At 37.8% G+C, this 72,089-nt stretch overlaps 3 protein-coding genes and 1 non-coding gene across 7 annotated transcripts; 2 read left to right on the top strand and 2 right to left on the bottom strand.

The window, feature by feature from the left end:
- The first annotated feature begins 10,127 nt into the window (after positions 1-10,127).
- Positions 10,128-10,231, top strand: LOC130983328 (small nucleolar RNA R71). The gene has a single exon (XR_009087325.1). It is a non-coding gene; the product is annotated as a small nucleolar RNA R71 (small nucleolar RNA).
- A 16,612-nt stretch (positions 10,232-26,843) lies between these two features.
- LOC130980760 (uncharacterized) lies at positions 26,844-27,644 on the bottom strand. The gene has a single exon (XM_057904409.1). The coding sequence runs from the start codon at positions 27,642-27,644 to the stop codon at positions 26,844-26,846; it is 801 nt and encodes a 266-aa protein (XP_057760392.1).
- A 3,358-nt stretch (positions 27,645-31,002) lies between these two features.
- LOC130979111 (5-formyltetrahydrofolate cyclo-ligase, mitochondrial) lies at positions 31,003-34,379 on the top strand. 3 transcript variants are annotated; one of them, XM_057902472.1, is made up of 8 exons: positions 31,003-31,251; positions 31,463-31,603; positions 31,858-32,007; positions 32,939-32,980; positions 33,063-33,108; positions 33,412-33,482; positions 33,585-33,711; positions 34,023-34,379. In XM_057902472.1, exons 1-8 carry the CDS (start codon positions 31,032-31,034, stop codon positions 34,090-34,092), a joined length of 867 nt encoding a protein of 288 aa, XP_057758455.1. In that variant the 5' UTR covers positions 31,003-31,031; the 3' UTR covers positions 34,093-34,379. The 3 variants fall into 3 exon arrangements, with proteins under 3 accessions (XP_057758455.1, XP_057758457.1, XP_057758456.1); XM_057902474.1 differs by having other exon boundaries at positions 31,463-31,596; XM_057902473.1 differs by having other exon boundaries at positions 33,967-34,367.
- Positions 34,380-34,609: 230 nt separating this feature from the next.
- On the bottom strand, positions 34,610-37,561 carry LOC130979110 (probable serine/threonine-protein kinase PBL3). Of its 2 annotated transcripts, none has more exons than XM_057902471.1 (6): positions 37,052-37,561; positions 36,181-36,497; positions 35,855-35,990; positions 35,543-35,679; positions 35,326-35,449; positions 34,610-35,203 (listed from the first exon to the last, which is right to left on the bottom strand). In XM_057902471.1, the coding sequence occupies exons 1-6, from the start codon at positions 37,113-37,115 to the stop codon at positions 34,752-34,754; spliced, it is 1,230 nt and encodes a 409-aa protein (XP_057758454.1). In that variant the 5' UTR covers positions 37,116-37,561; the 3' UTR covers positions 34,610-34,751. The 2 variants fall into 2 exon arrangements, with proteins under 2 accessions (XP_057758454.1, XP_057758453.1); XM_057902470.1 differs by having other exon boundaries at positions 36,181-36,503; positions 37,052-37,542.
- Between the last annotated feature and the right edge of the window lie 34,528 nt (positions 37,562-72,089).

A 72,089-nucleotide genomic window follows, 5' to 3' on the forward strand; every position in this document is an offset into this window, starting at 1 on the left:
GGAAGGAACGGGTTTAGCAATGGCAAGCCCTTTCCATCGTCTTCTCAGCAACAGACAGAAAATTCTAAGCAGAGCCACTCTGACTTAGCAACCATGGTCTCTGATCTAATCAAAATCACTCAAAGTTTCATAACTGAAACAAGGTCCTCCATTAGAAACTTGGAGGCACAAGTGGGTCAGCTGAGTAAGAAAGTTACTAAACTCCCTCCTAGTACTCTTCCAAGCAATACAGAAGAGAATCCAAAAGGAGAGTGTAAGGCCATCAACATGGTCGAATTTGGAGAGGAGGAAGAGGCAGTGATCGCCACTGAGGAAGACCTCAATGGACGTCCACTGGCCTCCAATGAGTTCCCTAATGAGGAACCATGGGAATCTGAGGCTCACACTGAGACCATACAGATTCCATTGGATTTACTTCTGCCATTCATGAGCTCTGATGAGTATTCTTCCTCTGAAGAGGACGAAGATGCCACTGAAGAGCAAGTTGCCAAGTACCTTGGAGCAATCATGAAGCTAAATGACAAGTTATTTGGTAATGAGACTTGGGAGGATGAACCCTCTTTGCTCACTAAAGAACTAGATAACTTGACTAGGCAGAGATTACCTCAAAAGAGACAGGACCCTGGAAAGTTCTCAATACCTTGTACATTAGGCACCATGACCTTCGAGAAGGCTCTGTGTGACCTAGGGTCAAGCATAAACCTCATGCCTCTCTCTGTAATGGAGAAGCTAGGGATCTTTGAGGTACAAGCTGCAAGAATCTCACTAGAGATGGCAGACAATTCAAGAAAACAAGCTTATGGACTTGTAGAGGATGTTCTGGTAAAGATTGAAGACCATTACATCCCTGCTGATTTCATAGTCATAGAGACTGGGAAGTGCATGGATGAATCCATCATCCTTGGCAGACCCTTCCTAGCCACAGCAAAGGCTGTGATTGATGTTGACAGAGGAGAATTGATCATTCAAGTGAATGAAGAATTCTTTGTGTTTAAGGCTCAAGGATATCCCTCTGTAACCATGGAGAGGAAGCATGAAGAGCTTCTCTCAAAACAGAGTCAAACAGAGCCCCCACAGTCAAACTCTAAGTTTGGTGTTGGGAGGCAACAACCAAATTCTAATTTTGGTGTTGAACCCCCACATTCAAACTCTAAGTTTGGTGTTGGGAGGTTCCAACATTACTCTGAACATCTGTGAGGCTCCATGAGAGCCCACTGTCAAGCTACTGACATTAAAGAAGCGCTTGTTGGGAGGCAACCCAATGTTATATTTATCTATTTTCCTTTATCATTTTATGTTTTCTGTAGGTTGATGATCATGCGAAGTCACAAAAACAATTGAAAAAGTAAAAACAGAATGAAAAATAGAAAAAAAATAGCACACCCTGGAGGAAAAGCTTGCTGGCGTTTAAACGCCAGTAAGGGCAGCAAATGGGCGTTTAACGCCCAGTCTGGCACCATTCTGGGCGTTTAACGCCAGAAAGGGGCACCAGACTGGCGTTTAACGCTAGAAAGGGACACCAGACAGGCGTTTAACGCCAAAAAAGGGCAGCAACTCGGCGTTTAACGCCAGGATTGGCAGAAAGGGCGTTTTACACGCCACTTGGTGCAGGGATGAGCTATCCTTGACACCTAAGGATCTGTGGACCCCACAGGATCCCCACCACTCTCTCTCTTCTTCACCCATTCACCAATCACCTCAATACCTCTTCCCCAAAAACCCCTCACCTATCAAATCCCACTATTCTCTTCACCACTCACATCCATCCTTCATAAAACCCCACCTACCTCACCATTCAAATTCAAACCACTTTCCCTCCCAAACCCACCCATAATGGCCGAACCTTACCCCTCTCTCCACCCCTATATAAACTCATCTTCACTCCTTCATTTTCACATAACCTACACACTACTTCTCCCCCTTGGCCGAAAAACAAAGCCACCTCCATCTCCTATATTTCTTCTTCTTCTACTTTCTTCTTTCTTCTTTTGATCGAGGACGAGCAAACCTTCTAAGTTTGGTGTGGTAAAAGCATTGCTTTTTGTTTTTCCATAACCATTTATGGCATCTAAGGCCGGAGAAACCTCTAGAAAGAGGAAAGGGAAGGCAAAAGCTTCCACCTCCGAGTCATGGGAGATGGAGAGATTCATCTCAAGGGTGCATCAAGACCACTTCCATGAAGTTGTGGCCATGAAGAAGGTGATCCCCGAGGTCCCTTTCAAACTCAAAAAGAGTAAATATCTGGAGATCCGACATGAGATCCGAAGAAGAGGTTGGGAAGTTCTTACCAACCCCATTCAACAAGTCAGAATCTTAATGGTTCAAGAGTTCTATGCCAATGCATGGATCACCAAGAACCATGATCAAAGTGTGAACCCGGACCTAAAGAATTGGCTTACAATGGTTCGGGGGAAATGCTTAGATTTTAGTCCGGAAAATGTAAGGTTGGCATTCAACTTGCCCATGATGCAAGGAGATGAACACCCTTACACTAGAAAGGTCAACTTTGATCAAAGGTTGGACCAAGTCCTCATAGACATTTGTGAAGAGGGCGCTCAATGGAAGATAGATTCAAGAGGGAAACCGGTTCAACTAAGAAGGCATGAACTCAAGCCCGTGGCTAGGGGATGGTTGGAGTTTATCCAACGCTCAATCATTCCCACTAGCAACCGGTCCGAAGTTACTATAGACTGGGCTATCATGATTCATAGCTTCATGATTGGAGAGGAAGTAGAAGTTCATGAGGTTATAAACCAAGAACTTTATAAGGTGGCGGACAAGTCCTCTACCTTGGCAAGGCTAGCCTTCCCTCATCTCATTTGTCACCTCTGTAATTCAGTTGGAATTAACATAGAGGGAGACATCCTCATTGATGAGGACAAACCCATCATTAAGAAGAGGATGGAGCAAGCAAGAGATCCCACTCATGGACATGAGGAAATTCCTCATCATGAAATCCCTGAGATACCTCAAGGGATGCACTTTCCTCCACAAAACTATTGGGAGCAAATCAACACCTCCCTAGGAGAATTGAGTTCCAACATGGGACAACTAAGGGTAGAGCACCAAGAACATTCCATCCTCCTCCATGAAATTAGAGAAGACCAAAAAGTCATGAGAGAGGAGCAACAAAGGCAAGGAAGAGACATTGAGGAGCTCAAGCAATCCATAAGATCTTCAAGAGGAAGAACAAGCCGCCATCACTAAGGTGGACCCGTTCTTTAATCTCCTTGTTCTTTATTTTTCTGTTTTTTTTTTCGAAAATTATGCTTTATGTTTTATTTATGTTTGTGTCTTATGATCATTAGTGTCTTAGTGTCTATGCCTTAAAGTTATGAATGTCCTATGAATCCATCACCTTTCTTAAATAAAAAATGTTCTTTATTAAAAAAGAGAAGAATTGCATGAATTTTGAATTTTATAACAGATTATTATTTTGATGTGGTGGCAATACTTTTTGTTTTCTGAATGTATGCTTGAACAGTGCATATGTCTTTTGAATTTGTTGTTCATGTCTTGAAAGAATGATGAAAAAGGAGACATGTTACTGAGGATCTGAAAAATCATAAAAATGATTCTTGAAGCAAGAAAAAGCAGTGAATTCAAAAAAAAAAGAAGAGAAAGAAATAGCAAGCAGAAAAAGCCAACAGCCCTTTAAACCAAAAGGCAAGGGTAAAAATAAAGTTGAGATCCAAGGGAGAAAAAAGAGAGTGTGCTTAAGAACCCTGGACACCTCTAATTGGGGACTCTAGCAAAGCTGAGTCACAATCTGAAAAGGTTCACCCAGTTATGTGTCTGTGGCATGTATGTATCCGGTGGTAATACTGGAAGACAGAGTGCTTTGGGCCACGGCCAAGACTCATAAAGTAGTTGTGTTCAAGAATCATCATACTTAACTAGGAGAATCAATAACACTATCTGGATTCTGAGTTCCTATAGAAGCCAATCATTCTGAATTTCAAAGGATAGAGTGAGATGCCAAAACTATTCAGAGGCAAAAAGCTAAAAGCCCCGCTCATCTAATTAATACTGATCTTCATAGATGTTTTTGGAATTCATTGCATATTCTCTTCTTTTTATCTTATTTGATCTTCAGTTGCTTGGGGACAAGCAACAATTTAAGTTTGGTGTTGTGATGAGCGGATAATTTATACGCTTTTTGGCATTGTTTTTAGTATGTTTTTAGTATGTTTTAGTTAGTTTTTATTATATTTTTATTAGTTTTAGTTAAAATTCACTTTTCTGGACTTTACTATGAGTTTGTGTGTTTTTCTGTGATTTCAGGTATTTTCTGGCTGAAATTGAGGGACCTGAGCAAAAATCTGATTCAGAGGCTGAAAAAGGACTGCAGATGCTGTTGGATTCTGACCTCCTTGCATTCGAAGTGGATTTTCTGGAGCTACAGAAGCCCAATTGGCGCGATCTTAATTGCGTTGGAAGGTAGATATCATGGGCTTTCCAGCAATATATAATAGGCCATACTTTGTTCGAGATTTGATGGCCCAAACCGGCGTTCCAAATCAGCTCAATAATTCCCGGCGTTAAACGCCGGAACTGGCACAGAAGTGGGAGTTAAATGCCCCAAGAAAAGTCTCTACACATAGAAGCTTCAATGCTCAGCCCAAGCACACACCAAGTGGGCCCGAAAGTGGATTTTTTTCGTCATTTACTCATTTTTGTAAACCCTGAGCTACTAGTTCTCTATAAATAGGACCTTTTGCTATTGTCTTTTTATCTTTGATCAGTCCTATGCTATCTTAGATCAGATCTGGGTTCTTCTGGTTCCCTCTCTGGGGCCGAAGCCAATGATCACCATCATCACTTATGTATTTTCAACGGTGGAGTTTCTACACACCATAGATTAAGGTGTGGAGCTCTGTTGTACCTCGAGTATTAATGCAATTACTATTGTTCTTCTTTTCAATTCAGCTTATTCTTGTTCCAAGATATTCATTTGCACCCAAGAACATGATGAATGTGATGATTATGTGACACTCATCATCATTCTCACTTATGAACGCGTGCCTGACAACCACTTCCATTCTACATGCAAACAAGGCTTGAATGTTTATCTCTTGGATTCCTTAATCAGAATCTTCGTGGTACAAGCTAGAATTGATGGCGGCATTCTTGAGAATCCGGAAAGTCTAAACCTTGTCTGTGGTATTCCGAGTAGGATTCAAGGATTGAATGACTGTGATGAGCTTCAAACTCGCGATTGTGGGGCGTTAGTGACAGACGCAAAAGAATCACTGGATTCTATTCCGACATGATCGAGAACCGACAGATGAATAGCCGTGCTGTGAAAGAGCGCGTTGAATATTTTCACTGTGAGGACGGGACTGTAGCCACTGACAACGGTGATGCCCAACATACAGCTTGCCATGGAAAGGAGTAAGAAGGATTGGATGAAGACAGTAGGAAAGCAGAGAGACGGAAGGGACAGAGCATCTCCATACGCTTATCTGAAATTCTCACCAATGAATTACATAAGTATCTCTATCTTTATTTTATGTCTTATTTATCTTTTAATCATTAATCCTCCATAACCATTTGAATCCGCCTGACTGAGATTTACAAGATGACCATAGCTTGCTTCGTACTGATGACAAGTCATCATATACCCATTTTTCAAGCTAATTTCACTTGTTTTGTTAGCATTTATGCACTTTCTTGCATCCTAAGTAAGTGATTTGGAGTGAAAATGCATAACTTCTCTAAATCAAGCAACCACCATGAATTTAATGATTAATCATGAGGTTTAAGCTAATTTTAATTGCATTTTAATTGATTTATAAGCCTCTTGAATTTAGTGATACTTTGAGTGGTTGTTTGGTTTATTATAGGTGAAGAAAAGAAAAGAAAATGAAAAGCGTGGCCTAAGAAGCGTGACAAAAGAAAAGGAAAGCGTGGCCGAATCAAGGAATAGCGTGCCGCAACTCATAGGGGAAGCAACCTTCCCCTCCACAAGGGCAGAATGCCCTCTAGGAGGGCAGCATTAAGTGACCGAACCAAGACAAGGCAACCTTGCCCTGCCCACTCCAAGGGCAGAGCACAAAATGGTGTCTTGGAGCCAAGAGAAGCAAATTCTGCCCTGCCCTTGTGGAGAGCAGGATCGGGCACATCAAGGAAAGAAATCCAAGGAAAAATAGCTCCTATGCAAGCCACAAGTTTCGAACAAGGGAGCATGAAGAAGCCAAGCTCTAACACCCACTAGCGTGCCAAGAAATCCAAAGAAAAACTAGCGTGTTTGCTTCCTCCCAGAGTCGAACCCGAGGCATGCAATATGGCAACCTTGCCCTGCCCTTGGCGCGGGCAGGGCAGCATTCAAAAGCTGGCACACCAAATTTGCTTCCTAGCGCACCAACCGCACGCAACATCCCCTTCTTGGCGCATCAACACATTCCTGCCCTGCCCTTGGCGCGGGCAGGGAGCATCCGCGCGTCAACTTGCTTCGCGCGCACGCGCGCTCCTCAAATCTGGCCGTCCCACGCATCAACGTGCAGCACGCGCACGCGCACTTCTCAATTCTGGCAGCACCAAGCGCACGCACGCTTCATGTTCACGCGCATCAACATTTTCTGCCCCGCCCTTGGCGCGGGCAGGGCAGTCTCTGGCGCACCAAATTTCCTCCTCATGCGCACCACGCAGCTTCTGGCGCACCAATTTTTTCACCATGCGCACTATGGCCGCACCAACTTCTTGTGCCTAGGGGTGTCCATGGATCGGATCGAATCCGCATATCCGCGGTGTTTATCCGAATCCGATCCGAAAATTGCGGATATGGATCCGATCCGCAAGGCTTTCGGATCGGATCCGCACACTAATCGGATCGGATTGCGGATTTTGTGTTGGTATCCGCATATCCGATCCGCATATCCGCGTATCCGCAAAATTAAAGAAATAAATAAGTAAATATTCTTTTTATGTTTTATTTCAATTAATAATTATCATATATGTTTTATTATTTTAATTTATCATTTAAAAAAAGTATGTCAAATATTATTTTAAAAGTAAACATATTTAAAAAAATAAAAAAAATGAATTTTATTGAAATTTTTTTAATAAAAATATGCTTTTAAAAATATTTTTATGTTTTGCGGATATATCCGATATCCGATCCGATCCGATCCGCAAATGTGCGGATCGGATCGGATCGGATCCAACTTTAAAAGCTGCGGATATTGGATCCGATCCGATCCGATGATTTTAGTGCGGATCGGATCGAATTTTTGGCCATATCCGATCCGATCCGATCCGCGGACACCCCTACTTGTGCCTAGCATCAATTTTCTGCCCTGCCCTCCACAAGGGCAGGGCAGCCTCCTGGGAGTGCATTTTTGGGCCAAAAATTCAAATTAAAAATTAATTTGAATTCATTTCTTCACCAATTCAAAAGCCCATCCAAATCCCAAAATCCAAGAATGGAAAGTGTATAAATAGTAGTTAGTTTAATGTAATAGAAAACTTTTAGCTACCTTTATGCACCTTTTGTCAATTTTCACTTTTACCTTTGAATTTCTAGCTTTCTGTTGAGATTTCTGAGAATTAGGGAGGGAATTGATCTCTCTTCTCCCTCGTTCTTGCCTTAGGAATTTTACTCTTCTGTTTCTGAGAATTGGGTGTGAGAAATTGAGGAAATTCTGTCTCAATTCCCATTCAAATTCTCTTTAATTCACTTTCTGCATAATTGAATCTGTTTCCATTTCCTTTACTGCTTCTTCTTCTAATTTCTTGCCAATTGCTTTGTTCATCTGGATCTAGGAAGGCAAATAGAGATCTAGGCTCTGCTACCTAGTCTCTTGAGACCTGAGACCCAATTTGGCTCTTGGTTCTTCTATGAACCTTGCTGCATTTTATTTCCTTGCTGATTTAATTCTCATTGCTCTCATTTCAAGTTCTAATCTCTTTATTTGCTGCAATTTACTTTTTCTTGTTTAGATCTTGCAATCCCATTCCTCAACTCCCTTTTACATTCTAGCAATTTATCTTTCTTGCCATTTAAGTTACTGCAATTTACCTTTCTTGCACTTTAAGTTTCAGTCATTTACTTTCTTGCTCTTTAAGTTTCTGCACTTTTACTCTTCTGTTCTTTATTTTACTGCACTTCCCCCTTCCCCCTTTACATTTACTGTCATTTAATTTCTGTTAAACACAAATCACTCAATCAAAACTTGATTTGCTTGACTAAACCACCCACTAAACTAAAATTGCTCAATCCTTCAATCCCTGTGGGATCGACCTCACTCTTGTGAGTTATTATTACTTGATGCGACCCGGTACACTTGCCGGTGAGTTTTGTGTTGGATCGCTTTCCACACATCACGTACCAGCAATCTCCGTGGGATCGACCCTTACTCGCGTAAGGTTTATTACTTGGACAACCCAGTGCACTTGCTGGTTAGTTGTGCGAAGTTGTGATAAAGAGTTGAGATTGCAATTGAGCGTACCATGTTGATGGCGCCATTGATGATCACAATTCCGCGCACCAGGGTTCAACACCAAACTTAGAGTTTGGTTTTAGCCTCCCAACACCAAACTTAGAGTTTGACTGTGGGGGTTTTGTTTGACTCTGTATTGAGAGAAGCTTTTCATGCTTCCTCTCCATGTTTACATAAGGATAACCTTGAGCTTTAAACACAAGGTAGTCCCCATTCAATTGAAGGACTAGTTCACCTCTATCAACATCAATCACAGCTCCTGTTGTGGCTAGGAAGGGTCTTCCAAGGATGATGCATTCATCCTCCTCCTTCCTAGTGTCTAGGATTATGAAATCAGCAGGGATGTAAAGGCCTTTAACCTTCACTAATACGTCCTCTACCAATCCATAAGCTTGTTTTATTGACTTGTCTGCCATCTCTAATGAGATTCCTGCAGCTTGTACCTCAAAGATCCCTAGTTTCTCCATTACAGAGAGTGGCATAAGATTTATACCTGACCCCAGGTCACATAAAGCCTTCTCAAAGGTCATGGTGTCTATGGTACAAGATATTAAGAATTTACCAGGATCTTGTTTCTTTTGAGGTAGAGTTTGCTGAACCCATGTATCTAGTTCACTAATGAGCAAGGGAGGTTCACCTTCCTAAGTCTCATTACCAAACAACTTGGCATTCAACTTCATGATGGCTCCTAGATATTGAGCACCTTGCTCTTCAGTTACATCTTCATCCTCTTCAGAGGAAGAATAGTTCTCAGAGCTCATGAATGGTAAAAGGAGGTTCAATGGAATCTCTATGGTCTCTAGGTGAGCCTCAGATTCCTTAGGTTCCTCAAGTTGGAACTCCTTTTTGTTTGGAGGACGTCCCATGAGGTCTTCCTAATTGGGATTCACGTCCTCCCCTTCCTCTTTGGATTCTGCCATTGTGATTATATCAATGGCCTTGCACTCTCTTTTTGGATTCTCTTCTGTATTGTTTGGGAGAGTACTAGGAGGAGTTTCAGTGATTTTCTTACTCAGCTGGCTCACTTGTGCCTCTAGATTTCTAATGGAGGACCTTGTTTCACTCATGAAACTTAAAGTGGCCTTAGATAGATCAGAGACTATGTTTGTTAAGTTAGAAGGGCTCTGCTCGGAATTCTCTATTTGTTGCTGAGAAGATGATGGAAAAGACTTGCTGTTGCTAAGCCTGTTTCTTCCACCATTATTAAAGCCTTGTTGAGGCTTTTGTTAATCCTTCCATGAGAAATTTGGATGATTTCTCCATGAGGAATTATAGGTATTTCTATAAGGTTCATCCATGTAATTTACCTCTGCCATTGCAGGGTTCTCAGGATCATAAGCTTCTTCTTTGGAAGATGCCTCTTTAGTACTGTTGGATGCATTTTGCCATCCATTCAGACTCTGAGAAATCATGTTAACTTGCTGAGTCAACATTTTGTTCTGAGCCAATATGGCATTCAGAGCATTAATTTCAAGAACTCCCCTCTTTTGAGGCGTCCCATTACTCATAGGATTCCTCTCAGAGGTGTACATAAATTGGTTATTTGTAACCATGTCAATGAGTTCTTGAGCTTCTGCAGGCGTTTTCTTTAGGTGAATGGATCCACCTGCAAAATGGTCCAGTGACATCTTAGAGAACTCAGACAGACCATAATAGAATATATCCAAAATGGTCCACTCTAAAAGCATGTCAGAAGGACACTTTTTGGTCATCTGCTTGTATCTTTCCCAAGCTTCATAGAGGAATTCACCATCTTTTTGCTTGAAGGTCTGAACATCCATTCTAAACTTGCTCAGCTTTTGAGGAGGAAAGAACTTAGCCAAGAAGGTCGTGACCAGCTTATCCCAGGAGTCTAAGCTATCTTTAGGTTGTGAGTCCAACCATGTTCTAGCTCTGTCTCTTACAGCAAAAGGGAAAAGCATGAGCCTGTAGACTTCAGGATCTACTCCGTTAGTCTTAACAGTCTCACAGATCTGCAAGAATTCAGTTAAAAACTGATAGGGATCTTCTGATGAAAGTCCATGGAACTTGCAGTTCTGTTGCATTAGAGCAACTAGTTGAGGCTTTAGCTCAAAATTGTTTGCTCCAATGGTAGAGATTGAGATGCTTCTTCCATAAAAGTTGGAAGTAGGTGTAGTATAATCACCAAGCATCCTCATTGCGTTTTTGTTGTTGTTATTATTTTCGGTTGCCATCTCCTCCTCTTTTTCGAAAATTTCTGTCAAGTCCTCTACAGAGGGTTGTGCTTTAGCTTTCCTTAGCTTCCTCCTTAGGGTTCTTTCAGGTTCAGGATCTGCTTCAACAAGAATGTCCTTGTCCTTGCTCCTGCTCATATGAAAAAGAAGGGAACAGAAAATAATAATAGGGATCCTCTTTACCACAATAGAGAGATTCCTTTATGTTAGTAGAAGAAGAAAAGAATAGAAGAAGGAAAAGAGGAAAATTCGAACTCAGAGAGGAAAAGGGGGTTCGAATTTTAAGATGAAGAGAAGTGTTAGTAAATGAATAAATAAATAGAAAGAGATGAGAGAGAAGAGTTTTCGAAAATTAACTAAAATAAAAGAAAAATATTAAAGTTAAAATTCGAAAATTAAGAAAAGGAATAAAATAAAAATTAAAATTTGAAACAATTAGTTAAAAAAAGAATTTTGAAAAAGAGGGAGGTAACTTTCAAAAATTAGAGAGAGGAAAGTAGTTAGGTGGTTTTGAAAAAGATAAGAAACAAACAAAAAGTCAATTAGTTAGTTGAAAAAGATTTGAAAATTAATTTTAAAAAGATAAGAAGTTAGAAAAGATTTTTGAAATCAATTTTGAAAAAGATATGATTTGAAAAAGATATTTTGAAAATATATGATTGAAAAAGATATTTTGGAAAAGATTTGATTTTTTTTTAAATTAAAATTGGTTACTTGACTGACAAGAAACTAAAAGATATGACTCTAGAATTTAAAGATTGAACCTTTCTTAACAAGAAAGTAACAAACTTCAAATTTTTGAATCAATCACATTAATTGTTAGTAAAGTTTTCGAAATTTTGAAATAAAGATAAGAAAAAAATTTTGAAAATAAATTTTAAAAATTTTCGAAAATAATAAAAAAATGAAAAAGATTTGATTTTTGAAAAAGATTTTGAAAAGATAGGATTTTTAAAATTGAAAATTTGACTTGACTTATAAGAAATAGCTAAGTTTTTAAAAATTTTTGACTAAGTCAACTCAAATTTTCAAAAATTATGAGCAAAATAAGAAAAAGATATTTTTTTTATTTTTGAATTTTTAATGAGGAGAGAGAAAAACACAAATATGACCCAAAACATGAAAATTTTGGATCAAAACACTTAATGCATGCAAGAACACTATGAATGTCAAGATGAACACTAATAACACTTTGAAGATCAAAATGAACATCAAGACTTATTTTTGAAAAATTTTCAAGAAAAGAAAAATATGCAGGACACCAAACTTAGAAATTTTTCATATTTAGAGACTAAGAATTCAAAAATGCATATGAGAAACAACAAAAAACACAAAACAAGAAAATATCAAGATCAAACAGGAAGACTTACTAAGAACAACTTGAAGATCATGAAGAACACCATGCATGAGTTTTCGAAAAATGCATAAATTTTTAAAGACATGCAATTGACACCAAACTTAAAAATTGACACTAGACTCAAACAAGAAACACAAAATATTTTTGGTTTTTATGATTTTATTAAATTTTTTTGTATTTTTTTCGAAAATAATTTTTTTTTGAAAAACGAAAACAAATAATTTTTTTTTAAATTTTTTGAAAACTTTTTGGAAAACAGAATTACCTAATCTGAGCAACAAGATGAACCGTCAGTTGTCCAAACTCGAACAATCCCCGGCAACAGCGCCAAAAACTTGGTGCGCGTAAATTGTGATCATCAACAATGGCGCCAATATACTTGGTGCTCTCAAACATGAATGACACTTTGTCACAACTTCGCACAACTAACCAGCAAGTGCACTGGATCGTCCAAGTAATACCTTACGTGAGTAAGGGTCGATCCCATGGAGATTGTGGTATGAAGCAAGCTATGGTCATCTTGTAAATCTCAGTCAGGTGGATTCAAATGGTTATAATGGTTTTCGAAAATAATAATAAATAAAGCATAAAATAGATCAAAGAGATACTTATGTAAATCCTTGGTGAAAATTTCAAATAAATGTATGGAGATCCTTTGTACCTTCTGAATCTCTGCTTTCCTACTGTCTTCCTCCAATCATTCTTACTCCTTTCTATGACAAGCTGTATGTAGGGCATCACCGTTGTCAATGGCTACTTCCCATCCTCTCAGTGAAAATGGTCCAAATGTTCTGTCACAGCACGGCTAATCATCTGTCGGTTCTCGATCATGTCGGAATAGAATCCATTGATTCTTTTGCGTCTGTCACTACGCCCAACAATCGCGAGTTTGAAGCTCGTCACAGTCATTTAATCCCTGAATCCTACTCGGAATACCACAGACAAGGTTTAGACTTTCTGGAATCTCAAGAATGGCCGCCAATAATTCTAGCTTATACCACGAAGATTCTGATTAAGGAATCCAAGAGATATTCATTCAATCTTAGGTAGAACGGAGATGGTTGTTGATGAGCGGATAATTTATACGCTTTTTGGCATTATTTTTAGGTAGTTTTTAGTAAGTTCAAGCTACTTTTAGGGATGTTTTCCTTAGTTTTTATGTTAAATTCACATTTCTGGACTTTACTATGAGTTTGTGTGTTTTTCTGTGATTTCAGGTAAATTCTGGCTGAAATTGAGGGATTTGAGCAAAACTCTGAAAAAGGCTGACAAAAGGACTGCTGATGCTGTTGGATTCTGACCTCCCTGCACTCGAAATGGATTTTCTGGAGCTACAGAACTCCAATTGGCGCGCTCTCAACGGCGTTGGAAAGTAGACATCCAGGGCTTTCCAGCAATATATAATAGTCCATACTTTATTCGGAAATTGATGACGTAACTTGGCGTTGAACGCCAAGTTCATGCTGCTGTCTGGAGTTAAACGCCAGAAAAACGTCATGATCCGGAGTTGAACGCCCAAAACACGTCATAACTCGGAGTTTAACTCCAAGAGAAGCCTCAGCTCGTGGATTGATCAAGCTCAGCCCAAATATACACCAAGTGGGCCCCGGAAGTAGATTTATGCATCAATTACTTACTCATGTAAACCCTAGGAGCTAGTTTATTATAAATAGAACATTTAACTAATGTATTTGACATCTTGGGACGCATAGTTCTCAGATCATGGGGGCTGGCCATTCGGCCATGCCTGAACCTTTCACTTATGTATTTTCAACGGTGGAGTTTCTACACACCATAGATTAAGGGTGTGGAGCTCTGCTGTACCTCAAGTTTCAATGCCATTAAGATGATATCCTATTCAATTCTATTTATTCCTATTTCAAGATATACGTTGCACTTCAACTTGATGAATGTGATGATCCATGACACTCATCATCATTCTCACCGATGAACGCGCGTGATTGACAACCACTTCCGTTCTACCTTAGGCCGGGCGCATATCTCTTAGATTCCCCAACAGAATCTTCGTGGTATAAGCTAGATAGATGGCGGCATTTATGAGGATCCGGAAAGTCTCACCTTATCTGTGGTATTCCGAGTAGGATCCTGGGAATCCGGAAAGTCTAACCTTGTCTGTGGTATTCCGAGTAGGATTCCGGTAATGAATGACTGTGACGTGCTTCAAACTCGCAAGTGCTGGGCGTTAGTGACAAACGCAAAAGAATCAAGGGATTCTATTCCAGTAGGAGCGGGAACCAACCAGTGATTAGCCGTGCTGTGACAGAGTGCGTGAGCGTAGTTTTCACTGCGAGGATGGGATGTAGCCATCAACCATGGGTGATGCCTCCAGACGATTAGCCATGCGAGTGACAGCCGCAGAGGACCATTTTCCCGAGAGGATTGAAAGTAGCCACCGCTGATGGTGAACCCCTATACACAGCTTGCCATGGAAAGGAGTAAGAAGGATTGAGTAGAAGCAGTGGGAAAGCAGGCGTCCTTGAGCCATACAGCATCTCTATATGCTTATCTGAAATTCCCACCAATGGATCTACATAAGTATTCTATCCCTTTTATTATTTCTTCTTTTTATTAATTTTCGAAACCATAAACAATTTAATTCTTCCTAACTGAGATTTACAAGGTGACCATAGCTTGCTTCATACCAACAATCTCTGTGGGATCGACCCTTACTCACGTAAGGTTTATTACTTGGACGACCCAGTGCACTTGCTGGTTAGTTGAGCGAGACTGTGAAGTTGATTTTAGACCATGGTATTGTGCACCAAGTTTTTGGAGCCATTACCGAGGAATATTATTCGAGTTGTGTGAAAGTATAAATCACAATTTCGCCCACCAAGTTTTTGTGTGATGAGCGGATAATTTATACGCTTTTTGGCATTGTTTTTAGGTAGTTTTTAGTAAGTTCAAGCTACTTTTAGGGATGTTTTCATTAGTTTTTATGTTAAATTCACATTTCTGGACTTTACTATGAGTTTGTGTGTTTTTCTGTGATTTCAGGTAAATTCTGGCTGAAATTGAGGGATTTGAGCAAAACTCTGAAAAAGGCTGACAAAAGGACTGCTGATGCTGTTGGATTCTGACCTCCCTGCACTCGAAATGGATTTTCTGGAGCTACAGAACTCCAATTGGCGCGCTCTCAACGACGTTGGAAAGTAGACATCCAGGGCTTTCCAGAAATATATAATAGTCCATACTTTATTCGGAAATTGATGACGTAACTTGGCGTTGAACGCCAAGTACATGCTGCTGTCTGGAGTTAAACGCCAGAAAAACGTCATGATCCGGAGTTGAACGCCCAAAACACGTCATAACTCGGAGTTCAACTTCAAGAGAAGCCTCAGCTCGTGGATCGATCAAGCTCAGCCCAAACATACACCAAGTGGGCCCCGGAAGTGGATTTATGCATCAATTACTTACTCATGTAAACCCTAGGAGCTAGTTTATTATAAATAGAACATTTAACTAATGTATTTGACATCTTTGGTCTCAGTTTTGTTTTATTCTTCATCCTAGGAGGCTATTGATCACATTTAGGGGGCTGGCCATTCGGCCATGCCTGAACCCTTTACTTATGTATTTTCAACGGTGGAGTTTCTGCACACCATAGATTAAGGGTGTGGAGCTCTGCTGTACCTCAAGTATTAATGCAGTTCTATTTTCTTTTATTCAATTCTCTTTTATTCTTATTCCAAGATATTCATTCGCACCCAAGAACATGATGAATGTGATGATTAGATAACCCTCATTATCATTCTCACTTATGAACGCACGTGATTGACAACCACTTCCGTTCTACATGCAACAGAGCTTGAATGCGTATCTCTTAGATTCTCCAACAGAATCTTCGTGGTATAAGCTAGATAGATGGCGGCATTTATGAGGATCCGGAAAGTCTCACCTTGTCTGTGGTATTCCGAGTAGGATCCTGGGAATCCGGAAAGTCTCACCTTGTCTGTGGTATTCCGAGTAGGATTCCGGTAATGAATGACTGTGACGTGCTTCAAACTCGCAAGTGCTGGGCGTTAGTGACAAACGCAAAAGAATCAAGGGATTCTATTCCAGTAGGAGCGGGAACCAACCAGTGATTAGCCGTGCTGTGACAGAGTGCGTGAGCGTAGTTTTCACTGCGAGGATGGGATGTAGCCATCAACCATGGGTGATGCCTCCAGACGATTAGCCATGCGAGTGACAGCCGCAGAGGACCATTTTCCCGAGAGGATTGAAAGTAGCCACCGCTGATGGTGAACCCCTATACACAACTTGCCATGGAAAGGAGTAAGAAGGATTGAGTTGAAGCAGTAGGAGAGCAGGCGTCCCTGAGCCATACAGCATCTCCATTCGCTTGTCTGAAATTCCTACCAATGAGGCTACATAAGTATCCCTTTTATTATTTCCTTTTATTATTAATTTTCGAAACCATAAACAATTTTAATCTGCCTGACTGAGATTTACAAGGTGACCATAGCTTGCTTCATACCAGCAATCTCTGTGGGATCGACCCTTACTCACGTAAGGTTTATTACTTGGACGACCCAGTACACTTGCTGGTTAGTTGAACGGAGTTGTGAATTCAACCAGTGCCATAATAATGATGCCTCTCAAAATAGTTAGAACATTGATCACAAATGATCCATGGTTCCCTCGTGCCAATTTCTTAAATTCCATAATTTTACAAGGAGTGCAACTTAAAGAATAAGGATCACAATTTCGTCCACCAAGTTTTTGGCGCCGTTGCCGGGGATTGTTCGAGTATGGACAACTGACGGTTCATCTTGTTGCTCAGATTAGGTAATTTTCTTTTCAAAAATCTTTTTCAAAAATTTTTCTTTTATTTTTCGTTTTTCCAAAAATATTTTCGAAAAAAAAAATAATAAAAATACAAAAAAATCATAAAATCATAAAAATCAAAAATATTTTGTGTTTCTTGTTTGAGTCTTGAGTCAATTTTTAAGTTTGGTGTCAATTGCATGCTTTAAAAATTTTTTCTTGCATTCTTTTCGAAAATTCATGCATTCATGGTGTTCTTCATGATCTTCAAGTTGTTCTTGATAAGTCCTCTTGTTTGATCTGGATGATTTCTTGTTTTGTGTTGTTTGTTGTTTTTCATGTGCATTTTTGCATTCATATTTTCCATGCATTAAAGATTTCTAAGTTTGGTGTCTTGCATGTTTTCTTTGCATCAAAAATTTTTCAAAAATATGTTCTTGATGTTCATCATGATCTTCAAAGTGTTCTTGGTGTTCATCTTGACATTCATAGCATTCTTGCATGCATTCATGGTTTTGATCTAAAAATTTCATGCATTGAGTATTTTTGTTGTTTTTCTCTCTCATAATTAAAAATTCAAAAATCAAAAAAATATCTTTTCCTTATCTCCCTCCAAATTTTCGAAATTTTGGGTTGACTTGGTCAAAAATTTTTAAAAATTAGTTGTTTCTTACAAGTCAAGTCAAAATTTCAATTTTAAAAATCTTATCTTTTCAAAATCTTTTTCAAAAATCATATCTTTTTCATTTTTTTTATATTTTTCGAAAATTTCAAAAATCTTTTTCAAAATATTTTCAAAATCTTTTTCTTATCTTTACATCTAATTTTCGAAAATTAGCTAACAATTAATGTGATTGGTTCAAAAATTTGAAGTTTGTTACTTTCTTGTTAAGAAAGGTTCAATCTTTAAATTCTAGAATCTTATCTTGTAGTTTCTTGTTAGTTAAGTCATTTTAAAAATTAAATCTTTTTCAAAATATCTTTCTCGTAAAATTTTTATCTTATCTTTTTCAAAAATTTTATCTTTTTCAAAATTTGATTTCAAAAAAAAAAAATTCTTATCTAACTTCTTATCTTCTTATCTTTTTAAATTTTGATTTCAAATCTTTTTCAATCAACTAACTAACTTTTTGTTTGTTTCTTATCTTTTTCAAAACCACCTAACTACTTCTCTCCCTTCTATTTTCGAAAATATCTCTCTCTTTTTCAAAAATTCTTTTTAATTAACTAATTGTTTCAAATTTTAATTTCAATTACATTTAGTTCTAATTTTCGAAAATCACTAACTCTTTTTCAAAATTATTTTCGAACTCTCCCTCCTCTTTTCTTCTTCTATTTAATTATTTAATTACTAACACTTCTCTTCACCTCTCTTCATCCAAAATCCGAATCTCCTTCTTCATTCTTCTACCCCCTTTCTTTTTCTACTAACATAAAGGAATCTCTATACTGTGACATAGAGGATTCCTCTTTCTTCTCTTGTTTTCTTCTCTTTCATATGAGCAAGAACAGGGATAAAGGCACTCTTGTTGAAATTGATCCAGAACCTGAAAGGACTCTGAAGAGAAAATTAAGAGAAGCTAAATTACAACAATCCAGAAGCAACCTTTTAGAAATTTTTGAACAAGAGAAAGAGATGGCAGCCGAAAATAATAATAATAATGCAAGGAGAATGCTTGGTGACTTCACAAAGCCAACGTCCAAGTTTGATGGAAGAAGCATCTCCATTCCTGCCATTGGAGCCAATAACTTTGAGCTGAAACCTCAGCTAGTTGCTTTAATGCAACAAAACTGCAAGTTTTATGGACTTCCCTCTGAAGATCCTTACCAGTTTTTAACTGAGTTCTTGCAGATCTGTGAGACTGTAAAGACAAATGGAGTTGATCCTAAAGTCTACAGACTCATGCTTTTCCCTTTTGCTGTAAGAGACAGAGCCAGAGTATGGTTGGATTCACAACCCAAGGATAGCATGGACTCATGGGATAAGCTGGTCACTGCCTTCTTGGATAAATTCTTTCCTCCTCAAAAGCTGAGCAAGCTGAGAGTGGATGTTCAAACCTTCAAACAAAAAGATGGTGAATCCCTCTATGAAGCTTGGGAAAGATACAAGCAGCTGACCAAAAGATGTCCATCTGACATGTTTTCAGAATGGACCATATTAGATATATTCTATTATGGTCTCTCTGAATTTTCGAAAATGTCATTGGACCATTCTGCAGGTGGATCTATTCACCTGAAGAAAACGCCTGAAGAGGCCCAAGAACTCATTGACATGGTTGCAAATAACCAGTTCATGTACACTTCTGAGAGGAATTCCGTGAACAATGGGATACCTCAGAAGAAAGGAGTTCTTGAAATTGATACTCTGAATGCCATATTGGCTCAGAACAAAGTGTTGACTCAACAGGTCAACATGATCTCTCAAAATCTGAATGGATTGCAACATGCATCCAACAGTACTAGAGAGGCAGCTTCTGAAGAAGCTTATGATCCTGAGAACCCTGCCATGGCAGAGGTTAATTACATGGGTGAACCTTATGGAAACACCTATAACTCATCATGGAGAAATCATCCAAATTTCTCCTGGAAGGATCAACAAAAACCTCAACAAGGTTTTAACAATGGTGGACGTAATAGGCTGGGCAATAGCAAGCCATATCCATCATCTTCTCAGCAACAGACAGAGAATTCTGAACAAAACACTTCTAATTTAGCCAATATAGTCTCTGATCTATCAAAGGCCACTTTTAGTTTCATGAATGAAACAAGATCCTCCATTAGAAATCTGGAGGCACAAGTGGGCCAGCTGAGTAAGAAAGTCATTGAAACTCCTCCCAGTATTCTCCCAAGCAATACAGAAGAGAATCCAAAAGGAGAGTGCAAGGCCATTGACATAGTCAATATGGCCGAATGCACAAGGGAGGAGGAGGACGAAAATCCTAGTGAGAAAGACCTCCTGGGACGTCCCTCAAGCAAGAAGGAGTCTCCTATTAAGGATCTAAAAGAATCTGAGGCTCATATAGAGACCATAGAGATTCCATTAAATCTCCTTCTGCCATTCATGAGCTCTGAAGACTATTCATCCTCTGAAGAGGATGAAGATGTAACTGGAGAGCAAGTTGCTCAATACTTAGGAGCTATCATGAAGCTGAATGCCAAGTTATTTGGTAATGAGACTTGGGAAAGTGAACCTCCCTTGCTCATTAATGAACTAGATACTTGGATTCAGAGAACTCTACCTCAAAAGAAGCAAGATCCTGGCAAGTTCTCAATACCTTGTACCATTGGCACCATGAGCTTTGAAAAAGCTCTATGTGATCTGGGGTCAGGGATAAATCTTATGCCACTCTCTGTAATGGAGAAGCTGGGGATCATTGAGGTACAGCCTGCCTTGTTCTCATTGCAATTGGCAGACAAGTCATTGAGACAAGCTTATGGGGTAGTAGAGGACGTTCTAGTAAAGGTTGAAGGCCTTTATATCCCTACTGATTTCATAATCCTAGACACTAGGAAGGAAGATGATGAATGTATCATCCTTGGAAGACCTTTCCTAGCCACAGCAGAAGCTGTGATAGATGTCAACAGAGGAGAATTAGTCCTTCAATTGAATGGGGAATACCTTGTGTTTAAGGCACATGGCCATCCCTCTGTGACAAAAGAGAGTAAGCATGAAGAGCTTCTCTCAGTTCAGAGTCAAGAAGAACCCCCACAGTCAAACTCTAAGTTTGGTGTTGGGAGGCCACAACCAAACTCTAAGTTTGGTGTTAAGATCCCATATCCAAACTCTAAGTTTGGTGTTGGGACCACACTAAAATTGACCTGATCACCTTGTGGCTCCATGAGAGCCACTGTCAAGCTATTGACATTAAAGAAGCGCTTGTTGGGAGGCAACCCAAATTTATTTATCTAATTACTATTTTATACTATTTTATTGTTATTTTGTGTTTTATTAGGTAAATGATCATGAGAAGTCACGAAAAAAATCAAAAAAAAAATTAAAAACAGAGTCAAAAACAGAAGAAAAAATTTTTCACCCTGGAGGTAGCACAGACTGGCGTTCAACGCCAGTAAGGTGCATCTGGCCGGCGTTCAACGCCAGAACAGAGCACCATTCTGGCGCTGAACGCCAGAAACAAGCAACAACCTGGCGTTAAATGCCAGGAACGTGCACAGAGAGGACAAACTGGCGCTGAACGCCAGAAACAAGCATGAAACTGGCGTTCAACGCCAGAAACATGCATTACATGGGCGTTGAACGCCCAGAACATGCACCAATGGGCGTTTGAACGCCAGAATGATGCATGAAGGCATTTTACATGCCTATATGGTGAAGGAATGGTATTTGTTTTCACCTCAGGATCTGTGGACCCCATAGAATCCCCACCTAACATATTCCCACCTTACCTTTTAATCCTAATCACACTCTCCTAATCCTAAATCTCATTCTTCCTACTCCCCATGTCACACTTCCCAACACCCATCACCAATCACCTCAATTCCTCTTCCCAATTCCCCATTCACCATTCACATCACCCCACTCTTCCCCATAAACCCCACCTACCTTCATAAAATTCAAATTCAATTTCCCACCCATTCCCACCCAAATTGGCCGAACACCCACCCACCCCTCTCCCTATAAATACCCTTCCCTTCTACTTCATTTTCACACAACACAACCCCTTCTTCTCCCCGGCAACGGCGCCAAAAACTTGGTGGACGAAATTGTGATCCTTATTCTTTAAGTTGCACTCCTTGTAAAATTATGGAATTTAAGAAATTGGCACGAGGGAACCATGGATCATTTGTGATCAATGTTCTAACTATTTTGAGAGGCATCATTATTATGGCACTGGTTGAATTCACAACTCCGTTCAACTAACCAGCAAGTGTACTGGGTCGTCCAAGTAATAAACCTTACGTGAGTAAGGGTCGATCCCACAGAGATTGTTGGTATGAAGCAAGCTATGGTCACCTTGTAAATCTCAGTCAGGCAGATTAAATATTGATTTATGGTTTCGAAAATTAATAATAAAAGGAAATAAATAAAGGGATAGAATACTTATGCGGATTCATTGGTGGGCATTTCAGATAAGCATATGGAGATGCTGCATGGCTCAAGGACGCCTGCTTTCCTACTGCTTCAACTCAATCTTTCTTACTCCTTTCCATGGCAAGCTGTGTATAGGGGTTCACCATCAGCGGTGGCTACTTTCAATCCTCTCGGAAAAATGATCCTCTGCGGCTGTCACTCGCATGGCTAATCGTCTGGAGGCATCACCCATGGTTGATGGCTACATCCCATCCTCGCAGTGAAAACTACGCTCACGCGCTCTGTCACAGCACGGCTAATCACTGGTTGGTTCCCGCTCCTACTGGAATAGAATCCCTTGATTCTTTTGCGTTTGTCACTAACGCCCAGCACTTGCGAGTTTGAAGCATGTCACAGTCATTCATTACCGGAATCCTACTCGGAATACCACAGACAAGGTTAGACTTTCCGGATTCCCAGGATCCTACTCGGAAAACCACAGACAAGGTGAGACTTTCCGGATCCTCATAAATGCCGCCATCTATCTAGCTTATACCACGAAGATTCTGTTGGGGAATCTAAGAGATACGCATTCAAGCTCTGTTGCATGTAGAACGGAAGTGGTTGTCAATCACGTGCGTTCATAAGTGAGAATGATAATGAGGGTTATCTAATCATCACATTCATCATGTTCTTGGGTGCGAATGAATATCTTAGAATAAGAATAAAAGAGAATTGAATGGAAGAAAATAGAATTGCATTAATACTTGAGGTACAGCAGAGCTCCACACCCTTAATCTATGGTGTGTAGAAACTCCACCGTTGAAAATACATAAGTGAAAGGTTCAGGCATGGCCGAATGGCCAGCCCCCATGATCTGAGAACTATGCGTCCCAAGATGTCAAATACATTAGTTAAATGTTCTATTTATAATAAACTAGTTCCTAGGGTTTACATGAGTAAGTAATTGATGCATAAATCTACTTCCGGGGCCCGCTTGGTGTATGTTTGGGCTGAGCTTGATCAATCCACGAGCTGAGGCTTCTCTTGGAGTTAAACTCCGAGTTATGACGTGTTTTGGGCGTTCAACTCCGGATCATGACGTTTTTCTGGCGTTTAACTCCAGACAGCAGCATGAACTTGGCGTTCAACGCCAAGTTACGTCATCAATTTCCGAATAAAGTATGGACTATTATATATTGCTGAAAAGCCCTGGATGTCCACTTTCCAACGCCGTTGAGAGCGCGCCAATTGAAGTTTTGTAGCTCCAGAAAATCCATTTCGAGTGCAGGGAGGTCAGAATCCAACAGCATCAGCAGTCCTTTTGTCAGCCTTTTTCAGAGTTTTGCTCAAATCCCTCAATTTCAACCAGAATTTACCTGAAATCATAGAAAAACACACAAACTCATAGTAAAGTCCAGAAATGTGAATTTAACATAAAAACTAAGGAAAACATCCCTAAAAGTAGCTTGAACTTACTAAAAACTACCTAAAAACAATGCCAAAAAGCGTATAAATTATCCGCTCATCAGTTGTCATGCACACGTTCATAAGGACGGATGATGATGAGTGTCACGAATCATCACATCCATCAGGTTGAAGTACGAATGATATCTTAGAACAAGAATAAGCTTGAATTGAATAGAAGAATAATAGTAATTGCATTAATTCTTGAGGTACAGCAGATCTCCACACCTTAATCTATGGTGTGTAGAAACTCCACTGTTGAAAATACATAAGTGATGGTCCAGGCATGGCCGAATAGCCAGCCTCCCTGGTCTAAGAACTAAAAGTTCCAAGATTGAAAATACAATAGTAAAAAGTTCTATTTATACTAAACTAGCTACTAGGGTTTACAGAAATAAGTCTAAGTGCAGAAATCCACTTCCGGGGCCCACTTTGGTATGTGCTTGGGCTGAGCTTGAGCTTTACACGTGCAGAGGCTTCTCTTGGGGTTAAACGCCAAGTTGTAATGTCTGTTTGGCGTTTAACTCTGGTTTGTGACGTGTTTCTGGTATTTTACTCCAGAATGCAGCATGGAACTCGCGTTGAATGCTAACTTGCGTCATCTAAGCTCGAACAAAGTATGGACCATTATATATTTCTGGAAAGCCCTGAATGTCTACTTTCCAACGCAATTAAGAGCGCGCCATTTGGAGTTCTGTAGCTCCACAAAATCCATTTCGAGTGAACGGAGGTCAGAATCCAACAGCATCAGCAGTCTTTTTTCAGCCTGAATCAGATTTTTGCTCAGATCCCTCAATTTCAACCAGAAAATATCTGAAATCATAGAAAAACACACAAACTCATAGTAAAGTCTAGAAATGTAAATTTTTCATAAAAACTAATAAAAATATTCCTAAAAGTAGATAGATCTTACTAAAAACTACCTAAAAATAATGCCAAAAAGCATATAAATTATCCGCTCATCAACTTCTTCAAAGCTTTTGCATATTTCTTTCACCTTTTTTAAGTATTTTTGTAGCAGCACATCCCTGGCTTAGTAGTTGCCGTTTACTTGGGAGGTGACGACTTGGGAGTCACTGCTGACTTCAACTTTTGATGATCTGACTTCTTTGGCTAGTATCAATCCTCCTATCATTGCTTCGTATTCGGCCTGGTTATTGGAGACCGGAAACTCGAACTTGATGGATTGCTCATAGACTATTCCTGCCGAGTTTTCGAGGATGATTTCGGCGCCTCCGAACGTTTGGTTGGATGCTCCGTCAACATGGAGCTTCCACTGTGTGTCCGGTGTGTCGGGAGTTTCCCCTGTGACTTCTACAAGGAAGTCTGCCATAGCTTGGGCTTTGATTTCTTGTCTTGGCTCGTATCGTAGATCATATTGGGATAGCTCTATTGCCCACGTCATCATTCTCCTTGTCGGATGGCTTGGTCGGTTCTCAGAATGACTATGTGCCCTTGGAAGTATTGTTTTAGCCTTCTGGATGAGATTAGTAGGGCGTAGGCTAACTTTTCCAACTTGGTGTACCTCATCTCTGCCCCTTGAAGTATTTGCCTAATGAAGTATATTGGCCGCTGGGTCTTGTCCTCCTCCCGTACTAGGACTGCCACCATTGCTTGCATTGTCACGGCCAGGTACAAGTATAGGGGTTCACCCTCTTTGGGTTTGCTAAGTACAGGAGGTTCCGAGAGTATCCTCTTGAAATGGCCAAACGCTTCTTCGCATTCCAGGGTCCATTCGAAGGTGATTCCTTTCTTCATTAGGTTGAAGAATGGGATGGCCCTTTCAGCTGAGACCCCGAGGAACCGAGACAATGCCGTGAGTTTTCTGGTGAGTCGTTGCACATCTTTGATGCATCCTGGGCTTGCCATTTTGAGGACGGCTTCACACTTGTCTGGGTTGGCTTTTATCCCTCTCTGTGTGATCATGAACCCCAAGAATTTCCCTGCTTCCATGGCGAATGCGCATTTAAGCGGATTACGTCTCATGTTGAATTTTCTTAGCGCTTTGAAGACAGCCTGGAGGTCGTCCATTAACTTGCTCATCTCTACGGTTTTTACCAGGATGTCGTCAACATACACCTCTACCGTTTTGCTGATGAGGTCATGGAAGACTTTGCTCATTAGCCTTTGGTAGGTGGCTCCTGCGTTCTTCAGTCCGGAGGGCATTACCTTGTAGCAATAGGTGCCCCTGGGTGTTATGAATGCTGTTTTGTCTTCGTCAGGTTGGTGTATCGGGATTTGGTTGTAGCCGGAATAAGCATCCATGAAACCGAGGAAACGATACCCCGCTGTCGAGTCAACTAGGGTGTCAATGTTTGGGAGGGGAAAGGAGTCTTTTGGGCATGCTTTGTTCAGGTCGGAGTAGTCGACGCACATCCTCCATTTTCCAGTGGCTTTTTTGACTAGGACGACATTGGACAGCCACGTTGAGTACTCAAGCTCCTTGATGAACCCTGCTCCAAGCAGTCCTGCTGTTTGTTTGGCAACTTCTTCTGCTCTTTCTTGCGACATCTTCCTTCGCCGCTGGGCTACCGGTTTGGCCTCGGGTTTTATGGCTAGCCGGTGAGACATGACCTCGGGATCTAATCCCGGCATGTCTGATGGGGTCCATGCGAAGAGGTCGTTGTTTGCCCTTACGATCTCTATGAGGGGGCCCTTGAGTTCATGGGGTAGGTTCCTGTTTATGAAAGTGAATTGATCTGCCAATTTCCCTATTTTGGAACTTTTCCATGTCCCCTTCTTGTTCAGGTCTTGGTTTGTCCTCCACCCTGACATCCAGGTCTGCCAGGAATACGCCAGCTGCCTTCTTTGATTCTTTTCTTAAGGAGAGACTGGCGCTGTCGCAGGCGACTGCCGTCTCTAGGTCTCCCTTTATGGAACCGATTGTTCCCTTGTCCGTTATGAACTTCATTATTAGGAACTTAGTGCGTATCACAGCTGAGAATTCATTGATAGTTTTCCTCCCTAGGATGATGTTATAAGTGGTGGAGTCTCTAAGGACTACGAAGTCTGCCATAACCGATTTCCTGGTGTCACCAGTTCCCAGGCTGATTGGGAAAGAGATCGTCCCGTCGGGTTTGATATAGTTGTCACCTAGTCCCATGACCCCGTGTTGGTGGTTTTTGAGGTCAGATTCCTTGAGTCCCATGGCGTCGAAGACATTTCTGAATAGGATATTAGAGTCTGCTCCTGTGTCGACGAGGATGCGCCTAACCAGCCCTGTTCCGACCATGGCTGTAACTACCATGGGGGGTTTTCGGGGAGGTCATTGAACCATTTATCTTCTGGGCCAAAGGATATTGTGGGGTGCCTTTTGCAGGTGGCAAGGCCATCTGTCGATATGGAGAGCACCCGGGTGTCTCTTCTTGCGGCCGACTTGGATTTGGGGGGCTGTCCCGTCTGACTACGATGTTGACCACAAAAGTTGGGGGGTTAGTGGCATCCCCTGGGGGTTCTTGCCTTGGCTTGACAGTTCGGCTCCGATCTTCCTCGGAGCGCTCTCTTTCCCGCCTCCTCGGCTCTCTGATGAGCCGGGAGAATTTACTCAGTTTTCCTTCTCTGATGGCTTATTCCAAGGCATCCTTGAGGTTGAAGCAGTCTTGTGTTTTGTGACCAAACCCCTTGTGGTAGTCACAATAAAGGTTTTTGTTGCCTCCCGTTCTCTCTTTCAGAGGTCTAGGTCTGGCTAGGTTTCCTTTGTCTGCAATTTGTTGGTAGAATTCTACTATGGGCGCCGTAAGTAGCGTGGAGTTTGTGAACTTTCCTACTCGTGGATGTTGCTTGTGCTGTTTGGCTGAAGTTCCGTCCCTGGGGGACTCCTTATATCTGTCGACCTGGGGGGTTTGCCGAGGTGGTGGGTTAGGGGGCGGTCGTTTGTTGGCTGCTACGACCTGACTTACTTCCTCATCATTGATGTATTCCTTGGCAACGCTCTGGATTTCCTGCATGGTCCACACAGGCTTGGTCGTGAGGTGTTTCCTGAAATCCTCATTTAGCAAGCCGTTTGTTAGGCAGAGGCTGGCGACCGAGTCTGTGAGACCGTCAATTTCCAAGCATTCGTCATTGAACCTGTCCAAGAACGTTCTAGTGGGTTCCCCAGGTTTCTGGGTGACTCCTAACAAGTTGATCGGGTGTTTAGCCTTAGCTATGCGTGTTGTGAACCGAGCTAGGAAGCTTTGGGAGATATCTACGAAAGCCGTGATGGACTCTTGCGGGAGGGCGTTAAACCACCGGATCGCTGGGCCAGCTAGCGTTACAGGGAATGCCCGGCATCTCACTGCGTCGCCTAGCCCTTCTAAATTCATTCTTGCTTCAAAGGCGGTGAGGTGTTCCTGAGGGTCTTTGGTCCCGTCATACCTCATGTCCATTGGCTTATCGAAGTTCTTTGGGAGCCGGACCTTGAGGATTGAGGAATGGAAAGGGGTGGATCCCATGATGATGGGTTCTTGCCGTCTCTTGGCTTTCCCCTTCTGGGATTCCCCCCGCCCTTCGGACTTGTCCTGGTGGGGTCGGGAGGTCGCTTGCGTGTTTGTCTTATCACGCTTCGTTGGACTCCCTTCCCGGCTCTCGCGTCCTTGGGGAGGGGGGGAGATCGGGTTCGCGTGCGAGATCGGCTAGCCTCGCCACGGGAGCGATTGGCATCTCCGTGGGGTTGGCTTTTCGCTGCTAGCTCTCGCTCTAAGTTTTGTACTCTGTACCTGAGTTCTTGCATAATCTTGGCGCTATCGGCTCCTGTTCCTCCGAAAGGACGCCTTTCGGGGGTCTTGGTGTAAATTTGTTAGTCGGGCTGAACGGAGGAGTGGGGGCGTTCGGCGATGCGGGCCGTCGAACTCGCCCGGCTCAGGCGAGCCCTGCCACCTTCGCAAAGCTCCTCCGACATGGGGAGTCGCTCCATGTCCACAGGGTCCCCATAGACGGCACCAATGTTCGTCACCTGGAGACTTCGGGTCCCGGATAGGTCGGGTGCTTAGACACGGGGGAACGGATAAGACCCTGGATTGACATGGAGCGAGGATTCGGATGTCGATGACGTCAGAAGAAGCGTGTGGAGCGGGGAGGGGGAGGCCACCTGTAAGGACACTCCGACGATCAAGTCAGTGTCCGTACGAGTTGGTAGCCAAATTAGGTAAAATGATGTGTACCTTGGGGGGAGTGCTGACCTCTCCCCTTATATACCGTGCTGGGAGGGCCTAAAGGTGACCTGGCCCACTCTCCAGGATACTTTGTGCTATTCCTGCTCACGTGGGAAAGCGTTGGCAGTCCTAACCGTCAGGTCGGGGATTCGGGTCCGGTTCCGATAACTCCGACCCGACCATTTTAGCTAGGTGGGAGTTTGGTCCGCACAGAAAGTGTGGCCGTACTCTGCCCGGATCGAGTATCCGAGAGCCGACCCGTCGAGTTCTCTTATGGTTGGTTTAGGCCTAGGTCGGAGGTGCTTTTCCGACCCGGCAAGTAAATGAACTGAGCTTAGAGCAGTCCCTAACAGAGTTAATACTAACTCGTGAAAAGATTAAATTAATTTATGTCCTATTCAAACCATTCATGTCTAGAATTTCTCTATTTTTACGCTAAATCTTTGTTTAGGAAGCCTTAAACAAGAACTAAAACATATTTCTATATATCTATGAACACCATGTCCATTATATCAATATATCACTTTGCCTTCTCATCTAAAACCACGACTACTATCATGTACTCACATATGTTTTGATGTCTTATTATCTAAAGGCAGAAGCTAGCAATGATAAATATGCTTTAATAGCATTAACTTCATAAAACCTGAACTCTCAAATCTTGAGATAATTCAGTTATGCAGGCTTTTGTTTACTCTGGATTCAGGATAATTACTAGATCTGCAAGTACAAATAAGTTGTTCTAAAAAATAAGTACGTACATAAACTAAGAAGGAAGAAAATAAATAAATAAATAAATCGGTTAACTACTAATTTTGTACCTCAGTCGCTAATAAAAAAAGTTTTCATTGATGTTATCGATAAAACAACTACTAAAATAATTTAAAAATATAACAAAAATAATAAATAATTATTATAATTTTTAAAAATAATAAAAAATTTTATATTTAATAAATAATTTATTCATTTGATATGAATTTTTATAATAATATTTGAATAAATATTTAAAAAAAAATTAAAACAAAATTTGATCTTTAATTTTTTTACTTTTTCAAAAAAATATCATAATTTATAATAAAAAACTTTTAAAAAAATTTACTTAACAAAAAATTACCAAATTTTAAGATGAAAAAACCTTATTTTTTTAATAATAATTACAAAAATTTACATCAAAAACAGTTTTTATTTATCAATTATATTTGGATATAACAGTATAAAAATATATTTTTTATTTATTTATTATGCAAATTTTTTTTAATTTTTTTAAAAAAATATAAATGATAACTTTTCAAAAAAAATATTCTTTTTATCTCTTACTATTATTTTTATTACTAAAAATTTAAAAAATATATTAAAAAATAAAATAATATTTTTATTAAAAAAAATATTTTTCTCTCAAGTATACTTAAACAAGTACTTAATGACTTATATGTTTTTGAGTAAACTGCCATTTCTATCTATAAAAGTTGAAAATGCTGACATATTTACGCATAAAAAAAAAAGAAATTACCATTTATACTCATAAAATATAAACTTTTACTAATAAAATTATCCAAATCCAAAAAAATATTTAAAATGTCCAAATTACCCTCTCCTCTTACTCCACACCTCCACTTTTTCAATTCCAAACCACCATTGAAACTCTTTCTCACCACCACGCTAAACTCTAACTACCATCATCACTCAAGTACAAACACAGAACAAGTACAAACTTCAACCATGTCTTGTTGTAATTCCATTGAAGGGGTACCAGATGTGACGATCATAGGATATAGGTCCCAATTCGTTTTTACATTTGGAAACACCCAATAACTTTGAATATGCATCAGACTTCTCCGCCACCCCAACCAACTAAACCTTCGCTCAGCAATGACAGCGACGGACTCCTACTCTCCTTCCTTGTCACGGTTCTTCCTCCCTCACTAAATAGCATCGACGAGGATGGTGGCAGTGACACCCATCGGTGCCGTCGCCCTCTCTTTCGTCTCTAATCTCTTGCGCGCTCTCTTCCTTCCAAACCAGTGACAACGACAACGACGGACTCAATCAATGGCGGCGACAGACACGACGGAGCCGGCAGCAGCAAGGCGCGACGGCGACGACAACTCCCACTTCCTCTGTTCTGACTCGCATTTCCTCTTCGGGCTCCCTCAACAATGGCAACGATGATGCGATAGCGGTGGCAAATCCCTATGTTGCCAGTGTGGTTTTCCTCCCTCTTCTTTTCTCTTCTTCATCCTCGGGTGGGGATGTGTGTGTAATGTATCTGTGTATGAGTTTTAGAGAGATATGGAGTGGTGACTGGGTGAAGAGGGTTAGGGTTAGAAACTCTTCTATTTAAGGTGGCTGGGTAAAAGGGGCAGTGGGGAGATTTGAGATTAGAAAAGTGGTAATAAAAATAAGAGTAATTTAGGAGTTTTAAGTAATTTTTTAGTGTTTGGATAATTTTGTTATGTGAAACCCATATTTTATGAATACAAATGATAAGTTTCTTTTTCTATAGATATATATAAGCATTTTCACTTTTGGTGCTGGTAAAAACGATAGTTTATTCTATGTTTTTTTTTATTTTTTATTTTTTAGTTCCCAAGGTTTGTTTCTTTCAAGAACGCTTACCAAACAATGGCAACTAAGGTGTGGATGCCACTACTCTGCAAGCAGCATCCCCACAATCCTCCTCTCTCTCTCTCTTTCATTTTAAGCCCTTTTCAACATATGACCATGGCCAGCAGCAACACCCAAGATGGGCACCTCGACGCCATTTTCAATCAGAAACGCGCGCTTCGAACTCAGGTCCGAAAGACCCTCAAGGCCATCCATCCCTCCCATAGATCTCAACAAGGTACCTTTTTGTTTTTCAATCTTCTCATGTCATTCATAATGGACCAAACACATAGTAACTGTTTCACGATTCTTCATTTATTCTCATACCTACAAAGCATAAGTCTATTTGATTTTAATCCTAAGCTTGGATGAATGTTAGTCTTCTCAACGAATTGAAATATATAATTGTGATTGGGAGTTTATAATAATGCTTTTGGGTTATTTTTCAGACGATGCTATTCAAAATATAATCTCGGAAGCCCCCTGGTTCAAATCTAGTCTCAGATTATGCGCATACATAAGCTGCAGTGCTTTACGGGAGGTCGATACATCCAAACTTTTGTCGCAAATTTTGCAAGACCCAGTCAGTGGTACTCTCATGTTAAAAGAATATCATAGTGTTATGGTGTCATATGATTTATTTAGCCAGCACTATCTTGTGGTATAAGACTTTGTTGATGTTATTATTGTTGTTTACATGGTATTCTTCAGTTTTCTTAAGAACTTTTTGCCATTATTTTTCCTCAAACTCCTGCATCTTACTAAGATCGTTTAACTGTACTACTGTAGTGAAGGGTCTATAGTCTATACATTTTCATGCTCAATACAATATGACTATGTGCAGATGGGAAAAAACTATATGTGCCGCGGGTGGAGGATAAGAATAGCCACATGCGTATGCTCAGGATTTCGCGTATCGATGATCTTATTGCAAATTCAATGGATATCTTAGAACCAGCTCCGATTGATGCTTATGGAAATGCACGTGAAGACGGTAGTTATTTATACTTATTTTTTCTTTATTCAGAAAACATGAATATTTGGTTGGTGACTCCGTTGCTTTTTGTCTTAAAAAATTATTTGAAATACCTTTTTTCGTACTGCGGTTATAGCTTACTTGAAAAGTATTTGCTTTGTTATTAAATTAACTTTGGCAGATTGGCAAAATACCAGAATTATTAGGCCATAGCTAACAAAAATAAAGGTGGAGAACTTCAAGGTAAAAGTTGTAAAATTGTATTTCACATTCTTTGCTGTATGAATACCTAAGATATATATACATGCTAACCTGTACTATAATATACATAGCTCATCAAATCTTAACAAATCTTCAAACAATGATTTCAATACTCACAGAATGATGACTCACCAAACTAACAAATTCTAGAGGTAAAAGAAGAAAATAGTAAGACGACAAAAAAGAGGGATAAAAGAAACATCATTTTATTTGCTGTGCTTTGTTGATAGTGGGCTGATTCGTGACAGTTGTTTTCCTTCTTAGGTTGATTGTTGCTTGTATTCTGATAATAACCTGTAACATCATCTGAAGCTACCATTTGAAAATTGCTTATCTTTGTGATGTAAAATTTTGACAAGTTTTTTTCAAAATATGATTGTGTTGCCTAATTCCTGAATATTCCAGATTTATAGATATCTTGCATATTCTAATCTGGGTTTCTTGAGCTAAAAACTGTGAATTCTTGTTTGAAAGAGAAAAAGAAAAATTAAAGCCTCTTGATGACATAAGTTTTAAAAAGCAGCTTCTGCCAGATACAACTTTTGCGTATGCTTCTCCTTATCTTAGCTACTCTTGTGCATTTAATTTTTTTCACTGATTCTTGTAGACTTGACTTCCGATGAATGAATTTTCTATTTATCCTGATTGGCCAATATCGACCTCTGTTTGAAGGATTTCTTTGCTGCAGTTATGCAGGCAAATGAACCTGTTGATTTGTTTCTTCTACCTGGTAAATTTCTCATTTCTTATTCATATGTTAATATTTACAAATATATCTAGCTAAGAATAGTTTCTGTTATGTCACTTTGCAGGATTGGCATTTGACAAATCTGGAAGACGTTTAGGCCGTGGTGGAGGGTAAGTTTTTTATATTTTTTCTTCTGTCTAAATTAAATAATGTAGATCTGTTTCTATGCCATATAAAGTCTTTGTTGTAAAGAAATACCTAATCTAAGTAGAATTAGTTATTCTGGTCTGCTTTATGTTACTAACCATTCCCAAGCCCAAAACCATGATTTTGTGAGCCAAATTGTAACAAAGTCTTAATCATTGAGTTTTGACTTTTCACTTCTTATATTCTGAATTTTTAGTTACAGATGTTACTTTTACAAAATCATAGTCGTGAACCTTAGCTAACGGTTATCTTCCTTCCTTGCACAGTTACTATGATACATTTTTGAAGAATTACAAAGACCTTGCAAATACACGGAATTGGATTCAACCATTACTTGGTAAGCAGTTATTCCTCCAAAGACGACATATTTTTCTTTGAACCAAATCAAGTCTGCATTAATATCTATCTTTATAAAACAATTTGGATTTTGGATCTGCAGTTGCTCTGTCATATTCGGAACAAATACTAGATGAAGGAGTAATACCGATGACTTCATCCGATGTTCCAATTGACGCTCTTGTTTCGCCGGCTGGTGTGATTCCAATCACTACGGCGGCCATCAACAGGTATCCATCAACCAACCACACTTTCATTTTTGTTATTTGTTAACAACTGCACTCAGGATAATAGTTAAATTGTCTTCGGAACTGTAACATCTATTTCATTTTTTCCTCTTCAATTAATTAGGGGAGTTTATTTATTGAACAATATTGTCAAATGCCTTCTTCAACAATTTAGCACCGGTTAACAGCATCCTTAATCATTTTCTATGTTGAGAATTCAGTCCATTTTTGTGATTGTAATGAAATGAACATTTTCAGAATGGGTCCCTGATACTGGACTGAATCCGAACCTTTCAATATTGTATCTTCAATAGAAGCATGGTTCCTTTGGAGAGTGGCGCTAAAGGGGACTTGGATTCGGGGTTTTTCTGCAACAACGGTTAACTTTCCATCAAGTGATACAGGAATGCCCTGAATGATTGCATCAATCTTGACTGAGTTGGGGTATCGATACGATGATAACAATTTGTCATTCATCTGAATTCCGTGTGTTTTATGCTGCAGTGTTTGAACTGTTTGGTGTCATGTACTTAACTGTTTTGAGAAAGCTCACCATACATTTAGTAATGACTATGTCAACTTTTTATACTGAGATCTTGAGTAATTTTACTCTAGACATTAATGTGCTTTTCTGTTTGATTTTATCCTTACAACTACCATAACTAACTTATCTTTCCATAAATAGATCTCCAACATACTTCAAAAGATTTTCACTTAGAACTACAAGCGTGTAAAACGACATGTGATCATTTTTTCATGCACAAAAAACTAAAATAGACAGTTTCAATCTTCACCATGGCTGGAGAGGCACAAAAGAATGTGCTTCACCAATAAATTCAGCAGCAAAAAGGGCAACAAAAGAGGAGTAAAGATCATGCATATGGCTTGGAGAAACTGAATATTGATGAAATAACCCAAAATTTCATTTTTTTTTAAATTTTGTTATTGATACATGCCTCAACAAATATCCTTGCACTTTTCCTAAAAAACATAACCTGACAAACAAAAAAGAAGGAATTTACATAGACATGTTACATGGGTTCTTAGTGCACTCGAAGAGATTGCCGGTGAGATGGCAGTGGAGATGCAGCAGGAGTCAGATGTAAAGGGGACCGGTTTCGTGCTGGAGACCTCCTCACGGGAGTGTGGACTCTCAGATGTTCCGAGTGGGAATGGCGGCCTGCAGTTTTGGGGGAGTCTATCTGTTCAAGGGTTGCTAAAACCTCTGTCATGGCAGGCCTTGCCTTGGCTTCATTGTTAAGGCACTGAAGGGCAAGCGTAGCAGCCATGAAGGCTGCCTTCTGTGGGTATTGTCCCTCCAATTTGGTATCCATAATCCGAAACAACCTTCTTTTATCGCCCAAATATGGTTTTGCCCAGTCTACCAGATTCTGCTCCATACCGGATATTGTTTTATCAACCGCGCGTCTCCCGGACAAGAGTTCCAACATCACAACCCCAAAGCTATATACATCACTTTTCGCCGTTAGCCGACCTGCCAATCAAAAAAATTTTGGGTTACATAAAAATGATTGACAGCTTTGGTACATTCAGGAGTATTTGATAACAAGGTCGAAGTAAAACAGGAGTAATGGCTTGACTGAAGCAAAAGCATACCAGTTGCTACATATTCAGGTGCCGCGTATCCTTGAGTTCCCATGACTTGTGTAGATACATGAGTTCTATCACCGGTTGGACCCGCCTTGGCCAGGCCGAAATCAGAAAGTTTAGCATTGAACTCCTGGAATCGTGATGCATCATGAGTAAGTGATTTATGCAAATATTAACTAAATTCAACAAATTATGATATCATCTATATTCCCACTGATCCTACCGCATCCAGCAGGATGTTAGAAGCTTTAAAATCACGGTATATGACTTGTGATTTGGCGTTGTGAAGAAAAGTGAGTCCTCTGGCAGCACCAATGGCCACCTTCATCCTCACTGCCCAAGACAGTGGTTGTGGTCCTCCTGTCAAATGTAGCGAAGCTATTAGTTGGAAACTGCTGTGATCTTTTGGACATCAACAAACTCAAACCAGAATTTTTGATGCTCAAAATTGCAACTTTTTCAGTTCTAAGACAAAAAACACCCTTAGTTCATAACAATAGAGATCACTCTTGATGCAAATGTGATAGTATCTTACTTCTAAATAGATGATTCTCTAAGCTCCCTTTCGGCATAAACTCATAGACCAATAGCCGGTTCTCTCCTTCCAAGCAGTACCCAATCAGTTTAACAAGATTAGGATGGTGCAGTTGTCCAAGGTAGTTAACCTCAGTCTGGAAATCATTTTGAAGCTTTAGTACCATGGATGTCATTAAAAATGACGAGAGCTAAGTACCAAGATTACCCATAAAACATTATGTCGCTGGCTTAGTATACCCAACAATAGGCGAATTTGCCAGGGACATAATTTTTCTCGAGTAATTTTCATACTTGGGTCTTTTTTTGGGACAAGCAAATACATACCAGCCACTCCCTATGACCCTGAAAACTTTCAGGCTTAAGCTTCTTTACAGCAACAACCATTCCCGATCCGGGTTTGGAAGCCACGAACGTGTGTTGGTCGATCCATCCTTTGTAAACATAGCCGAATCCACCTTCCCCGAGAAGGCTGTCCGGACGAAAATTTCGGGTGGCATTCTTGAGATCATTGAATGTGAAGGCCTTAAGATTCGGCGAAGACAAGATTTCACCCTCGGACCTTGGCGTGGGAAGAGTTGAAGCATTGCTTTTTTCACTGTGTGATGGAATTGATAAGGTAGAGGGTGGAGTTTTTGAGATTGCTGAAACTAAAGAAGAGAAAGTAGTTTTAGTTAGTTCAAGTTAGGAAAACAAGAACTTTGTAAGTCAAACTATGTGAATAACAGAGATAATAAAAGATGATATTGTAAATCAACCTGTTAATTAATTTCACACAATATATTAAAACACTTCCAAGTGTAAATCACGAGGAACAGCTTATGGAAGTATCAAAGGAAATTTTATTAGCACCCGCAGAAGCAAAGAAATTGAAGAATCAAAGGAAAACTCGAGAGAATTTAAAAATCACTGAACTAGAAGAAGCATGATGTTTATAGAAGCATATGAAACATTTAATTATATTCAATTTGCAATTGACAAAAACTTAGCATAAAAAAACAACCAACTTTTCTTTTCCACTTTTCTTCTTACTTTAAGAAAATTATCAAAGCATATCACCTCGCGTGACCATTATAACCCACAAGCCAATAAATTCAATCCCAGCAACCAAAAAACAAAAATACAGGATGATAATAATAATCTATATCTATATGAGAAGATAGATAGAAAGATAATAAATAAGAAAGAAACTACATACCAGAATTGCCTCTAGAACTCTGAGCTGCATCAACTTTTGCAGAAGAATCTAAACAGTTACCCATTAGAACCCCTCCAAAATATTAACCAACTAAAGCCAACTCACTGGCTAATCAACTTGGTTCTGCAAGTGGCACAGAGAAACACAAGCTAATATGAAAAAAGAGAAAGGAATTATGGGTAAAAGTTGCAATTTCCGAGATATTGAGGTGGTAGAAAAGAAGGAAGTTTTGCGTTTGAGAAAAGGCAGAGGAATTGTGGGTCAGAAAATTCAGTGCCTTTTGTTCTGTTAATCTCTCTGTTTTTTGTCTCTCTTCTCTTCTGTTTACAGAGACCAATAATATATTTTCTATCAAATCATCTTTCTAAAAATATGACCATTTTTTTCTTCAACTTTATAACTACTGTATAGCTTTTTCCTCGCTCGCGACTAAATATTTTATTAGGAGATTTTATTATAATGTGAGACCCATCTCATATTTGATTATACTGTACTCGCAATAATAATAAAAATGATATTTCTACATATAATGGTTAGATAAAGTAAAATCATTATGCAACATTTTCTTATCAAGTAGTGTATTAATTTTCTTTAGAAATGAACATTTTATATAGAATTGAAGAAGAATATTTTTCTTTTATGAACGTTTTTACACGGCATTGAGAAAAGAATAATAATAGATAAGTTACAGCTGAATTAAACAATTAATTTTTATTATCTAAGAATTACGTGCCAAAATAATTAGATATATTTTATTAACTAACAAATAAGAGAATAAAAAGAATTAACTAATATTAATTGAAAGAACAATAATAAAGAGTCAAATTTTCAATTCTTTTTTAAATAAAATAAAAATGAGTTCATCTGATGATTAGATTCGCCAGAGAGAAACGAGCTCAATGAAAAGAAGACACAACAACACGGACACTTGAAGCGCGTGTTGCGTCCAAGACACGTGGGAATTTACTTTGCGTTCGCGTTCGTCAACTTTATTTAGTTAATGACTTGATGCATAATAATTTAAGAGGTCTCACATGAATTTACTTTATTGCCCTTTCGTTTTGTTGTCTCCAAATTTATGTCGCCATTACCCAATGTTCTTGTGGTAGTGATACTATAATTAATTTTCTTGCCAGACGATAATGCTTCAATCAATTCCGAAAAGTAAAGGCTTTTAATATGTATACCTGAAATACTTAATGCCTTTTAATGAGTGAAGCAGTGAGTACTGAGTAGTAGCAGTACAATGGATTGAGGGAATATGCTCCATATCCATGGCTATATCACTTAAAAGCTTTCATCAACCTCTTCTGCACTTTTTCCCCATTTTTTCCCGTTAATTATGCATTTCTAACATTTTACAAAAAAAAAAAATTAATTCATATATGTCTTAGTTACTATTTGGGAAAATTTTTATTTTTTCATTTAATAAATATATTAAAATTTTTAAATTTGTATATTTTAAAAAAAAATCAATTGATACCATAAACATGTATTCTTATTTGTATATATTTTTAAATATTTTAATTATAATATTCTTAATTAAAAATTTTCACTTTTATCTTCTTAATTAATATACTTAACGTGTTTTTTTAACTAAATTCATTAAAAAATATATGGTGTTTTATCTTCTAAAAATTTTACGCAATAAAATCTAAGTAGCCAGATATTATTTCTAACTATGTAGTATAAAAATAATAATCCAACAGGGACACAATGTAAAACAATATTTTCCCTTGTAAAGTTTACTTTTGTATCTTTCTCATATTGAGTTACTTTCGACATACTTTGAATAAATGCGAGATACTTTATGATTGGGCATTGGGTTGTTTGAAATTATTTTTCACCACAAAAGCTATTCTTTAATGTTAAATCTTCAATGTCATATGCAGCTAAAAGACTAAAAGAAAGATCAATTCAATTTTCCCTTTTATTAAAGTTTTTTTTTTTACTTTAAATCCTTCCATTATTGAACTTCACTTGGCTGAAACTTTCTAGAAGCCTGCCAAAATTAAGTAATTTTATTTTTTTGTACTCAAGACGTATTTATTTATAATTATAGGTAGGCGTATGAATGAAAACATTATTAACAATATTTTAATTTAGATCAATTAAATTAATTTTATAAAATTACTCTTATTAATTATTTTTATTTTATATATATATATATTAGTCCCTCTTTTCATTATATTTCTTCAGTCTTTCGTTTAATAAAGTTATAAATCTTCTAAATAAAAGAAGTTATAAAGTGAAAAAAAAAAGTTAAAGTTGTTTAATTTCTTTATGAATATTTATTTAAAATCAAATAAAATTTTAAATAAGATAATATTATAAAAATAGTACAATTTATTATTTATTATTAGTAATTTATTAATAATATTTAAAAATATTAACTAAAATTACAATATTAAATTAAATATATTAAATAATTAGTTAAAAATACTGAGTAATATAAATTAAAGTGGTTAACTCTAAGTTGAGAAATAAAAGTTGAAAGTAAGCAGGAAATACTTATAGGTGAGTTTTATGGTACCTTTTATTATGGTGCTTAAATTACTTAACTTGCTTTTAAAGGTAAAAAATAAAATATTTAAAATAAAAAGTAAAATATTTATAATTTATTAAATATTATGTATTTACTTTTTTTGATAAATTAGGCACAATATCAAAGATACTATAGCATTCACCATACTTATATTCAAACTTTATTTCTTTGACGTAAATAATAATAATAAAATTGGAAAGTTGAAAGGGCGAAAATGGAAAGACAGAGGAAGTTGTTGGACGTCATGCTTAGCTAAGCAAGGGCGTCAACCCTGACCGCTGGAAACAAATAATGAAGCGATGAGAATGAGATGAGATGAGACCACAAATAAAATAGGAGTCAAAAGAGAAGGCATCAGCTTCATTCCATCTTCTCTTAAATAATTGATTTAATCATGTTCCGTAGTAAACCAACCTCTTTTCAGATAACTTACTATCATGTCCCGACATTAATTAAAGCATTACATATCTAAAATTCAAAAAAAAAAAAAAAAAACATTAACGAGTGTATACTCTAGAGACTGCCAAAATGTTTTTTTCCCATTTTGCTGGTGAAGACTGCAAAAATGAACCACTACTTCTCTCTTATTTTTGTATCTTATGGTTATGAAAATAAATTTATTTTCGCTTTTTTTTCTGTGAAATTATGTTAAGGTACTCAAAATTTTTCATATTTTCACTTGTATCATCAGTAAAAATAATAAAATAAATAGGTTTAATTATTGTGTCGATTTCTATAATTTTACCGAATTTTTAATTAAATTCTTATATTTTTTAATTAGGTCCCTATACTATATCAGATTTTGTAAGTAAGTTCTTACCGTAACAAAAATATTGAAATTAATAGAATATTCTCTTAAACTATACAAAATATTCAGTAAAGTGTTAGACATATTAATTTTATCATTTTTGTCACAATAAAAATTTAATTACAAAATCTGATATAGTATAGGAATTCAATAAAAAAAGTATAAAGACCTAATCGAAAATTCAATAAAACTATAAAAACTGACAAAATAATTAAACTAAAAATATACTGAAAATTTTTTACATTCTTGTTAGTACAGTCAGCAAAAACATTATAGATTTTGTTTTTACAATTCATAATTACGAAATTACAATTAAATACACACATTAATAAATGTTTATATCATGATTTATATTGATAAATAAATTTTTTATTCAGAAAAAGGGCTGCAAGCTAAGTTCATGAACAAAAGAAAAAGTTCCTAGCATTGCAACATCCATTCTAGCAATTTTAACGATGCAAGTTCTAATATAATTATATTACTGGTTACAGTGACTATATAAATAATATTTTAAAATTAAAATTATATATTTTTATATTTTAATAATATTTCTTTAAGTAATATTATTTTAAAAACATTATTTAACAATACAAGAATATTAATTTAATTTTAATAATATTTTTTAAAATATTATAATCACAATAATCATTATAATATAATCATATTAGAATAACCCTTTTAATTATACTGAAATAACAAAGAGAAGAAGCTAAAGAGTTGATTTTAATTTTTATTAATTAGAGGAATTAGCTACCACATATACTTAACTACATATTTATTAATGAAAAAGTTTAGAAGACTATTATTTTTATTAAAATTTGATCAATACTTAACCAGTAAAAAGAATGAATAATTCTATATTATTAAATAAAATTTTATACTATTAAAAATATAAATAATAACTAATTAATAATTATAAATCATAAAATTTGTTAGTTTTCTAACACTCCTCTTAATTAATTAAGAATACCTCTTACAAATACTAAAGAATAAATTTTTATATTTTTAATACAATAGTTATTAAAAATGATTTAAATATACAAAAGCGTAATTTTTCTAATGAAAGAAATTTCCCTTCCTTAACAAATAATCAAACACTTAACTAAAATATCCAAAAGCTAACGAAGAACGTGGATGCCTTCAAGCTTCCTTGACTATCTTTTTCAATGAATATCGTTTGTTCACACTACCTCTTATTGGCCCACCATTTTCAATGGATCGGAGTAACTCTGAGCTGGATTGTAGTCTTATTAGTTTGATAGTGACTAAAATATCAAAACCGGTTATAATAAAAGGTACAAATGCGTACAAAATTGATTCATAAAAATTTTAAAAGTGAGATGTAATTATAAAATTGCTTCCATGTGATAACTCTAATCAATCGTAAATGAAGTTATGACGTTGTTAGTAAATTATTTTATGTATAAGGTTAGTGTCTAGATTGGCTAAAAGTGGTCTATAATGATGTGAAAATTTTCATTTTATATAATTAAAAAATAATTATTCTAAAATTAAAAGATAATCCCAAAATACTAATTGAGTAGAGAACTGCTATGCTATTAGGTGATGCAAAGTATGCCACAAAATTTCCACTCCTACCTTCAGGTTAATTAATTATTACATATATACAACATAGAAGCAACAAAGTCAGAGTATATCATTATTACAGAACAAGAAACTCATCCAAATAGAATAGAAATTAATCCTAACATAATCAACTTAATAAGTTAAACAAAAAAATAGCTAACAATATAAATATATAAAAGTAATTGAAAAATACTTAATTAATTATAAACTAACAAACTTAATTTTAGAGACCTTAACTTGGTCAGCCATGCTTGCAAAAAAATTTGTCGATCTTTTGCTATGATGGTGTTGGTCATGGATGAGAAAAAATATGACGAAGAGGATTTAGAGATAGAGAGAGTGCGAAAATGAGAGGGAGAGTGAGAAATATTAGTGTCTATGTGAGTAGTACAATTAGAGTTAAGAGATATTTGAGATTAGAGTCTTTCGAGATTTTTTTACTCAAATCCTAATGCGTAAATAATAAACATTATAAGAAAATTATTAGATGTGGTCGAATTTATTGACGAATTTATAAAAAAAAAATTTTGACGATACAATGTGAAAAACCTACGAAATGGGGTTTATTCATTTCTAGTCTTTTTTGGTTTAGCATGAGAACATACAGTTTAAGTGTGGGAAGATTTGATAAATTCTAATTTGGTGGTTTATCTTGTGTTGAATTTAGGGAATTTTATCAATTTTTCTCACATTTATTTAATGAAATAGCATGATTTTGTGAATTTCTCCTAATTTGTGCTTAAGAGTAAAAACATGCTTTTTAGACCTTAAAATAGATCATTTTAATTCACTTTAACTCCATTCGATACCTTGATATGTTTGTTAAGTGATTTCAGGATTAGAAGGCAAATATTAGATTGAAAGAATGAAGAAAAAGCATGAAAAAAATGGAGAATTCAAGAAAAAATGAGGATTTGTTGAACTCAAAGCCACACGCACGCGTCATCCACGTGTATGCGTGAGGAAGAGATTTGCCAGCGACACGCACGCGTCACCCACACGTACGCGTGATTAGGAAAGTTGCAAGCAACGCGTATGCTTGACCCATGCATATGCGTAACAAGCAACACGTGACCAACTTAAGGGCAATACGCTGGGGGCGATTTCTGAGCTCATGGAGGCCCAAATCCAACTCATTTCTGATGCTTTTGAACCAAAGGATTGCAAGGAAATTTTGGGGGGGGGGGGGGAGTAGTCATTAGTGTAGTTTTACATCATGTTGTAGGTTAGAATTCTAGAGAGAGAAACTCTTCATTCTCTCTAGAATTTATGGTAGTTTAGGTTAAATTTCCTTAGATCCAAGTTTTAATTCTTGTTTTGATTTCAATTCTCTTTATATTTTATTGTTCTATTGTTTCAATCTTCTTAGATTTCCTTGTTAATTTTCTTATTTTACTCTCTTTTATGTTTATGAACTCTTGTTGGATTTTAGTTTTCTTTTAATGCAATTTTATGTTTCTATGTCTTTTTATGTTTATCTTAATTACTATTGTGGATTTCTTACTTATGTTAGTTGTGGCTTTTGTTAATTCTTGCACTTGTGATGTTTACTTTTATTGCACTCAAGGTGTTTGATAAAATATTTTCACTAGTTTTAGAGTAGTTTTCTTTACTCTTGGCCTAAGCTAAGGGAATTGAGTAACCTTAAGTCATTGGGTCTCATTGAATTGGTGATTTGAGAACCCTTAGTGGCCAAATTGATACCTATTGACGCCAACCCACTACTAAGCTAATTAGTAGGTAGGTTGGGACTTATGGGTTGATGTTGATCAAGCCTATTTGACACACTTCAAGTTTAGGAGTAGACATTGTACGTACTTAAAGCTTAGAAGTAGACTTAATGGGTTGGTCCTTCATAATTGTCAATACATAGTTTGTGGACAAGGATGGTGATCTCAATTTCCAACTCTTAGCCAAGATTTCTTTTATTTCCTTTCTTTTATTAGTTACTTGTTCATTTACTTTCTTATTATTTAATTTTCTTGCCAATTACAAATCAAACCCCCTTGTTTCTTCATAGCCAATAATTGAGTACTTCATTGCAATTCCTTGTGAGACGACCCGAGGTTTGAATACTTTGGTTACTTTTCATTGGGTTTGTACTTGTGACAACCAATCTTAAAATTTGATTGAGTGTTGTTTGCCGGTTGAAAACTATACTAACAACGGAATTATTTGTGTGAAATTTCTAACCGATGATAATGCCCATTTTAATAATCAGGAGACAATTTTATTTTGTCTCTTAGAAAATAAAATCAGAATCAAAACAGAGAAAGAAAAGTGACACAGTCATATATCTTGGTTCAGCCACCATGTGCAATGTGACCTACATCCAGTCTTTCCCACACCAATTTTTCTAGGATTAAACCCAATCCCAGCTGGAACAAACCCAGCTTCTAACCAAGCTAGATTTGACTAGGTTCACTCTAGATTTTTAACTACTGAGTGCTCATCCAACTTAGCAAGAAAATCTCCTTAGGATCATGAAAATAAAACAGAAAAATATACAAAGAATTTCTGAAATAATCATTTGACTTTTCTCCAAGTCTAACTCTCTTTGCCTTTTCTCTTAATGACTTTTTCTTAGTTCCTCACATAAATTCCTTTTTAATTGAAACAAAGAAAGATAACACTGAGAAAGCAGAATATTCAATAGAGAACTATGATGGAGAAGAAGGTATAGTTTTGTAAGCTATGAAAATCCAAACTTTGTGCTCTCACTCCTTGAATCAACCTCTGGCTGTTTACACCTTTAATAGAGGAGTAAAGTTTACAAAGCTTGATACTTCATACATACCATCTTCTCTTTCATCCTTTTTCAAATATCTTCAGGGATTTGAGCCATTTATTTGTGCTTTGGCTCCAAGTTTCTTTTTTGTCTGTTGATTTGTAGCAGAGCTCCATAATCTTCAACTTCTTGATCTTTCCAATTCGGTGCATACAGAAAGGAGATTTCTTCAATAATCTTCAATGAAGTACAAAAAAAATATTTTTCTGATGTAGCCTTCGGATGTGATCTTTGCTTGAAGCCCTAGCTTCTTTGACTTTCTTCTTCTTTCTCGAATTTAGTAAACCACCTTTTTCTTCTTTGATTTGAACTATAAGCAGAGTTCATTTTTCTTGTTTAGCTTTAGGAAAGCTTCACGTGAGTGAGAGAGAAGAGAGACAAAGAGAAGAGAGAGAAGTGATTCGGTTGATTTGTGTTTAGTTCAGATGGAAGTGAGGCTCCATCCCTTAGTTATCATTCATAAGAATGAATGGGCTTGAATCACCAATTGGGCCTTTTCTTGTTATTCTACCTTATTAGATTTGGCCCTTTTTAATCCATATATAATTCCTGCACACTAACCATACTAACTTGTCACTTCTTTGGGCTGTGTTAGTTTGCTTGTTGGGCCAGTTTTGATTAGTTTAATTTTCTGCACAATTAATAAACTAATCACTCACATAATTGAACTTTTAATCTAATAATAATGTTTAGTCATCATCGGTTAAATGTTTATTAATTCTTTAAACTTAACAATTTTTTCCTTGATGACAAATATTATAAAATAAATTGTGAAAAAAAAAATTAGAAGAGTTTTAAGAAACTTTCCTTTGATGTTGCAATCTTTGATGTGAACTCCCCTTTTCTTTTATTCACTTGGCTCCTCCTGAATGTTTGCATTTTTCAACCTATGATCAATATAATTTTCATAGAAACAATGCCGGACATCCAAAAACTATTTAAATATTTTTGAACTAGAAAATATTTACAAGGATGTTAACCCAAACAAAATGATCATTTAGCCTTAATAAAAAAAATTATCAATAAGAACTATAGACTAATTAAAACAGCTATATTAGTACCATAAAAAATAGTACCACACCCTATCCATAATTCATATAAAAACATATCAAAATATTGCAATAATTCACAACACAATTTATTTCATCAGAATTCATTCACTCCCTTTTTTGTTATCAAGGAGAGTTAGCAATCTTTGCACAAAATGTTAAGTGTCCAAATGCAAATCAATAGTGCATACAGTTCAGAGAAAATAGTGTATAACTAACTATTACAGTCATCCAGAAAGTTAAAAGTATTTAAACTATTCAGAAAACATGTTCTTAGAAAGCAGCAGCATTAAACAGGAGCTAGACATCAGATCCCTCATCCTCAGTTCCCAAAAGATCTTCTTCTTGCTCAGACATCGCTTGCTCATCTTCCAAGAAATCTATGTACTTTAAAAGCACTTCAACTTGGCTTTGAGACTTCCATAAGGAATTCTCATTTTGTATAGCCAGTTTCCTAGCTTGTTAGCTCGAGTTGATTATTTGTTTTGTGAGGTTCGAAAATTCCTGTAAGACGTCCTTCACGATGGCATTCATCAAGTACATATGAGAGGATGATGTCCCGGCAGCTGATAGAGGAGGAATGCTTTCGTCTTCTTCTTCTATAACAATGTCCTTGGCAGCTTAAGTTCCTTTTGATTGCTTAATTGAACCACCGTTCTTAAGAGATGAAATTCTATTCTCTTGGGTCTCATTGTTTATATCAATACCAAAGTACTCAAAGAGGCAATTCAAAAACATGCCATATGATAGAAAATTATTTTTGCCACTTTGATACAGATATGCATATGGCATATCATCAAATATGCAAAAGAAATTTTAATTTTGTTGATGATGGCATAGAGAACTAAGGTGCCACAAAGAGTCACTCGCTAATAAGAACCACTTTGAGGCAAGATAATGTGAGTGATAATGCAGTGGAGTTAGACTTTAGCAGGACCTAGGGCTTGATGGTTGGGGGTAACACAATCCATAGAAACATATTTTCACATATGTTTGCCAACACATCCTTGTATGAAATGCCTATATCATTATCCCATTTTTCAGAGATGTAGGCATTGATGTCCACATCATAATAATCAAGGGCTTTACCAATGAATTCTTTATTTAAATAAATTTCTTGGCCTTTTACATATAAGTGAACAGATTCCTCACAATAGTACATATTAGCATAGAATTCTCTAACCAATTTAGGATAGACAGGTTTTCTAATTTCAAATAATTTTTTTTAGTCCAAATAAACTATATTTTCAACAAAGTCTATTCCTTTATTGGCTAAAGCCTTCAAATCAGCAACAAAAGTTAAATAAAGAGGTCTTTTAGAAATAATGGCTCTATGAAATTCAAAGTTCATGCTTGAAGAAAAATGAAGTGGATTATGGTAAGAATGAGGAAGGTTACCGACATGGGATATAAAATCTATAGTGTCAGGATTTGAGGTTCTTTTATAGAATTAAGAAAAGGTCCTCGGTTACCTTTTGAAGGACGACTAGACGGTGCAGAACATCCTTGAGGACGGGATGAGGAGCGAGGAGGTGGAAAAATTGGAGGTTCTTCATCACCCATAGGTTTCTTTTCTTTTGCCTTAGAAGTTCCAGCTTCAGTCGGCGTCAAGGATGGACGCGAGAGGTGTTTTTGGTTCATGCCAAAGGTTCGGGAACAAGAGATGAGTGTGAAGAAGAATGGGAGTGAATACGAATATGAGTGTGGGCTTGGCTTTTATGAGGAGGATTTTATGGAGTAAGATAGGTTCCTGAGCCTCTTCGAGTTGTAACCTTCTTACTCATCTTTATGAAACCTTAATGAATGCGGTTATGGGAGTCGTGGAGGTTGGAGAAGATGAGGGGTTTTCAATAACTACTCTAAGTGCTTTGAAAATGTTTGAAAACACAAACTGATCTTAAAAAAATGAAAAGATGTTTCAAATAAAATATGATTTTGAAAGGATGTGTAAGCAAGTAGTTTGAAAAGGGACAAGTGAAGTTTAAAATTTGAACATCAGAATTTGGTTTGACTTGAAAAGAAATCCTAAAAATTAAATACTTTTTAATGTAAGTGATCAAAACAAACAATGAGATCCACATCATAGAGTAGAACTTCTTCCTTTTGGGTCTTATGGTGGTTTTAAAGAAATACAATGGTCCACAAAAGATTCAATTTTGACCCAATATATTAATTATACTAACACTCAGTCTAACATTCAGAGAAATTAGAGGGAGTCATCATTTGTCTAGTTTTATCTCCTATCAACCTGAGAGACAAAACCAATCAGAAAGCAACATCATCAGATTGATTCAGGAATTCAGACTCAACAATATCCAATGCTTTTCTCAACTTGTGAAATATGTCTTCAGACAGAGGTTTAGTGAAAATATCTGCAAGTTGATCCTTAGACTTTACAAATTATATTTCAATTGTACACTTTTGCACATGTTCCCTAATGGAGCAAAATCTCACTTCAATGTGCTTTGTTCTTAAGTGAAAAATTAGATTTTTAAAAATATTTATTGCACTCATATCACAAAATAAAGAGATATTATTGACTTGCAATTTATAATCTGCAAGTTGTGTTTTAAGCCATAACAAATTAGAACAATAAGAAGAAGCGGCTATATGTTCAATCTTGACTGTGGATAATGCAACTGTAGCATGTTTCTTGCTTGACCACATGTTTAGGGACTATCCAAGGAAGCAACAGATGCCAGACGTGCTTCTTCTATCAACTCTGTCACTGATAAAATCTGCGTCATAATATCCCACCACACAAAACTCATCAGACTTAGGATACCAAAAACCAAAATTAGCAATGCCATTAATTTATCTAATGATTCTTTATATAGTTGAAAGATGTGATTCTTTAGGTTGTGATTGGAATCTAGAACAAACTCCAACACTTTAAGTAATATCTGGTCTAAAAGATGTTAGATACATAAGAGATTCGATCATTTCTCTATACCTTTTTTCATCCACATCTTTTTCTTTTTCATCCTTCTCAAGTTTAGAGTTTGGATGCATTGGTGTACTCATTGGTTTGGAATTTTCTAAACCAAATTTCTTTACCAATTTTTTGGCATATTTATTTTGGTGCACAAAAATTCTACTAGGAGTTTATTTGATTTGGAGTCCTAGGAAGAATGTGAGTTCTCCCATTATACTCATATCGAACTCACTAGTCATTAAGTTTTCAAAATCAGCACACAAGACTTCATTAGCTAATCCAAACACAATGTTATCCACATAAACCTGAACAAGAATGAAATTATCATTAGATTCTTTAATAAAAATAGTTGTCTCCATGGTACTTCTTTGAAAATTATTTTTTAATAAGAAAGAGCTAAGTCTTTCATACCAAGCTCTAGGAGCTTGTCTCAAACCATAAAGAGCTTTAGAGAGTTTAAAAATATGGTTTGGAAAATCTTTGTTTTCAAAACCACCTCTCTATCAATAATACTATTCAAAAAGACACATTTGACATCCATTTGAAAAAGTTTGAACTCTTTGTGTGTGACATAAGCAAGCAATAATCTTATTGCTTCCATCCTTGCAATCGGAGAAAAAGATTCATCGAAGTTGATGTCCTCTTCTTGATCATACCCTTGAGCCACAAGTCTTGCCTTATTTCTTGCAATACTACCATACTCACCCAATTTGTTTCGAAAGATCCATTTGGTACCTGGTGCACGAATTTGTGATTCGCACAACTAACCAGCAAGTGCACTGGGTCGTCCAAGTAATACCTTACGTGAGTAAGGGTCGATCCCACGGAGATTATTGGCTTGAAGCAATCAATGTTTATTTTATTTGTCTTAGTTAGGATGTCACAAAATTGTTTGGATTACTTGAACAATAGAGTTATTTGTTTATAAAGGATTGTGGAATATATTGGAATAATAAAGAATACTAGCGTTACTTGTTGTGCAGTAATGGAGAATATGTTGGAGTTTTGGAGATGCTTTGTTCTCTGAACTTCAACTCTTCCTTGAGATCCTCTTCTCACACGCAAGGTCTATCCATGGCAAGCTCTATGTAGGGTGTCACCGTTGTCAATGGCTACTTCCCATCCTCGCAGTGAAAGCTAATGCTCACGCACTCTGTCACAGTACGGCCAATCACCGGTTGGTTCCCGCTTCCTACTGGAATAGAATCCCTCTTTTGCGTCTGTCACTAACGCCCAGCAGGTTGCAAGTTTGAAGCACGTCACAGTCATTTAATCCTGGAATCCTACTCGAAATACCACAGACAAGGTTTAGACTTTCCGGATTCTCATGAATGCCGCCATCTATCTAGCTTATACCACGAAGATTCTGTTGGGGAATCTAAGAGATATTCATTCATTCTGATGTAGAACGGAGGTGGTTGTCAGGCACACGTTCATGGATTGAGGAAGGTGATGAGTGTCACGGATCATCACCCTCTTCACAATTAAGCGTGAATAAACATCTTAGATAAGAACAAGCGTGTTTGAATGGAAAACAAAGGAATTGTATTAAATCATCGAGACGCTGCAGAGCTCCTCACCCCCAACAATGGAGTTTAGAGACTCATGCCGTCACAAAGTATGTAATTCAGATCTGAAAATGTCATGAGGTACAAGATAAGTCTGTAAAAGTTGTTTAAATAGTAAACTAGTAACCTAGGTTTACAGAAAAATGAATAAACTAAGATAATTGGTGCAGAAATCCACTTCTGGGGCCCACTTGGTGTGTGCTGGGGCTGAGACTAAAGCTTTCCACGTGTAAAGGCCTTTCTTGGCGTCAAACTCCAGGTTTTGACGTGTTTTGGGCGTTCAACTCCGGATCATGACGTTTTTCTGGCGTTTAACTCCAAACAACAGCGTGTATTTGGCGTTCAACGCCAAATTATGTCATCTATCTTCGCGCAAAGTATGGACTATTATATATTGCTGGAAAGCCCTGGATGTCTACTTTCCAACGCCGTTGAGAGAGCGCCAATTGGACTCCTGTAGCTCCAGAAAATCCATTTCAAGTGCAGGGAGGTCAGGATCCAACAGCATCAGCAGTCCTTTTTCAGCCTAAGTCAGATTTTTGCTCAGCTCCCTCAATTTCAGCCAGAAAATACCTGAAATCACAGAAAAACACACAAACTCATAGTAAAGTCCAGAAATATGATTTTTGCCTAAAAACCAATATTATTTTACTAAAAACTAACTGAAACATGCTAAAATCTACATGAAATTACCCCCAAAAAGCGTACAAAATATCCGCTCATCACAACACCAAACTTAAACTGTTGCTTGTCCTCAAGCAACTAGATAAATAAAATAGGATTTAGCAGAAATTAAGAAGTAATAATATTTTAGAGTTTTAAATGAAGCTCATATTCTTATTAGATGAGCGGGGCTTGTAGCTTTTTGTTTCTGAACAGTTTTGGCATCCCCCTGTATCTTTAAATTTTCAGGATAATTGGCATCCTTAGGAACTCAGAATTCAGATAGTATTATTGACTCTCCTAGTGTAGTATGTTGATTCTTGAACACAGTTATTTTATGAGTCTTGGCTGTGGCCCTAAGCACTTTGTTTTCCAGTATTACCACCGGATACATAAATGCCACAGACACATAACTGGGTGAACCTTTTCAGATTGTGACTTAGCTTTGCTAAAGTCCCCAGTTAGTGGTGTCCAGAGCTCTTAAGCACACTCTTTTGCTTTGGATCACGACTTTAACCACTCAGTCTCAAGCTTGTAACTTGGACCTGCATGCCACAAGCATATGGTTAGGGACAGCTTGGTTTAGCCGCTTAGGCCTGGATTTTATTTCCTTGGGCCCTCCTATCTATTGATGCTCAAAGCCTTGGATCCCTTTTTTATTCTTAGCTAGTGCTCATGGCTTGTTTTTTTTTTTTTTTGACTGCTTTTTCTTGCTTCAAGAATCAATTTCATGATTTTTCAGATCATCAATAATATTTTTCGTGTTCCTCATCCTTTCAGGAGCCAATATTCATCAAATTCAAAGTACAATTTATGCACTGTTCAAGCATTCATTCAGAGAACAAAAAGTATTGCCACCACATATAATTAATTATAGTCTTTATTACTAAGAACTCATAAATATAGATTACTTCTTTATTCTAAAAAAATTCTACTACTTTATTCATGCCTGATGATGATGAGAAAAATAAACTATAGCTTAATTGGAAATAAAATCAAAATAGACATACTAATTACTACTAAATATCTCCTAAGGTGAATTTCAAAAAAATTATCCTATCACTATGTTAAAAGCAGGAAAAGAAAAGAAAAATTGGAACTCAGCAACCTGTTGTTTTGAGGAGTAGGTGTTCCTCTAAAATATGTGGTGCTTTTTCATGGATTAATCTTTTGGCGCTTTAGCTCCCTTAAGTTCACATCCTTGCTCTTCCTGTTCTCTTAGGTGCCATGATCTTAATGAGTTTTAGCTCAGTGATCATGGCAAATCACACCAAACTTAGAGGTTTGCTTGTCATCAAGCAAAAGAAAGGAAAGGAGAGGAGTAGAAGGAGAGGTATTTTCATAAAAAGATAAGATGAGTTGAAAAAGATATTAAAAATATTTGAAAAAGAATTGGATTGGAAAAAGATTTGTGTTTATAAATTAAGATACATTTGATATTTTTGAAAAAGGGATTTTAGAAATTAGGGTTCTTAGAAAACCAATTTGATTTTGAAGGATGATATTTTGAAACATGTTTATGCAAGAAATCATGAATTGAAACTTAAAAATTTAGAAAAATTGTAAAGAAAAACGAATTTTACCTCCTCCCCACCATCCTGGCGTTAAACGGCCAGGATGCTAGCAAACTGGCGTTAAACGCCCAGAAGGTGCATCTTTCTGGCGTTTAACGCCCAGAAGATGCTCCTTTCTGGCGTTTAACGCCCAGATGGCTACCCTTACTGGCGTTAAACGCCCAGCGGGAGCTTCTTTTGGGCGTTTAACGCCCAAAGTATTTCTTACTGGCTTTTTCATGCCAGTGAGCTTCCAAATTTCCCTGTAACTCTGTGACTTCAACCAATTGCTATTTCACCTTTTGAAGATACTTGGACTCAAACCTGTAAAGAAATAATTAATTAATTAATACGAATAAAATTAAATTTTGTGATTGGCTGGGTTGCCTCCCAGCAAGCGCTTCTTTAATGTCATTAGCTGGACTGAGTTTTAATCAAGTCTCAGTTTTGAGCATTCTTGCTCAAAATTGCCTTCAAGATAATGTTTGACTCTTTGTCCATTAACAATGAACTTTTTGTTAGAGTCATTATCCTGAAGCTCTATGTATCCATATGGTGACACGTTTGTAATGACATATGGACTTCTCCACCTGGATTTTAATTCCCCAGGGAATAATTTGAGCCTAGAATTGAATAGCGGAACTTTTTGCCCCGGCTCAAAGACTCTGGATGACAATTTCTTATCATGCCATCTTTTCGCTTTCTCTTTGTAAATCTTTGCATTTTCGAAAGCATTGAGTCTAAATTCCTCTAGCTCTGATTCGAGACTCTCAGCCATATTGACCTCTCTTACCAGAGAGTCAATTATATCAACACTCATGCAGTCATTTGGGGTGTCTGGATGTTGCATGGCTTTAACAACATTCAGCTTGAACTCTTCCTCATCGACTCTCAAGGTTACTTCCCCTTTTTGGACATCAATGAGGGTTCGGCCAGTTGCTAGGAAAGGTCTTCCTAGAATGAGAGTTGCACTCTTGTGCTCCTCCATTTCCTGCACCACAAAGTCAGTAGGAAAGGCAAATGGCCCAACCTTGATTATCATGTCCTCAATCACGCCTGATGGGTATTTAATGGAGCCATCAGCAAGTTGAAGACATATCCTGGTTGGTTTGATTTCTTCAGTTAAACCAAGCTTTCTGATAGTAGATGCAGGCATTAGGTTGATACTTGCTCCAAGATCACATAAAGCTTGTTTGGTGCAAGTGCCCTCTAATGTGCATGGTATCATAAAGCTCCCAGGATCTTTAAGCTTCTCAAGTAAGCTTTTCAGAATGACTGCACTGCATTCTTCAGTGAGGTAAACTTTTTTAGTTTCCCTCCAATCCTTCTTATGACTTAAGATCTCTTTCATGAACTTAGCATAAAAGGGTATTTGCTCAAGTGCTTCTGCAAACGGAATCTTTATTTCAAGAGTCCTGAGGTAGTCTGCAAAGCGGGCAAATTGCTTATCCTGTTCCGCTTGGCGGAGTTTTTGAGGATAAGGCATTTTGGCTTTGTATTCCTCAACCTTAGTTGCTGCAAGTTTATTACCTACAGAAGTGGGTTGGGAAGCCTTTTTAGAAGGGTTGTTATCAGCACTTGTATGTGACTGATTCCCCACTGGTATTTGAATGCCAGTGGTGGGAGCTGGAGTGGCGTTAGACGCCCCTTCCTTGTTTGTTACTGGCGTTTGAACGCCAGCTTTGTCCCTTTCTGGGCTCGGACTGTCTTCAGGAGGATTCTGAGTATCCACTTGTTCATTTCTTGGTTTCCTGCTGCTTTGAAGTGAGGTATTTAATGTTTTCCCACTTCTTAATTGAACTGCTTGACATTCTTCTGTTATTTGTCTTGACAGTTGTTTTTCTGTCTGCTTTAATTGTACTTCCATGTTCCTGTTAGCCATTCTTGTTTTCTGTAATATTTCCTTGAATTCGGCTAGCTGTTGAGTTAGAAAGTCCAATTGCTGATTGAATTCATTAGCCTGATCCACTGGACTGAGTTCTGCAGTTACTGTTTTAGCTTCTTCTTTCATGAAAGATTCATTGCTTAAGTACAGATGTTGATTTCTGGCAACTGTATCAATAAGCTCTTGAGCCTCTTCAATTGTTTTTCTCATATGTATAGATCCACCAGCTGAGTGGTCTAGAGAAATCTGAGCTTTTTCTGTAAGCCCATAGTAGAAGATGTCTAATTGCACCCATTCCGAAAACATTTCAGAGGGGCATTTTCTTAGCAACTCTCTGTATCTCTCCCAGGCATCATAAAGAGATTCATTATCTCCTTGTTTGAAGCCTTGGATGCTTAGCCTTAGCTATGTCATCCTTTTTGGAGGGAAATAGTGATTCAGGAATTTTTCTGACAGCTGTTTCCATGTTTTTATGCTGTTCTTAGGCTGGTTATTTAACCACCTCTTAGCTTGATCTTTTACAGCAAATGGAAATAGTAGTAATCTGTAGACATCCTGATCCACTTCCTTATCATGTACTGTATCAGCAATTTGCAGAAATTGTGCCAGAAACTCTGTAGGTTCTTCATGTGGAAGACCGGAATACTGGCAGTTTTGCTGCACCATGATAATGAGCTGAGGATTCAGCTCAAAGCTACTAACTCCAATGGAGGGTATACAGATACTACTCCCATATGAAGCAGTAGTGGGGTTAGCATATGACCCCAGAGTCCTCTTGGACTGTTCATTCCCACTTGCTTCCATATTGAATACAAGTTGAGAATTTATAGTTATGGAATAAATAAAAGTGGAATATATAAAAATATTTTGTGAAAATATTTTGTGAAAATATTTTTTTTTAAGTAAAATAAAAACGAAATAAATAAAAGAAAGTGGAAATATTTTTGAAATTGAAAATTGAATTTTTATGTGAGATTTTTCAAAAAAAAATAGTTCAAAATTAGTTAGAAAAGATATTTTTTTTGAATTTTGAATTTTATGATGAAAGAGAAAAACACACAAAAGACACAAGATTTAAGATTTTTAGATCTAATGCTCCTTATTTTCGAAAATTTTTGGAGGGAAAACACCAAGGAACACCAAACTTAAAAATTTTAAGATCAAGACACAAGAAAAACTCAAGAACACTTTGAAGATTCACAAGAACACCAAGAACAAAAGAAAGAACACCAAACTTAAAATTTTTAGAAAACTTTAATAAAATTTTTGAAAATTGTAAAAAGATTAACAAGAAAACACCAAACTTAGAGTTTGGCACAAGATTAAATCAAGAAAAATTATTTTTGAAAAAGATTTTCAAAAGTATTGGTGCTCCCTTATCAAGAATATAACCCAATGCTTTAGCCAATTGGGAATAAATATGACACTTGATGCAGATATTCCAATTAGTGCTTTAAAAGGAATACAAGTGAAACAAGAAAAGACACAAAGCAAGAAAAACTCAAGATCAAACAAGAAAATAAGCAAGAACAACTTGAAGATTAATGAAGAACAAAGATCACAAGTCGAAAATTTTAAAGAAAAATATGAGATATGCAATTGACACCAAACTTAGAACAAGACACTAAAACTCACGAAAATTAGCAATTAATTAAAAGAAAAATAATAAATTTTGAAAAAAAAATTTTTTTTTTTTGAAAAGAAACTATCCTATCAATATTGATTTAATGACTCTATAAAAATAAGAACAAAAATAAAAATAAATTATTCCTAATCTAAGAAATAAAATAAGCCTTCAATTGTCCAAACTCAATAATCCCCGGCAACGGCGCCAAAAACTTGGTGCACGAATTTGTGATTCGCACAACTAACCAGCAAGTGCACTGGGTCGTCCAAGTAATACCTTACGTGAGTAAGGGTCGATCCCACGGAGATTATTGGCTTGAAGCAATCAATGTTTATTTTATTTGTCTTAGTTAGGATGTCACAAAATTTTTTGGATTACTTGAACAATAGAGTTATTTGTTTATAATGGATTGTGGAATATATTGGAATAATAAAGAATACTAGCGTTACTTGTTGTGCAGTAATGGAGAATATGTTGGAGTTTTGGAGATGCTTTGTTCTCTGAACTTCAACTCTTCCTTGAGATCCTCTTCTCACATGCAAGGTCTATCCATGGCAAGCTCTATGTAGGGTGTCACCGTTGTCAATGGCTACTTCCCATCCTCGCAGTGAAAGCTAATGCTCACGCACTCTGTCACAGTACGGCCAATCACCGGTTGGTTCCCGCTTCCTACTGGAATAGAATCCCTCTTTTGCGTCTGTCACTAACGCCCAGTAGGTTGCAAGTTTGAAGCACGTCACAGTCATTTAATCCTGGAATCCTACTCGGAATACCACAGACAAGGTTTAGACTTTCCGGATTCTCATGAATGCCGCCATCTATCTAGCTTATACCACGAAGATTCTGTTGGGGAATCTAAGAGATATTCATTCATTCTGATGTAGAACGGAGGTGGTTGTCAGGCACACGTTCATGGATTGAGGAAGGTGATGAGTGTCACGGATCATTACCCTCTTCACAATTAAGCGTGAATAAACATCTTAGATAAGAACAAGCGTGTTTGAATGGAAAACAAAGGAATTGTATTAAATCATCGAGACGCTGCAGAGCTCCTCACCCCCAACAATGGAGTTTAGAGACTCATGCCATCACAAAGTATGTAATTCAGATCTGAAAATGTCATGAGGTACAAGATAAGTCTGTAAAAGTTGTTTAAATAGTAAACTAGTAACCTAGGTTTACAGAAAAATGAATAAACTAAGATAATTGGTGCAGAAATCCACTTCTGGGGCCCACTTGGTGTGTGCTGGGGCTGAGACTAAAGCTTTCCACGTGTAAAGGCCTTTCTTGGCGTCAAACTCCAGGTTTTGACGTGTTTTGGGCGTTCAACTCCGGATCATGACGTTTTTCTGGCGTTTAACTCCAAACAGCAGCGTGTATTTGGCGTTCAACGCCAAATTATGTCGTCTATCTTCGCGCAAAGTATGGACTATTATATATTGCTGGAAAGCCCTGGATGTCTACTTTCCAACGCCGTTGAGAGAGCGCCAATTGGACTCCTGTAGCTCCAGAAAATCCATTTCGAGTGCAGGGAGGTCAGGATCCAACAGCATCAGCAGTCCTTTTTCAGCCTAAGTCAGATTTTTGCTCAGCTCCCTCAATTTCAGCCAGAAAATACCTAAAATCACAGAAAAACACACAAACTCATAGTAAAGTCCAGAAATATGATTTTTGCCTAAAAACCAATATTATTTTACTAAAAACTAACTGAAACATGCTAAAATCTACATGAAATTACCCCCAAAAAGCGTACAAAATATCCGCTCATCAGTACCATTCACCTTTTTCCCATTTGAATTTGGCACCAATGTCCAAACTTCATTTTTCTCAAATTGGATTAGCTCTTCTTCCATTGCCTTAACTCATGATGGATCATCAAGAGCCTCCTTCACATTTTGAAGGTTTATTTGAGAGATGAGATCAGGATCATTTTGTTCCATTTTTATTATATTTGATGATCTTGTGGTAACTACTTGAGATAGATCTCCAATTATGAACTCTTGTGGATAGTTTTTCAATAACTTCCATTCTCTGGGTTTGGGTGTGGTGAGAGTAGATATGGTCTAATCAGATTCAAAATTATTGAGAGTTCCATGATTTTCTGCTGCGATAGGAGACAAAATAGAATTTCTCCCACAATTTGATCTCCAAAATCAAAGACAGTATTTTCCAGCAAGGGATCTGACTTAGCTTCACTTGGGTGTCACTTGAGTTTTGTTCAACTTCAATTCCTGCATCATTTTCTTTAATAACACTTGAAACAGAGTTAGATTCACAAAAGGTAACACACATGGTCTCTTCAATAGTCCTATGTTCACTTAGGTACATCCTATAAGCTTTGCTTATAGTTGAGTATCCTACAAAAATACCTTCGTAAAATTTTAGATCAAAATTTTCAAGATTGTCTCTTGTATTCAAAACAAAATATTTACATCAAAAGATATGAAAATAGTTAAGATTTTGAGGGATTTCTTTCCATAGCTTATATGGAATTTTCTTTAAAAACTTTTGAATGATGGTTCGATTCAAAATATAGTAAGTTATGTTCACTACTTCAGCCCATAAGAATTTAGGTACATCATTCTCACAAATCATAGCTCGAGCCATTTCTTGTACGCTTCTACTTCTCCTTTCAATAATCCCATTTTGTTGAGGTATTCTAAGACAAGAAAAGTTGCGAGATATACCAAATTCATCACAAAAAGATTCAAAATCTTGGTTTTTAAATTTTTTTCATGATCACTTCTAATAGAAGCAATCTTCAAATTTTTCTCATTTTGAATTTTTTTGCACAAAGTAATGAAAGTTGAAAAAGCATCATTTTTATGAGCTAAGAAAAGAATCCATCCGAACTTGTGTAATAATCAACTACTATTAAGCCATAGTGTTTGCCACCTAGGCTTTGAGTCCTAGTGGGACCAAGAAGATTAATATGTAGCAATTTCAATAGTCTTTTAGTTGAGATGTCATCCTTAGATTTAAAAGAGTTTTTATTATGTTTACCCAATTGACAAGTATCACAAGAGATATCTTTGTCAAACTGGATATTAGGAAGACCTCTAACCAAATCTTTTTTCACAAGCTTAGAAATTTAAAATATGCTAGCATGTCCTAATTTCTTATGCCACAACTATTTTTCATATTTCATAGAAGTAAATCAAGCTATATTTGTTTCTTAAGTTCCTTTAAAGTGAGACCATACATATTATTACATCTTTTAGCAATGAACAAAGTTTCACCCGACTATTCACAGACAACTAAACATTCCAACTTTTTAAAAATAACCCAATAACCTAAATCACATAGTTGACTAATGCTTAGAAGATTATGTTCCAGTCCATCAACCAAGAATACATTATCAATTAAGGTAGAGAAACTCTTACCAACCTCACCTACGACCACTATCTTTCGTTTTCTATCATCACCAAATTTACAAATCCTCTATCATACTTGTTGAGCTTGATGAAGAATGTGGACTTTCCAGTCATGTGCCTTAAGCATTGATAAACCTCAATTTTGTGGTTTATCTTGTGCTTAATGTAGGGGATTTTATCACCTTTTTCCTACATTTATTCAATAAAATAGCATGGTTTTATAATTCTCCTTGATTTTTGAGGGAATTTCATGCAAAATTGAAGATTAAGTAAAAAGGGAGCAATTGTTTGAAGAATAGCATCATGTAGTTTAGTTTCTAGAGAGAGAAGCTCCCTCTTCTCTCTAGAATTAGGGTTCTAGGGTTATTTGCATCATAGATCCATGTTCAATTCTTGTTTTCATCTTGCTTTCATTGTGATTTCTTGTTTCTACACCTTTATTTCTCTTGGTTTTCTTGTTAATTTTACTTAATGCTCTCTTTTGTGTTGATGAACTCATGTTGGATTTGGATCTCCTTTAATGAAAATTGATGTTTGATGTTTTATTGATGATTTGAGTTGGTGATCTTGTTTCCTTTGCAATTTATTATGTTTTCCTTTCATACCCACCAAGTGTTTGACAAAATGCTTGGTTGGGCTTTAGAGTAGATTTTTGAGCATTCTTGGCTTGGAAAGAAAAACTAGGTGATCTTGAGTCATTAAACCCAACTATATTGGTGATCTAGAGATGTTAGCTAGTAGTATTATTTTCATTAACTCTAATCTCTTGCTAATTCACTTAGTGAGTTGATTAGGACATTTGAATTGAGATTAGCTAGTCTTATTAGATTTTCTTCGAGTGTGAAGATAACATGATATCTTCTTCCATCGTCGGAGATGGCGTAATAAGATAAATTCTTGTTAATTATTGTTATTAGTGACTAGGATAGAAAGCTTAGATTCTCAATTCTTGCCAAGGATGTCTCTCTTTTATTAATTGCTTTCTTTAGTTGTTCCTTTACTTTTCTTTTCCCTTTTTCCAAATCAAACCCCCTTACATCTTCATAGCCAATAATTGAGCACTTCATCGCAATTCGTTGTGAGACGACCCGAGGTTTAAATACTTCAGTTAAAAATTCTTATTGAGATTTGTACTTGTGAAAACCAATATTTTTTATTGGGAGGATTGTTTGTTGGTTTAGAGCTATACTTACAACGAGAAGACTTCATTCATTTGAGGAAATTCTTTATACCGACGACAAACCTCTTTTATCAAAATGGCGCCGTTGCCGAGGAATTGCAATGGTGTTATGTTATTGGCTATTGTAAATATTGTGAATATGTTTGTCTTTTGTTACATTGTTTGTTTTTGATTTGGTTTTCTTAATTTCTTGTTAGTTTTATTTTTTATTCCTCTTACTACTATGAATTCTCACCCCTTTGGCTATGAGTTGGGTTCAAACTATGTTTTAGGGAATGGAAGCTTCAATGAGGATGCGCATCGAGGATGGAAAAATCAAAGACAGGAGGAGCATCAAGAGGTTGATCACTCTTCATGGCAACCACCTCTGATTTCTCATAGGTATAATTCCGATACTAACGCATATCAATCTAGTGGATGTGGTGACCCTCATTGTGATTGTCAATCACAATCACCATATGCCTATGAACCACCCCCTCAACCTAGTTTTGAACCACCATACTCACAAGCCCCTCACCACCAAACACCCCCATATGACCCTCATCCTTATCCACCATAACAACCACCTTGTGAACCATATGAACCATATGAAGAACCACCACCTTCATGCTATTACCAAGATGAACCACCTCCAATGTATGATGACTTTCGACCACAAAATGAACTCCTCTTTTTTACCACAACCCTCCATGAAAAAATATCCACATCCATTGGTCCAAGAGCAACATGATCCTACTTATATTAGTCAAGTGGAACAAGAGCCAATAGATCACTACAAGGAAGCAGTGGATCGGCTTCAAGTAATCATCCACCAAAGAGAGCAAGAGGAAGCCCAAAGAATGAAAGAAGCTATCGAGGCTAACCTTGCCAAATTTAAAGCTAATGTGGATGCATGGGATTCATACTGTAGACAGAGCATCTCCACGGGTGAATGTAGAGAATCAACCGAAGAGCGGAGCATGGAGTGTGTCATGCAACAAGTGAAAGAGGAAGAGATTTTTAATGAAGAAGAAGTGGTTGAAGAGTTAGGCGAAGTTGAGCAAGAGGTGAGTTCCAAGTTTGAGAACAATTCCACACCAAGTGACATTGTTGATGATTTTGTGGAAGTTATTGAACCACCTCCCAATTATGAGCCATTTCCCCCAAACAATGAAACCTCTCTTCCTACACCACCTCCAATGGACGAAGGTTGCCATGCCTTCATGCTAGAACACAGAAATCTCAGTTCTCGTATCCTAAGGCATGAAGAGGAGATGCAAGGGGAGTTTAAGAAGGTAGACGCCGCGATTGTTACCATGGCGGAAGTTGTTAGTAACATGGCCCCCTCCCGCCTAAGCTTATAAAATCAAGACTCTCCCATTGTTGAAAGTGGAGAAAACTAGGCCAGAAGAAGTGGTCGAAGACTTAGGAGATGTTGGAAGTCCATGGGGATGTATACTGGGAGAGCCCTCTTCCAGGAAGCTTGATATTGATGCTGAGAAGGGTGTACAATCTCCAAGACATATCATGGTGGAAGACTTTAAAGATGTTGATCAAGAGATGGATTCAATCATTGATGAATCCCTATCTACAAGTAAATCCTCCTCCATTGGACTTAACATAAAGATCAAGGAAGAAGACACCTCACCTCCCATACCCTTGGTAAGCAATGATGAAGAGCTTGAACTGGAAGAAAGCTACCAAGAGGAGGAGGTTGAGGTTGAAGAAAGTTGTCAAGAGGTGAAGACAATCAAGGAAGAGCACAAGAGAGTGGACCTCGCATTGTCTAAGTGTGGGGAGGTCCCTCTTCCTAAGTCACCATCTAACACAACATTCAAGTGGGTAAAATTCTTATCCCTAAGCTTTACTTTCCCACTTGAATATGGCTTGATTGAAAATGATAGACAACTTAGAACTCTTTGTGGAGTTAAGAGTAGGAGAGAATTACGTGGTGGTTAGAAACATCACTCTAGGTTCATGATGGTTGCATGCTCAAGGTTGAATAGCAATGGTTGGTGTAGAACCAAATTGCATAAGTCTAGAAGAATGTTTGGGTGCTCAGATGAGAATTCGAGTCGCCTACCACCCGGATGGAACAATGATGATCAATTAGAAGACGGGTGTGAGAACAATATATGGGATCCCGGATTACAAGGAGAGGATCACCTTTGGGAGCCCATGGTCTGTGAAGAACTCCATCAAAGCTTGGAGCTTAAAATTTTGAATGATGGAGCCTATTGGAAGTCCAAGTATTGGTGGATGTTCAAGGATGGATTCAAGCACAAGCCACCTTGATAAGAGCTCCCCATAAGTCCAACTTAAGGACAATAAACAAAAGTGTTAGGTGGGAGACACCCCACCATGGTAAACTCTTTCCACTCTCTTATAAATTTGATTAATAAGTGATTTGAGTTGCCATTGTAGGTAGTTTCTCCTCTTCATTTATCCTTGATTTAACACTTTGGTTGTTAGTTGGTTCAGGATGCACCTTTGTGTTGGATTACGTTTTACCTGAGGTGCAAGTTATGGTTGTTTAGTATTTGAAATTTTTCAAAAAAAAGGGGCAGGCACGCGTACGCATACGCACCGATGCGTCAACGAAGATCCCATACATCATACTCGAGAGTTGTGCGATCTTGGCATGAGGATTATGCTTCTAGCGCAAGTTTCATTCCATGTGTACGCGTACCCTACGCGTACGCGTCGCTGCACACACTCTACTTCCACGCCTAAGCGTATAGGACGCTTACGGGTGGTGCGCGAAATTGTGAACAATACTTTTCACAACTCTCATAATCCCTGGTCATGAACTCCAAAAACTTGGTGGTTCAATTCCATGGCATTACACAACTTCGCACAACTAACCAGCAAGTGCACTGGGTCGTCCAAGTAATACCTTACGTGAGTAAGGGTCGATCCCACGGAGATTGTTAGCATTGAAGCAAGCTATGGTCATCTTGTAAATCTTAGTCAGGCAAACTCAAATGTATATGATGATGAACGAAAATAACATAAGAGATAAAGATAGTGATACTTATGTATATCATTGGTGTAAGAGCTTCAGACAAGCGTATGAAGATGCCTTCCCTTCCGTCTCTCTGCTTTCCTACTGCCTTCATCCAATCCTTCTTACTCCTTTCCATGGCAAGCTCGTGTAGGGTTTCACTGTTGTCAGCAGCTACCTCCCATCCTCTCAGTGAAAATACGTCCCTGATGCTCTGTCACAGCATAGGCTAATCATCTGTCGGTTCTCAATCAGGCGCGGAATAGAATCCAGTGATTCTTTTGCGTCTGTCACTAACGCCCCGCCTTCAGGAGTTTGAAGCACATCACAGTCATTCAATCATTGAATCCTACTCAGAATACCACAGACAAGGTTAGACCTTCCGGATTCTCTTGAATGCCGCCATCAGTTCTCGCCTATACCACGAAGACTCTGATCTCACGGAATGGTTGGCTCGTTTGTCAGGCGAGCACTCGGTTGTCAGGCGATCAACCATGCATCGTGCAATCAGGAATCCAAGAGATATTCACTAAGCCTCAGATGCTTGTAGAACAAGAATGGTTGTCAGTCACCTTGTTCATGGGTGAGGATGGTGATGGGCGTCAATCATCACCTTCATCAAGTTGAAGAACAAGTGATATCTTGGACAAAGAACAAGCGGAATTGAATAGAAGAACAATAGTAATTGCATTAATACTCGAGGTACAGCAGAGCTCCACACCTTAATCTATGGTGTGTAGAAACTCCACCGTTGAAAATACATAAGAACAAGGTCTAGGCATGGCCGAATGGCCAGCCTCCCAAAGTGATCAAAAGATCTCTAGAAAAAGGTTCCAAAGATCCGAAGATTTTTTATACAATAGTAAAAGGTCCTACTTATAAAAAACTAGTAGCCTAAGGTGTACAGAAATGAGTAAATGACATAAAAATCCACTTCCGGGCCCACTTGGTGTGTGCTTGGGCTGAGCAATAAAGCATTTTCGTGTAGAGACTCTTCTTGGAGTTAAACGCCAGCTTTAGTGCCAGTTTGGGCGTTTAACTCCCAATTAGGTGCCAGTTCCGGCGTTTAACGCTGGAATTTCTTGAGGTGACTTTGAACGCCGGTTTGGGCCATCAAATCTTGGGCAAAGTATGGACTATTATATATTGCTGGAAAGCCCAGGATGTCTACTTTCCAACGCCGTTAAGAGCGCGCCAATTGGGCTTCTGTAGCTCCAGAAAATCCACTTCGAGTGCAGGGAGGTCAGAATCCAACAGCATCTGCAGTCCTTTTGAGTCTCTGGATCAGATTTTTGCTCAGATCCCTCAATTTCAGCCAGAAAATACCTGAAATCACAGAAAAATACACAAACTCATAGTAAAGTCCAGAAAAGTGAATTTTAACTAAAAACTAATAAAAATATACTAAAAACTAACTAGATCATACTAAAAACATACTAAAAACAATGCCAAAAAGCATACAAATTATCCGCTCATCAACGGGTCTATCGCTTTTCTGTCATCCCACGCGCACGCATCTGTGACGCGTATGCGTGGATTCAAATTCAATAACCCCCATCTAAGCGAGAAGCCCTAGCCATTCGCGTCCTTCCCTCTTTCCTTCCAACGTTCCGTTTCTTTCTTTCTTCTTCCTCCAGAACCACCACTGCCAGCCACCCTCGGCTACTGCCGACCATTGTCCGGCGACCTGACCGCCACCGGTGACCACCCTTCCTTCCTCTCCTTTTCCTTTCCCCTTCTCTTTTTTTCCATCTCTTCCCCTTTTCTGACCGTTCACCTCAGCGCCACCGCCAGAGCCGCCGCGGTCCTCTATTGCCGCCGGCGAGCCTCATTCGACCACCACCAACAACTTTTCACTCCCTATCTCGTTTCATGCGTTCTCATTGTTGCAAACAGAGGGGGAGCTCTGCCTATCTGCTATGCATCTCACTGAGCTCAGCACTGCCCCTGTCTTTTACTGCTCCGTGCCACCGCGAGCCACTGTCTCGCCGTCATCCCTAGTTGGCATTACTTCTCATCCCTCCACAATTCTGTTCCTACCTCTTCCCTAGGTTCCCCTGTCCTCTCTGTATTTTATGTTCTTAGCTTTCTGTTCTGTTTAGTTATTTGGTTAGTGTTGTTTAATTCTATTTGATTAGGTTAGTTAGAATTGCATGTGGTTAGGTAGCTAGGATGTGATTAGAGGATTTTAGGCCTGATAATTGCTCCGTTCTTGTTGTCTGAAATAGCTGAGTTAATTTGCTTTGCTGAATGGTGAATGATGTTGTTGTTCTGTGTATAGATTATTACTACTATGCTGATTTTGGATTCACATGAATTGTTTGATTGCTGGCTTGCTGAATTGAATTATGTTATTCTGCTTAATGTCGCCTAAACCATATGAATTGGTCAATTATTTTGCTTGTTGATGCTATCTGGATTTATATGCATAATTTTATTGCTGTTTGTTATCCAGGAACGTCCATTTTACTACCGGAATGCTGTCAAAATTTTTGGAAAGCAATCTATTGTTAACTTGCAACTTAGGGATTGAACTTAGCACTTTTTGGTTTAAAAATTCATTCAATTTATACCAAGTGCAATTCCTTAGTTAATTTGGTTGGCATTCCCATTTTATTTTGAGTCCCGTTGATGTGCATTGAAATTGGTTAATTCAAGGAACTATTTGTCAGATTTTTGTGTCAAATAGTACCTTGACTAACTAAGCAATGTGAACCTTCTTGTGTTTTCAACATTTCAAGTTAAGTCAAATGCTTTATGACTTCTTGGTTAAGGTTCAATTTTCAACTTACTTGCCCAATGAACCTAATGCCAAAGCCCACCATTTGATTTAGACTTGTCTTTCTTGATAGAGGTTCATACATGTGTAACAATTGGTGCCTTCCACTGGTGTGAACCCTTTTGAACTCAAATTGCTTTCAACTTTCTTTTGGTTACACCAAGTGCTAATCCTAATTCTTTTATCACCAATTTTTACAAACTTAGTGATCATGACATTGATGATGACTTGCTTTTCTATTGTATGCTTTTACGCAATTTATATTTCATCATCGATGACGTGCATCATCCTCATGAATGTGAGTGTGCTTGTTTCTTATGATTTATGAACTTCTCTTGGTTATGCTTCATCATGGTCATACCACTAATTTCTAACCACTTTTCTAACTTTTGACTTAATTGACTCTCTAACTTTTCAAATTAACCCTTTCACATTCTTTTTGGGTATGACAATTGTGGTTGCTCAACAAACAAGCACTTGACTGTTATTGCATGAATTTCTTGGTTTGTACTCCGTCTGAGATTTGGATTTTGTTTTCTTGCATTCCAAGAATTCCTTTCTTTAACTCACTTCATGAACATATCTCAATCCTCTTGTCTTCTGTCTGCTACTTGATTCCTTGCTTTATATTCCTCTACCTTACTTAATTGTCTGTATCCTGTGTTTCTATTTTTCCAGGATGTCTGATAGAGGAAAAGGTAAAGCAACGGTTACCCCCCGAAAAAGGAAGCAACATTAGTCTTCCACTGCTTCTGCACTCTCTGGCTATACTAAAATACGCCTCTCCGACAAGGAGAAGGCGGATCAGCTTTTACCCCCTACTGACGGAGAAAGGTTTCCTAAACTATATTGTGAGCTCTGCTTTTCGATCTATTAGGGGCGACTTCTGAATTTGGAGAAGAAGCTTCCTATCCCTTCCGATTTGAGGCAATCTATTGAGTCTCGAATTGAGGGGTTAGGCATGTCTTTTATTGATCGGGAGGTAACCAGGGTGAATGAGTCATGTGTCCGTGAGTTTTACTGTAACTTCTTTCGACCGACCTTTGACTCGATTCACCTGCGAGGTGGACAGATTCTGATGATAGAAGCTTATATTGAGGATGCACTCCATTGTCTGCCCAGGGCCAGTGGTGCACGAAAATTACACTCACACTATGTAATTCCGCACAACTAACCAGCAAGTGCACTGGGTCATCCAAGTAATACCTTACGTGAGTAAGGGTCGATCCCACGGAGATTGCCGGCTTGAAGCAAGCTATGGTTATCTTATTATTCTTAGTCAGGATATCAATAGTGGTTCTTAGTTTTAATTGTAAAAAGTGAAAAAGCATGAAAGAATACTTGTTACGCAGTAATGGAGAATGGGTTGGAGTTTTGGAGATGCTCTGTCCCTTGAATTTCTACTTTCCTACTGTCTTCTTCTTCACGCACGCAGGTCTCCTTCCATGGCAAGCTGTATGTTGGTGGATCACCGTTGTCAATGGCTACCAGCCGTCCTCTCAGTGAAAAGGGTCCATGTACATGGCTAATCATCTGTTGGTTCTCACTAATGTTGGAATAGGATCCATTGATCCTTTTGCGTCTGTCACTACGCCCAACGTTCGTGAGTTTGAAACTCGTCACTGTCATCTCTTCCCGGATCCTACTTAGAATACCACAGACAAGTTTTAGACTTTTTGGATCTCAAAAATACTGCCAATTGATTCTAGCTTATACCACGAAGACTCTGATCTCATAGATTTGAATGCTCTGTTGTCAGGAGAGGTAGTCAAACTCGTGAGCCAGGAACCCAAAAGACATCCATTCAATCTAAGGTAGAATAAAAGTGGTTGTCAGACATGCGTTCATAGGTTGAGAATGGTGATGGGTGTCACGGATCATCACATTCATCATGTTGAAGTGCGAATGAACATCTTAAAATAGAAACAAGCGTGATTGAATAGAAAACAGAAATAATTTCATTAATTCATCGAGACACAGCAGAGCTCCTCACCCCCAACCATGGGGTTTAGAGACTCATGCCGTCAAAGATACAAATTCAGATGTAAAATGTCATGAGGTACAAAATAAATCTCTAAAAGTAGTTTATATACTCAACTAGTAACCTAGGTTTACAGAAAATGAGTAAACTAAGATAGATAGTGCAGAAATTCACTTATGGGGCCCACTTGGTGTGTGCTGGGGCTGAGCATTGAAGCTTTCACGTGCATAGGCTATTCTTGGAGTTAAACGCCAGTTTGTAACCTATTTTTGGCGTTTAACTCTGGTTTGTAACTTGTTTCTGGCGTTTAACGCCAGAATAGGTCAGAAAGCTGGCGTTGAACGCTAGTTTACATCATCTAAACTTGGGCAAAGTATGGACTATTATATATTGCTGGAAAGCCCTGGATGTCTACTTTCCAACGCAATTGAGATCGCACTATTTGGATCTCTGTAGCTCCAAATATTCTATTTCGAGTACAGGGAGGTCAGAATCCAACAACATTTGCAGTCCTTTTTCAGCCTCTAAATCAGATTTTTGCTCAGGTCCCTCAATTTCAGCCAGAAATTACCTGAAATCACAGGAAAACACACAAACTCATATTAAAGTCCAGAAATGTGATTTTTGCATAAAAACTAATAAAAATGTACTAAAAAGTAGCTAGATCCTACTAAAAACTATGTGAAAACACCCCCAAAAAGCGTATAAAATAATAGTCAGGGCTCACCCAGGGGCTATCAGAAATGGGATAAATAATCATAGCCTCTAGTAATTTAGTGACCTCTTTTTGCACCACCTCCTTCATGGCCAGATTCAGCCGACTTTGTGGTTGAACCACTGGTTTGGCATTATCCTCCAGTATGATCTTGTGCATGCATCTGGCTGGGCTAATGCCCTTGAGATCACTAATGGACCACCCAAGAGCTATCTTGTGTGTCCTTAGCACCTGAATTAGTGCTTTGTCTTCCTGTGGCTCTAAGGCAGAGTTTATGATTACAGGAAAAGTTTCACCTTCTCCCAGAAATATATATTTTAGGGATGGTGGCAGTGGTTTGAGCTCGGGTTTAGGAGGTTTTTCCTCTTCCTGAGGAACTTTCAGAGGTTCTTTTATTTTCTCTGGTTTTTTCAGATCAGGCTAAACATCTTTAAAGATATCCTCTAGCTCTGATTCGAGACTCTCAACCATACTGATCTCCTGTACCAGGGAGTCAATAATATCAACACGCATGCAGTCTTTTGATGTGTCTGGGTGCTTCATTGCTTCAATAGCATTCAACCTAAACTCATCCTCATTGACAATGAGGGTTCGTCTAGTTGCTAGAAAAAGGTCTTCCTAGAATGAGAGTTGCACTCTTGTGGTCCTCCATTTCCAGCACTACAAAGTCAGTGGAAAAGGCGAATGGTCCAACTGTGACAATCATGTCTTTAATCATGCCTGATGGGTATTTAATGGAGCCATCAGCAAGTTGAAGACATATCCTGGTTGGTTTGACCTCTTCAGTCAAGCCAAGCTTTCTGATAGTGGATGCAGGGATTAGGTTGATACTTGTCCCAAGATTACATAGAGATGTCTTGGTATATGTACCCTTTAATGTGCATGGTATCATAAAGCTTCCAGGTTCCCTAAGCTTCTCTGATAAGCTCTTTAAAATGATTGCACTGCATTCTTCAGTGAGAAAAACTTTTTCAGTTTCTCTCCAATCCTTCTTATGACTTAAGATCTCTTTCATGAACTTAGCATAAGAGGGTATTTGCTCAAGTGTCTCTGTAAACGGAATCTTGATTTCAAGAGTCCTGAGATAGTCTGCAAAGTTGGAAAATTATTTATCCTGTTCCGCATGGCGGAGTTTCTGAGGATATGGTATTTTGGCTTTGTATTCTTCAACCTTGGTTGCTGCAGGTTTATTTCCTATAGAGGTAGGTTGAGAAGCCTTCTTGAGGGAGTTATCATCAGCACTTGCAACTGTCTGACCCCTCATAGGCATTTGAACGCCAGGATTGGGGGCTGGATTGGCGTTTAACGCCAGATTCCATCCCTTTTCTGGCATTTGAACGCCAGAACTGAACATGGGTTGGGCGTTTAACGCCAAATTTTCTCCATTTTCTAGCGTTTGAATGCTAGAACTGGGCATCCACTGGGCGTTTAACGCTAGTTTTTCACCCTTTTCTGGTGTTTGAACACCAGAATGATTCCTCTCTGGGCTCTTACTATCCTCAGAGGGATTTTGAGTAGCAGTCTGCTTATCCTCTATTATTTGTTCTTTTCTTGGCTTTCTACTGCTTTGAGTTGAGGTATTCAATATTTTTTCACTCCTTAATTGAACTGCTTGGCACTCTTCTGTTATCTGTTTTGATAATTGTTGTCTTGTCTGGTCAAGTTGTGCTTCTATGTTCCTGTTAGCATCCTTAGTGTCTTGTAACATCTCTTTAAATTCTGCCAACTATTCTGTCAGATAACATAAATGCTGATTGATTTCAGCAACTTGTTCTAGAGGACTAAGTTCAGTGGATACTGCCTTAGCCTTTTCTTTTATGGAGGACTCACTACTTAAGTACAGATGCTAATTTCTAGCAACTGTATCAATGAGCTCTTGAGCCTCTTCAATTATTTTTCTCATGTGTATAGATCCACCAACTGAGTGGACTAGAGATATTTGAGCATTTGCTATAAGCCCGTAGTAGAAGATGTCTAACTGCACCCATTCTGAAAACATTTCAGAGGGGCATTTCCTTAGCATCTCTCTATACCTCTCCCAGGCGTTGTAAAGGGATTCATTATCCTCTTGTTTAAAGCCTTGGATGTCCAGACTTAGCTGTGTCATCCTCTTAGGAGGGAAATATTGATTCAGGAATTTGTCTGACAACTGTTTCCATGTTTTTATGCTAGCTTTAGGTTGGTTATTTAACCACCTCTTAACTTGATCTTTTACAGCAAATGGAAATAGTAATAATCTGTAGACATCCTGATCTACTTCCTTATCATGTACTATGTCAGCAATTTGTAAGAACTGTGCCAGAAACTCAGTAGGTTCTTCCTGTGGAAGACTGGAATACTGGCAATTTTGCTGCACCATGATAATGAGTTGAGGATTCAACTCAAAACTACTGACTCTGATGGAGGGTATACAGATACTACTCCCATATAAAGCAGTAGTGGGGTTAGCATATGACCCCAGAGTCCTTTTGGATTATTCATTTCTACTTAGGTCCATGATGGAGAAAGGGAGATGATGTGGATTTATTTTATTATATTTATTAAAAATTTTTTTCGAAATAATAAAATACAAAAAAGATTTGAAAATATTTTATGAGGACTTTCGAAAAAGTGAGGAGAGAGAAAGTGGTTAGGATGTTTTTGAAAAAGATATTATTTTAAAAATCTTAAAAGGATATTATTTGAAAAATTTTGACCAAGTCAACCCAAGGGATTCGAAAATTATGAGCAATTAAAGGAAAATATATTTTTTTTATTTTTGAATTTTATTATGAAAGAGAAAAACACACAAAAGACACAAGACTTAAAATTTTTAGATCCAATGCTCCTTGTTTTCGAAAATTTTGGAGGAAAAATACCAAGACACACCAAACTTAAAAATTTTAAGATCAAAACACAAAGAAGACTCAAGAACACCTTGAAGACTCACAAGAACAATAAGAACAAAAAAAGAACACCAAACTTAAAATTTTTAGAAAACCAAAATAAATTTTCGAAAATTAAAGAAAAATAACAAGA

The sequence above is a fragment of the Arachis stenosperma genome, chromosome 5 (assembly GCF_014773155.1).
Source record: "Arachis stenosperma cultivar V10309 chromosome 5, arast.V10309.gnm1.PFL2, whole genome shotgun sequence".
NCBI lineage: Eukaryota > Viridiplantae > Streptophyta > Magnoliopsida > Fabales > Fabaceae > Arachis > Arachis stenosperma.

Coding starts and splice junctions, on each gene's coding strand:
- LOC130980760 (XM_057904409.1), bottom strand. CDS start 27,644: ATGGACATGAGGTATGACGGGACCAAAGACCCTCAGGAACACCTCACC.
- LOC130979111 (XM_057902472.1), top strand. CDS start 31,032: ATGGCAACTAAGGTGTGGATGCCACTACTCTGCAAGCAGCATCCCCAC. Junction 31,604..31,857: donor TTTGCAAGACCCAGTCAGTG/GTACTCTCATGT, acceptor GACTATGTGCAG/ATGGGAAAAAACTATATGTG. Junction 32,008..32,938: donor TGGAAATGCACGTGAAGACG/GTAGTTATTTAT, acceptor TCTTTGCTGCAG/TTATGCAGGCAAATGAACCT.
- LOC130979110 (XM_057902470.1), bottom strand. CDS start 37,115: ATGGGTAACTGTTTAGATTCTTCTGCAAAAGTTGATGCAGCTCAGAGT. Junction 35,450..35,542: donor CTAACATCCTGCTGGATGCG/GTAGGATCAGTG, acceptor TCACGATTCCAG/GAGTTCAATGCTAAACTTTC. Junction 35,204..35,325: donor ACCTGAATATGTAGCAACTG/GTATGCTTTTGC, acceptor TTTGATTGGCAG/GTCGGCTAACGGCGAAAAGT.